Source organism: Silene latifolia, chromosome X, assembly GCF_048544455.1.
Source record: "Silene latifolia isolate original U9 population chromosome X, ASM4854445v1, whole genome shotgun sequence".
Classification (NCBI taxonomy): domain Eukaryota; kingdom Viridiplantae; phylum Streptophyta; class Magnoliopsida; order Caryophyllales; family Caryophyllaceae; genus Silene; species Silene latifolia.
Window position 1 is genome coordinate 343,982,989 of NC_133537.1, and position 67,868 is coordinate 344,050,856.

The window sequence follows — 67,868 nt, forward strand, 5'->3', positions numbered from 1 at the left end:
TACCTCTTGTTGTGTGAGAAGTTCCGGGTTCACCGGGCCTTGTTGTTGATGTTGTTCCATTATTCCTACACATTTAAAAGAAGATTATTAGATTAGCATGAAAATAAATGTTCAAATAATTAAAAAAATTATGGTAATTAAAAAAATTAAAGACAAGTGTAAGTAGTAGAATACCCTTGTGAATTGTTAACTCTCAAAGTACATGTTTTTTTATTGTGGCCTAAACCACGACACAAACTACATGTGACCTTGTTCTTGCTCTTCTCATCCATTTCATTAAGAAATCTTTTATTCTTCCGTCTTCCTTTTCCCCGTTTATTTTGCTCATCGCATACTATTTTAGGCCCATTGTAAGGACCCCAATAAGCCTCATCTTTCAAAGGGTGAAATTTAGAAGCATATGAAGCCAAGTGTTCTCCTGTAGAATAGGCGATGTCCACAAATTGAGTAGCATTTAAACCCTTCTTTTTACAAACGGCATACACATGTGAACATGGATACTTGTATGTTTGGAACTTGTTACAAGTACATGTCCTCTTGGATAAATCAACGGTGTGCAAATGGTTACCATGTGACATGGGTCGAGAACCTCTACGTGTTGTGACTTGGTACACCCCTCCGACATGGTCAAAAGCCACAACCTTATGGTATGCTCCTTTTTGGCAATTTTCCTCCAACAAGGTTGTAATCTTCGGACTATAATGAAGCCCCTTCATCAACCGTTTCCTTGCAAACTCACGTCGCTCAACAAAGTATGCATTGACTCTAAAAAATACACACTTTATGATTGCCGTTACGGGTAGAAAACGTGCTCCTTTAAGAACATTATTAAATGCCTCCGCCAAATTAGTAGTCAATATTCCATATCTATGTCCACCATCATGGCAAATTGACCACTTCTCTATTCCAATTTCAACAACATATTGTTGTGCCTCTCTATTCAACTCACCTAGGCGACGAAATCCTATGTCAAACTTCTTGTTTTGTAATTGCATTGCCGTTGACCCAAACATTTCTTTAACTGCAGTATTTCTAAATCTTGTATTAACATTTGAAGCCAAATGACGAATGCAAACCCTATGATAGGCATACGGCTCCTCCCACCCACTACCAACTTCACTCATTGCTTTCATAATCCCTTTGTGTCTATCGGAAATGACACACAACCCACTTCTTTTGGTAACAAATACTCTTATGCATGACATAAACCAAGGCCAACTATCGGTATTTTCGGCTTCAACAATAGCAAAAGCAACCGGGAAAATTTGATTATTAGCATCAATTGACATAGCTGTCAAAATTGTTCCCTTGAACTTTCCATATAAGTGGGTTCCATCAATGCTTAAAACTGGCCGACAATGTTCAAAGCCATCAATACATGGTTTAAATGCCCAAAAAACACGCTTGAATTTTTGCACATTTGGGTTAGTTGTTGGTGTTGTATAAAATTGAACAATAGTGCCGGATTAGATTCTTTTAAGCCTTGCATGAAACGAGGTAAAGAACTCATATGATTTATCCCAATCTCCAAATATTTCCTCAATTGCTCTTTGTTTTGCATTCCAAGCTTTGGTGTATGAAATTGTGTAACCATACTTATCTAAAATATAAGTAACAACAGAGTTTACTTTATATCCCCAATCTCCCTCAACAAGGTTACGAATCTCATGACTTATGAATGCTCGTTTCAAATTCATGTGGTCTTGAGGTACCATGTCACAAACACAAGACTCATCATGAGGACCTTTGTATGTCACAATGGTAAAAACTTCAGAATGAAAGTCTTTTTGTGTAGCCCTTAACCGCCAATTACATGGTGTAGGAATCCGGCCACATTTGAAGGTAATAGTATTAGGCTTTGATTCGGCAACTTTGAAAAATTGATTTGCTTTAACACAATATGATGTCACCTCATCGCTAAGTGAAGCTTTGTTTGGGAACACTTGTCCAACCGCAAACTCTTTCCCATGTTCATATCTTACCATATTTTCCCAAGTTTTCCAAATTATTCAATTCATCCTCATCTAATTGATCAATCTTATTAAACTCAACGATGGGAGCACTAGCAAAGACAAGATCATCATCACCATCTTCTTCATTTGCCAACAAATTCTCATCAAGTATTGCCAATTCCTCATCAATCTCATCACCTTCTAAGTTACCATCAAATTCCCCTTCATTTACGTAATTAGTTTCAAGTGAAACAAATTGAGCAACATCATCTAGCCTAATACTTGGTGTAGGAATGACAATTTGACTAGTAGAAACTTCTACAAATATGTCCATTGAAGGAGCATGTGAATGACGAATACTTGCCCATAACGCTTTAAAGGCTCCCTCATTATTAAGAGGAACAATTTTGAAACACCCTAAGACTCGGAAATTTCATCATTACCTTCAATTGAGTACCCAAACTTTGAACACCAATTCCCTTATAAATCTCTTCAACTAATTCAAGATATGTCATCTTTGTACTAGCTAGAATAAAACATTGATTCCCTCCTCTATAGGTTACACATCCATTTTGCTCCAACACTTCACCATCCCAATAACAAATAAGAGGAAAATCACAAATTTCCATTCTATAAAAAAAAATTGAACAAATTTAGTATAAATCAACTACCAATAACCTAATTTCCCTAAAATACATACCTAAACAACAATTAAAAATCAGAAATCGTTCATCCTAATTACCTAATTAGGGTTTCGAAAATTTGGGGCTTTTTTTTAACAACCTTAAATTAACACATATAAGTTGTAGATCTAGGCACAAAACAACATAATTACCAACAATCAAGACAAAATAAGCAAAATCTACATTCAAAAGATGAAATTAAATAAGTTAAAAGAATTAAATTACCTTGCTAATTAGGTAGAATGTATAATTTGAATAGCAAAAACCCAATATAATGCGGGAGATACGCCGAGATTCACGGAGATGAGTGTGAGGTGAAGAAATAAGAAGGGGAGTGAGGTTTGTTGAGGTTTGTTCTATCGCGGTATGTCTTTGTGAGGCGAAATAATGAAGGTTTTGTTTAGTAGAAAGGGACGGAGGGACGGATATACTAAAAAAAAAAAAATTGCCTAAACACGCCATACGTATTGGCGTGTTTGGCTCTTAAGACACGCCATTATGTATGGCGTGTTCTATTTTCTTCTATTTTGCAGCTACTAGACTCAGGTCAGAAATTTGGGCTGCTTAAACACGCCATACGTAATGGCGTGTTTTATTCTCAAGACACGCCATTACGTATGGCGTGTTTCCTTTGATAATATTTCTCAGCTTCTGTCTTTGGTTTAGTTTTTTGGACTGCCTAAACACGCCATTACGTATGGCGTGTTCATTGAAGTAAACACGCCAATACGTATGGCGTGTTTAAGCCTCCTACAGGCTCGTCATACGAGCCTACGTGGACACCATTTCGATAATTGTTTTCAAAACCGACCCAAAACGACAATTCTTTTATTTTTGAGCATTATTTCAAAAACGGACTCTAAATAATCTTATGAAATTATTTATAAAGGTAAATACAAACATTTTCATGGAAATAAAGATATTGTTGATTAAAGTCAGTGTTTTATAATTAAGAAAAAGTATACGGTAAGATTTTATGTTATAAGAAGTGGAAAAACAAAATTAAATAATGAGAGGTACTCTTAACGATTAAATGAAATCTATATTAATTACCGAGTGTACTATTTTGATATTTTATCGAATTTGTCTTTGAAGTTTAACATAATATCTAATAAAATGACAACATGAATTTGTTTGATTGACACCACAAATAATATACAAAGATATTGTGTGATATAATGTGACATATGTAATGTTAACATTGCTTTGAGATCCCAAAATTTCATCCTAAAATATAGGAAAGATGTATGGTTGTCTATTAGATTGTTGAGACATACACTATTCTGAAAAACTAGAACAAACAAGAAGGAAGACAAAAGAATAGCTAACAAAAAAAGGTTGAAAATAATTTTTCAACTTCTATTTCCACAATTAATTTTGAAATTTTGTACATAGTTCATTAATTTTCATGAGACTTGTTAATAAACATTAGGATTGTTAATTCATAAATTACATCATTCTTGAAGGATAATATAATTATGTAAGTACTTTTTATGAATGCGTTTTGCCTACGATTCAATAATTATGTTCCTTGCATGCAAAATTTTCAACAACTTTATTGGATTAATTTACAATTTTTTGTCCATGTTTTTACTTTATTCCCTTTAATATTAGTACTACATTATCTTCAATCCTCTATGAATATATGTTCTAATGCGTGTAGATAATAATTAATCTAAAACCTAGTATAAAACATGCAATGAAACTTGTAATCTTTTTATCTTCCATAATAAATAACATTTTCGTTTATAATTTTGTATCGCATACATAAGGAGGTTTTTTTTTTTTAATTTACATTACGATGGATTTTAGTTAATATTTCGATATAAGACAATGCATAAACCCATCATCGAGCATCGATGTTTTCCCTTACTTTTAAAATTTATTATTATTGTCTTGATCTTTGTATGGTGTTGTGCTTGTTATGCATAGATTCTTTGACATATGCCAAATGCCTTCTAACATACTCATTTTTTTCTATACAGAAACTTAATAAAAAGATTTGATAAATAGAAGATTTGACACACACAAATGTGTAAAGGTAAAAAGGGTAAAAGATAGAAAATGGCATTAAGAAGAGCAATAGGAGCAGTGAAAGATCAAACAAGTATAGGACTTGCAAAAGTAGGGAATAGTAATTCCTTAGCAGATCTTGATGTTGCCATTGTTAAGGCAACTAGACATGAGGAATATCCTGCTGAAGACAAGTATTTTAGAGAGATTGTTAGCTTAACTTGCTACTCTCGTACCTATATTAGTGCCTGTGTTAACACTCTATCCAGACGCCTTAGCAAGACCAAAAATTGGGTACGTATTCTATCAAATGTCACCCATGCATCTTTTTCGATTTTTGTAGCGTCACATTATCCCTAGTCTTTGCAAAGTGCGAGGTAAAGGGTTGGATGCATGCAGTCTTAATCCTGTAATGACAGTAGAAATGAAAGTTGTGTTACAATTTGCATGCATTGTCGAATCTATGCATGAGGTTTCGGAGTCCAGAGACACCAGGAAACGAATTTTGTGTATAATATATTCAATTTTAAGCTAAATAAAATAAAATAAAATTTATACATTTCACGTAAAAAATAACCAAATTGTTTTCATTTGGACCCTGGAAAGAAAATTTTTCTGAATTCGTCAATGATGCAACTTCACAACAAAAAGAAGTGGGGTTCAATTTTGTGATCTACAGAATAACTAGTCTTTGACTCGATCGAAAATAATGATTATAGCATCACTTAAGAAGCTCAATCCAAAAAAAAAAATGCATTTTTAGTAGGACTAATTAAACATGATAAATTAACCCAAGATGTGTGAGTCTAGTGGAATTCCAGGGTAACCTCAAAGCCTCCTAAGGAGGAATTGCGAGGTCCTGGGTTCGATTCCCTAGATGAACACTTTCTTTCTGGGACACGACGCACGGAGAGGGAATAATCCCATGGAAAGAACTCACATGGTACAGGCGCCTAGCAGAGTGGGGTCCTGTATCCGGGGAGGATCCAACCTCCTCGTCACCAAAAAAAAAAAAAAAAAAAAAAAAAAATGATAAATTAATTATCATTTTAATGTATATTGTTACTGCATTGATAGGTAGTAGCCCTGAAGACACTAATGTTAATCCAAAGGTTGTTAACAGAAGGAGATCCTGCTTATGAGCAAGAGATCTTCTTTACTACAAGACGCGGTACACGCCTTTTGAACATGTCGGATTTCCGAGACACCTCAAGATCGAACTCATGGGACTACTCGGCATTTGTTAGAACATATGCTTCGTACTTGGATGATAAACTCGAATTCAAGATGCAAGGAATTCGTAAAAAACTTACTAGTTCATGTTCACATTCACATTCTTTTGAAGAGGACGATTTGCCTGAAGAGTATGCTTCCGCTTCTGCTACCTCTATTAAGACTACGCCTATGCGAGACCAACTGGTTGATCAATTGTTGCCGAAAATGCATCCTTTACAACAACTTCTTGAGAGGTTCTTAGCTACGAGACCTGCAGGTTCGTATCTTGTCACTTACTGTATTTGTGATAGCAGATAGCGTTAGCAGAATACGAATGACGGATTTTTTGTGGCAGGTTTGACCATCGTATTAAACTAGCATAATTAAAAAAAACGTGTTTAGTAACTAGCAGATTGTATGACAAATCTACCGTTTCATGTATAAACTCAATATGCTGCTAATAGCAGCATATTCAAAAACAGTAGATTCCGGCCAATATGCTATCTGAATATGTCATTGACCAAACACATGAAATTAGTAGATTGATTGGTCAAACAACTTTTTAAGCCGGAATCTACTAATTTCACTTAATATGTTGTTTACCAAACAGGGTTGATACTCGTGATACACTAATACTCGTGATAATTCAGGATTTGCGAAGCAGAATCGTATTATCATTGTGCTAATGACGCGTTTTTTATGTTATTTTGGAAAATCAGGATTAGCGAAGCACAGTCGAGTAGTCATTATAGCGATGTACCCAATAGTGAAAGAGAGCTTTCAAATATACTATGATATCACAGACATACTTAGCACCCTCATTGATCAATTCATGGAGTTAGAAATTTCGGATTGTGTCAATGTATTAGACATTTTCTGTCGAATCTCGAAACAATTTGATGAACTTGACGGATACTATAAATGGTGTAAAGAAGTTGGAATTGCTCGCGCCTCAGAGTATCCTGAAGTAGAGAGAATAACATCGAAAAAGCTTGATTTAATGGAAGAATTCATTAAAGAGAAGGCTGCTAATGCACAGAGCAGATTGGCCATCATGGGTAGCCAAGAACACGACGACAATGAAAATGACACGAAAGATTATCAGCAAGAAGAAGAAAACATTGAGGATATTAACGCGATTAAAGCGCTTCCTCCACCCGAAGGATTTCAAGAACAGGATGATATTAAGGAAAATGTACAACCCGAAAACAGTAAAAAAGAAGAGCAGTCTATGGAAGCGGATTTTTTAAATTTAGGAGACGATGCACCGAGACTTGATGAACATGCTGATAAACTAGCATTAGCACTATTTGATGGACAAGTTAGAAACAGTAATGCTCCTCCGATATGGGAACTATTCAACGACAAATCTGATTGGGAGACGTCACTGGTCGAATCTAGCAGCTATCTAGCACACCAGAAAGTATCACTTGGGGGAGGATTCGACACAATGTTGCTAGACGGAATGTACCAGCAAGGCGCATTAAATGCAGCATTAGTGGCTAATCGTGTTGGAGGGACAGGAAGCGCAAGCAGTGTAGCTTTTGGAACAGTTGGGAATCCGCGTCTGCTTGCATTGCCTGCACCACAAACATCTTCATCGGCAACATCAGGAAATACTGAAAATGTGGACCCCTTTGCAGCATCATTAGGGGTAGCACCACCGGCTTATGTACAAATGTCGGAATTGGAGAAGAAACAGAGATTATTAGTTCAAGAACAGTTGTATTGGCAACAATATCAAAGGGATAGAATGCAAGGTCCGTCTTCATTATCAAACATGCAATCAACACCGCCTCATATGGGTGGCTACGCTCATGGCGGTTATAGATTTTGAGATTTATTTCCCGAAAATGTACACAAATTATAATTTTATTAAATGTTTCGTATTAGATGATGTAAATGATAATATTAATGTAAATATTATGACCACAAACATAAAAAATGTAATTTTGGATTATTGTAGAGATGAGCAATGTCAGGGTAAGGGGTCAAATGTCTGCAGCATCCTAACCGTTGTTTTAACATCACGTAACGTCCTTGCTTCACCACTGGTTATACGATGCTCATATATACCCATTATACTTATATATACCCTTGTTCCGTTTGTACTCGCATTAAGATATCGGCCATGTTCATGAGTGATAACGTCACAACTCATTTGTTTTTACATTTTAAACAACGGTGTTGATAACGTAATATTCGTGAGAGACGATATTACACGATCAGAATAGCAATTATCGTTTGTTTTGAAGTCAATTGTGATTGCAATGTACTCCGTAATTATTTTGCTGCTGTCAGTACTCGTTAATTAAAATGGCTCTTCTCTTGATGTATCATGTTGTTCGATGTTTTAAAATTATAAATTATTTTCTAATCGGGTTGGAATGGAGAAGAGAAGTAGAAAATTGTTCAAACACAAAAAAAAAAAAAAAAAAAAAAACAGTGATCGCCATTACACAAAATTATTGTCATCACTCACATTTGTACAATATTTGACCCGAACCTAAGAACGGGCATGCCAATATGGAAAAGCTTTAGTCTCCCAGGTTAATATGGAGTCATGGTAGATACGCCCAGGGTCATTCCAACACGGACCAAGGTCTCGAGTGATCGAGCACTATTGTCCAAGAGATCATCATCAATCTTTATCACGCCCTGGAAAGAAACACCGACATTGTGGAGTACATGAAAATCTATTACCAAACTTGCATTGTCATAAACTCGTACAACAAAAACATCAGAGCCTTAATCCCAAAATAATTTGGGGTCGGCTGACATGAATCATCCTTTAGAACCGTCCATGGGTGAACGCACACTGGGTTAAAAGTGTGATTAAACATTTAATCCTTTCTAGTAAGGCTTAAAAGTGTGATTTTATTCAAACAAAATAGTAGAACAAAAACGGGTTTTATGTAGACAGTCAGTAGAATTTACCCACTGGCCCTTCAATTAAGTGCAGAATGCATACTGATTTGGCCTTGGTCTCAATTCTCAAATGTCATGTGAGAACGGCTCAGACAAGCGGACCTTACATTGCCCTTTCAAACGACTTTAATAGGTTGTTCAATGGCTCTCAAGAACATGTTAATTTTTCACTTTTGAAGATGATAACTGGTAAATTGGTAATACCTTCTCAAAGAGGCAGATTACAGTGCTTCCTCCAAACGAGAAATATCCAAACTGCAAAATTAAGTAAAACAAGCATCACATAGAAGAAGGGTATAGAGGGGAAGAAAGCACAATATGAACAACAGAACTGCGCAATAAGAGTATTCGTAACCTCATCGCCCTTCTGAACATGTTCACCTTCCTTCCTAGTAAATGAAATGCTGCCAACCATTGTTGCTCCAATGGCAACAAATGCCACCTGCAAATTAATTCTCCAACGTTTTATATGCTTATAAGTAACCAGACTGTGGCGAGATCAATGATCCATTTTGTTAACAATACAAAAGCTAACACTGACAAACATAGTTGTCAGACTAAATTTTATCGAGCATGTCCGTAGACTGCAAGCTTTACAAGAGCCAGCTTGCAAAATACAATGAAGGTGGTTTTAGTTGAATTCGAAGGGTTTAAATGATGATTTATGTTATCAGAAAAAATCATTTTGATATTTAGGCTCTGCTATCCTTGTTGGACAATAAAAAAATTACTGAGTTAAAAGTTTTTGAGTCGCCCAATGGAATTGGCGAAAGAAAAGGGTAAAATGTTGGTTAAACAACTTCGTTTGCAGTAAGCTCAATAGTCAAATCCTATCAATCCTACTGTTAGTTATAAAAAGGTCATCTCTTTCGCAGGTGAACTACACAGAAATTCTCTTAAAGCTTCAAAATCAAAGGGAGTGAAAGCAGAAACATGAGCAGTCATACAGAGAATGACATACCTTCCCGAAATATGCTGTTGAAATTATAGATACAACCCGTTTGTTCTCTGAAAAGACGTTGCAAGAGCTGTTTACAGCTATTGGATTAACCTGGCACAAATCACAAAAGTCAAAATGAGACATTTGACCAATTTCTAGAAAGATGACCAAAAGATGGCAAACGAAAACCATGCATACAGTGTATAAAGCCCCTGGTATAGGAACAAATTGCTCAATGGTTCCGGAAACTGGAAAATGAAAACGATGATAATCCTGCATTTATAAATTATAATCAGAGATTACAAGTGGTAAACATGGGTGTTCAACAATGTGAACCAGTTAAATGAGAGCTAAATGCCCTAAACAAGTTAACTGTATCAATCACCTGAGGTGCCAATCTGAATATCACCAATGTTCCATCAATGAAAGGACTAGCAGAAACGTCTTTCCCCAACAGGCCTTGAACAGAGAATTTTCGGCCCTGCATGATAATGCTAAGTAAGCTATGCAGATATACTTTTAAACATTGATCAGAATTTACCAGAGTAAAACACACTATCTTAACACGAACTAGAGCAGCAACAAAAAGATTTTTCACTTGTAATGAACTTTCAATGAACAGATAAGTAAGAATTATAGTAGAAAGATGTCAAGCAACATTATAGAACAAGGAGTCCAACAATAGTATTACAATAAATTCACCCCAAGTGCCTGAAATACTCCCGCATATGGTGTGTATGCAGCCTTAAACACGAAGATATTTCAAGATGATCTACAAGAAGCTCAAAACAATTCAGCGAGTCATTTCGTCTTAATAGTTTATCCAATCATATTCCAAAACAGTACAAAACTATTGAGTCTTTGGCTCCAATGTAAAAGGAAATTTGAACATCGAGTCCACAAATTAAAAGAAAAAATCAAACGGGGCCAAGTTCTTTTGAAAACAAAAAGGTTGGAATCCACTCACGGACGAAACTGATATCATTGTATCTTGCTCAGAACACCTTCCATTTTCATCAGGCAGGGGCGTTGACTAATTCCAAAATCAAGTCTTAAACCGTGATTAAAATCATGCATTATTACACGGGGAGGAAAAGTCAGGAGTACTTAAGCAGTGCAATTATGTAGATATCACCAGTTCAGAATGCACCTGAGACTCAGGAGAGCACACACATTTTGTTTTTAACTTGGTTGATTCCCCCCAACAAAAAAAAGAGAGAAGTGATCCCCATCACATCAACCTGAGTAAATTATACCTTAATCCAGAATCTGGTGCTGTCTTGAACAGAGCTGAAAGCCATTAAACGGCAATCAGCGGCACACACTGCCACATCATCACGATCCTTACATGCAACCGGTCTCGTCTCAGGCTTCAATTCCCTAATGAAAAATTCATTAAAAGTCTGCAAAAAAGAATGTGTCAGCTGATTGTGATAAAATTTAACATTGGCACCGGTTTGACTAGACGCTGCAGAATGTTAACTGCGAAAAATGTCATCAACATTAGAGAACTAGCAGAGATGAACCCAGATATATATCCCATCCCCAGTAATAACTAAATCCAAGCTTGTTAGATATTCCTGAATAATGCAACAAGATTGAAGTTTAAACGTATACTTGAACAACATACCTTAAAATGATCCAATGGGTATTTGACTTCAGATAAGTTGATCTGATCCTGTAGAGTTAAAGAGATAAAAAAGGTTTACCCTAATGATTATAGATATAAACATTTTAACTTTTAAATATTTGATTTTTTTCTTTTGATAAGGTACTCCATAATACTAATTAAGGGTCACCAAACGTGTGATGTCTGTGTACAGAAGATTACGCTCACAGACAATTGTAATGAAGAGGCAATATTTATGACAGTTCCATTCAATCCAGTGCACCACCAAATAGCCAACGGAACCATCTTCCAAAATTCGGTAACACAACCTTTTTTCATTCTTCTCTTCCAAGAAGGGAATAAGATAGAAAACCAACTCATTTTGTATATTTGTGTATTTGGTTCAAATGAAACCAGCTGATTTTGTAAGGGTAAGATAGAAAACCAAAATCTGGATCCCAAAGCGGTGTTCACTGAGTGTAGTACATAGATCAGTCACTAACTCACCCACTTGATAACTACCCCCACCCAATTTAAAAACACAACCCTCACTCTCTCATCCCTTGAACGCTAGCCCTCCTTTCACCAACTCAGGCCACCATACTTTCTTTTTTCTCTCAAAATAGCAGTATTGTTTATCACAATATCCTACTTTTCTGTTACGATTTTTTCAATCTGAATGGAACAATTTCTTGCACTTCCACAAAGCAAGATGATAGTGTTCACAATACTTTAGAAATGATATATCCCATATATGATTATTTCCTATACTTCTCTGAAATATACAACAGCTTATCTTACGTTTACGAACCATGCAGGTTGGAGAAAGTCGGGAACAGGCTGTGACTTTAGCTGTGGTAATCCGGTCGAGGGAAGTGTGGAATACTGGAATGGTCTAGCCTTAGTGGCATGATTAACTTTCAATTATCCCTACCTCTCCATTCTAATTGTTGACCATCGAATGTTTCAAATTGTACTCAATAATTGTGTGCCATAAACCAGGCAGATGTTACAGCTTACCTACAGCTACCTCAGATTTCTGAGATTACCCACTTAATAAAAGGGGAGGGTTCAAATAGTAAAAAAGAAAAAGTGGCATACCTTGAATGATTCTAAAAACTTTGGTATATCTTTTGCAGATTCAACCGAGTTCATTTTCTCCCCCTGCTTCGTAGATAAATTCTGTAGAACTTCATTTCCCCCTGCACTAGCATTAACAATAACATTACACCAATACTTAGGGTCGGATGAACGCAACTATCCCCAATCCCCACAAATGTTATTTAACAATACAGAAAGAAGACAGTTCAGGGAATCATTTTAGTATTTTCCATTGTGCTCCGAAGCTTAAAAAAAGTCACTCTTAAACTCCATTAAAAGTGATAAATTTGAGACATTACATGGTAAAAGTTACAGCTTAACAAAATAATGACTTCAAGCTATCAACATAGCACTTTTGACAAAATTTACAAAAGACAATAGATGGCCACTTCATAGGTCGGACTATAAACAACTCTCGAACAGGAAAACTAAAGGGCCAGGGGCACAACTCCCTAACTTCAAAATCAACACCACAGAAGAGACCCCATCCCTGACGTGGATGTATGGAAATAATAGAGGTAAATAACAGAAAAGACGACTGGAAGATGAGGAAAACTAAATGTTTATTCACGTCACTCCAAATGAGTAGAAAGCGACTTTCTACGGACTTATTTTGAGGATACATAAACTTTCCTTGCAATTCCTCGTTTTCAGAAAAGAAACGGACAAAAAGTGAACAATTATCAACAACCCCCTCCTGAAGTACAAAACATATACCTCTGCTGAGAAGGAACAGCCCCATTTTAGTTTGATATAACGTTCTCATAGCCAAAATAATCTTTCCATCTATTAGCTCCTCCACCAGCCTTTTTGTGACACGATCAAACACCTAGAATAGGAAACATTCTAGTTTATCACAAAGTCAAAACATTAATTAATAAATTTCAGATGTTGACTAATAATGTATATGGCTAAATGCAATATTCAAGTTACTGGAACTTTTACAGAAATATTCTTAAAGAAGTATAACGTTCAAATCTCTTAATATTAAAACAAGAGTCACGTTGGCTTGTTAACAGAAGCATAAAATCAAGTGATTGCCATAGTAGCCAAGCCACTATAATAACAATGACAGCAAGATGAAAAGGGAATGAAAGAAAAAGGAGAACATTCATGCACGTTCCTATCAAAGAACCAAAACTTGAGAATGGCTTCCAGTCTTCCACTACTGGTTCATTTGGTTTAAGCTGCCACCAGGTATATTTTTTACACTAAAGTACTAAACCATGGCATATGAAAAGTTCATATTAAAAGGTAACTGGAAGTATATCTTAATACACTACGGTTGTTGCTTGTCCAATGTACTATCATAATAACACAATTTTCCACAAGAGAATGAAATAAATTAAATATACGAATTGTGAACTGCAAAGTTTTAAAATATACAAGAATTAGTATTCCCTGTCAAGATCTGTTAAACCCATTCAAAATTTCAAATTGTATTAATTTAAATGCCAAAACTTACAAACAGTCAAGTTACAGGCTACTACTTGCACAGAGCACGCAGAATGAAGGAAATAGAGAGAGAATATAAAACAGATCATCTCATACCAAAATATGCTCTGCCTTTGAGCCTGTGCGCACGCCAATGCCATAAGAAGAATAATGGGCCCACTCACTCAGTTTAAGTAACCATCTGTTATCAAAACAAAAACAAAATATTCACACACGGTATAAAGAACTGTGTACAAGAGAATTTGAACAAAGAATACATCAAAAACTAAGCTAAATTGTAAATTGGCTAATCCATATGTGACAAACTCTTACCCATATGAAGCTTGTTTATCAGTTAAGAAACCCCCAATCATGACATTGTTCCCAGTCCCTTCATTGAAACATAAGGTCATATGAACCATACTGCCTACCCAATTGGAGGCATCAAGAATCTCACTACAAACAGGGCAGGTGTTTATGAGTGGCTCTCTGCACGTTAGAAACAAGGATATGAAACATATAATTGATTCCAAGTATAAACTAAACTATACCATAAAACAATAACTAAGAAGATACATCACCGTGACTGGTGTAATAACTAATAAGGGTGGGAGAAACTATGTCACCACAGGACAACAAAACATCAAATAACAGACATAAACCACAACGAAATGAAAATTTGACATCATGCTCATCATTATACACTACAATGTTTTTTTGTACAATTACACAACCACAGGCTAAATTTATTCCATTTTTTCGAGAAAATAAAAAAAATCTAAGAGTCAACTATAATCCCACATGGGTAAAAAGGTCACATATAAGTGATATAACACTCCCTAATATTCCCACAATTATCTTACAGTGGGTTTGAATCATGGTAAATCCATGCAAAAAAGGGGACTAATTGGTGTTCTATTTTGGATGGTTTGAATACTTAATTTTGATAACAATATACTACCATATTTCTCCCTTGTTCAAACTCTCAAAGAATATAGGGATTAAGCAAGACAAGGCCCTTTATCCAAGCGATTACATCTATATCATGAAAATTCTAGCGCAACATAAGGGGAGCAACAAATAAACTACTACCACATGCCCAGATCTGAAAAAAAAAAAACATGCATAATAAATCAGCAGCAGAAGGATCAATTTTGAACTTATACTTTTCTTGATGAAGCATAAGAAGTTCAGCTAACTCATCCATGCTTACAACACCATCCCCATCTTTATCTGCAGCCTTGAAAAGCTCCTCTTTCTGCAAACATTGGGTACATAAGGTATTACAAATTAGAACAGCTCCCTGTGTTGCATTGCATTACCTATTTAACAAAAATCTAACCAAAACATGTGGTTTCAATGTTTCATAACAACTAAAGAAGACACAACCTAAACCTTTATTTAAATAAAAAAAATCGCAAAAACAGATACAATGGTGTAATAACCAAACCTTATCAACTGCCACTTGATTGCCAAATGCATCTATTAAGTCGGAAAATTCAGACAAAGAAAGCAACCCATCTTCGTTATAGTCCTGGAAATATCCAAGTATCAGACGTCATGAAAAGCAAGCAGTCCAAGATAGTTGATCTGAAATATTATTCCTAAGAATATCTAATCAGATGTGTTTGTCCTTTAACCCTAAGGCCCAGGTATGATGATTTCGCCTAAAGCACCGCATAAGAATGGGTAAGCTAAAACTACCAAGAATCGGCTCTGAGTTTTACGGTATCTTTTGTAAGAGCTTTCTCTCATTCATACGCTTCCAATTTGTTCAAATGATCCAATGACACCTACTAGAAAAGTACTGCCAGATTAGTAAATGGGATCAATGCTTATAGTAACATGGCTCACAATAACAAGAAGCAAATTTGAGCCATATTGCTTTATTCCATTATACCTATCAGAAAGCAATATATTGAAAAAATGCTACACGTAATAGAGTTTTTTTTTTGGTACAAACTACAAACACGTAATAGAGTTTGTCGTATGGGTGGTATCTCCACTCATCCGCCATGAATTTGACCAAACAATAACACAGAACTGAGGTATCTCTACACAATTACTTGAATGAAATTACCAATATGCAATCATAATGCACACCATACCACTATTGATAATATGCGACGTGCAAAATCTTTCTCTGTTTCATGTGGATCCTGCGAATGACAGTACACAATCATTTCATGGCCCACAAAAGATGTTGATCGACAATCAAATACAACAAAAGGTATACGCACCTCAACTGAACAAGAGAAACAAAGCTTGCCAACCACTGTGCTATTTGAAGAGGGATCGAATAGATTAACTTCCTCTGAAAGAGAATCGGAGTCCTGCAATATGAACTTAATTTTTATATTTCACTCACTTTTCTGCAGTCTATCAAAATTATCAAACCATTGTAATTGTTTGTAAGACAAATTTGGATTATTAATATTCAAATAAGGAAATTTGTATTGTCCATTTTCCCCAAAAAAAAAAAAATAAGGAAATTTTTATTGTCCTCGTCTATTCTCATTTTAAGTGTTCTATATAATATGCGTGAGAGATGAATGATTTAATGAGCCTATTTCATTTTTATTAGGAAATTGATCTTGTGATGGGAAATATTAATGTCTGTAGAGATGGGCGACATTCTAGTTGCAATCCTTTATGTCGTCTTTAACTAAACCAGTTCCTGTACTACAAGCATAGTGATATTATGAATTTGATAATCCAATTTTCGCCAAATGTAAGAGGCCCTTGTTGGACTATGTTTATAGGATGAACTAACACCCGCAATTTTTTTAAAGGCATCGACGTGGTACTGCTCCTGGTGAGACAGGGCCACAGGAATTTTTTTTGGCTTCTTAGCGGGCTAAACCAAAGAATGGCTTTTCGGTTATTCCAATAATGTGTAAATAGCATACTTGGACTTCTTTGTAGTTGTTTACAATTGAGAACCCCTTCTCCTCTATTGCTTCTTCAAAGCTTTTCTAGTTATATATTTTCTGTAAAAAGTGTTTTGCATACTATAACTGTCCATGCTATATTCTGTGACGACTGTTTGTATGTTCTATGCCTGAAAAGAAGTTGATGAAACAACTCACCCCGGTAAGAAACTTAAAAAGGTCAAGCTCACAATGCCCAATGAGATTGTTCTTCTTCAATCGGTTAGTCTGTGACATACAAAAGACAAAATAAAACTGAAAGCATCAAACAAATATATAAAATCCATTAAGGAATCATCTTCGCAACTAGATTTATCAGAATTGCTTTTGAGCTTTGATTAGCAAGTGTTAGCACCATTAAAACCATATAACAGGAGAAGCAAACTCCTGGGCATATTTTGTTTGCCATTCAGCTCCTTTTCAATAGCCTTAACAGCATTGAGCCACACATCCACAAAAGGAGGATACTTGATCAGAAATATCTCATTGAGAGAAACAATTGAAAAGCTGATAACAGTTTACTGCAGTTAAAGTATATAATCACCATAATATTCGAAACAGAAAAATCTCAAAGAGGTTGCTATCCTATGAGAGACTGAGCCTTATAATGGAAGATTGTGACACTAAAGTCTGAAGCATACTGTGCCAAAAAGAGCTACATGATCAAGACGTCAGCTATATGCTCAAAGTTTACTATGCATCTCAGAGAATGCTTATCAACATTATCTGGATTAATGGCATTATATCATCAGAGGTATATATATTAGCACTTTAAATCGTCATAGCAGTTCCATAGCAAAATGAGATTCTTCCACTTCATCACATACCAACGCAGCTCAACAGCAGTCTAAGCTATCTACTGTATTTTTTTTTCCTTCCAAATGAAAAAAAAAATGTAACTTGCCATGCAAATGATGTAAATGACAGCAGTTCTGGCACACTATAACCTAGCTATTTGCCTATTTTAGTTATTAGCAATAAATCACAAAGAAGCGACAATATCCACCCATATACTAGTAAATAAATGTTTCTCTTGAAATACACACCTCGTATACAGATACCCTTGCAAGACGAGGGCCATTGCTTTCCAGAAGTAGTTTTTTTTCCTGCAAAAATGAAGAACACAAAAATTGGGAACATACAAACAAGAGCTTTTCTAGAGACGTAAAAGTAAGAATGAAGTTAATGACAATAATGATACTACTGATAATGATGATAACGACGAAAATATCAACAATCGCAATCACAAACCAGTAGCGGCAGCAGCCGCGATAATAACAATCGCAGCAACAACAGCGATAGCAATAGCAAGCAACTCGAGAAAAGTACATTTTGTATATAATACGACCCTCTATCCGGTCTCAGAGGAACGATAACATGTGTGTAAGATACCCTTAATCATAAGGGTATACCAGGCCCAAATGAGATTATATTTAATTTAGATGATAATTATCACTGAAATATCGGAATATCTTCCCTCTCCAAAACGGGAAAAAGATATGTTACACTTGTGTGTTTATATTGTATTTAGATGATAATTATCATGATGAAAGCAAATAGGAAGTGAATTTTAAGAGTAGCTTACCGAGTTCCAAACTGGTTCATCTGTGCTGCATTGAAAGTTGAACAAAATTAGATATAAGAAGAGGCCACAAAAGGTAGAAAGATCACGTTTCAGAAAAAATCAAGCAATTTAGCTAGGAGTACGACAGGAATTGCGAATATGTGATGCATGGCAGACTAGCAAATCCCAAAACAATTCAGCTATTTATAAACAGTACTCTCCCCATCCCATTTATATTATCTCAACTTGACTTTGGTGGTCAACTAATGTCACCTTTGACCATTACTTTCTCGAAATTTATCTAAAGATAACAATTTAAGATTGTCTACCTCTTATTTCTCAAAATACATACTTCCAAATCACTGTTTTTTTTAAAAAAGTTGTTGGTATTTATATTAGGAGAAAATATCGGCCAAAGGTAAAATAATTTGATCGACAAAGTCAAATGAAGACACTATAAATGGGATGGAGGTATAAAGGCAACCGCATTTAACACTTTCTCAAACCCTTCCTGGCAAAGTCATCAGATTTATACATCAAGTAGTCAATTTTTGGGCTGTTTTAGAACAAACTTTCAAACTGAACTGTCTGAAAGAGAGAACGCAAATCAAAAATATAAGAACCAAATCATGCATCGTCTGCCGCGTATAGCAAACTAAAATGCCAGACATTTTAGAGTCTGTAAAAGCAAATCTTCCTTTGCGGAAAAAAATGATAATGATACTAAAATTATTATTCACACATTCCTCCTGAATCATTTGATTCCATTCAATCATACACCTACAATTCTACAAACATCAGTTAATCTTAGCAGCCCTACCCAATACTCACTTTTTGATAAGATCAGCATATATCCTTTAAACCATTTCAAAATAAAGTCGCAAAAAATGAATAATTGAATACACTCCACCCAGCAAAGGAACTTTCATTTATATTCCAAACATCCCCCATCCACTCTTTACAAAAGGGAACAAAGGTCAATAGTGGGAATCAGAAAATTGGCCCAGCATCAACTCACATGAGACTGTTCTATGAGAAAAGCTGCCTAAGTTCATAGAATATTATTACGCATTTCACAATAGAGTAGGTGACTTGTTCTACTACAGATGGTCTCACACAATACTAACTAGGTCCAGCCTAGAGAAAAGGACAATGCTCGTAATTGTAAAGGGTGAACGAATGAAGAATGAAAACTAACTTGTCAGTGACGTGAGTTCGGAAAGTCTGTTCTCCTAGAGAAACACATGCCATCCATTTATCCTTAAATTGCATCTTTGCCTGCACAATTCAAATCATAACCTAATGAACATCTAATTTCAAACTCTAATCATCAATTACAAACTAATTACTCAAGCAACCCTTATTTCCTCTACATTAGAGTTCACAAATGTTGATCCAACCCAAACCCCCAGAAACACAACCAACATAACCCGAAAATCATTTGCACATTATAAACTCTAATCATCGATTACATACTAATTACTGAATCAACCCTTATGGCTTATACCCTCTACATTAGAGTTCACAAAAGTTGATCCAACCCAAACCCCCAGAAACACAACCCGACATAACCCGAAAATCATTTGCACATTATAAACTCTAATCATCAAAGTAACACTTGTTCCTTGTAAATTCTACATATTGTGCCAAAATACAACAGTTCCCACCTAACTTTTCTTTTACAATCACTCGTTATCCGCCAAACTATCCATATGAAACACTACAAATTAAAAATAAGTGGTCGTTTGGTTCACAATGGGAATTTGCTAGCTTAACATCGGAAAAAGAAGTATAATCTAGCTAACTTAACCGATAATTAATTTCCGCAAACACCAACACATTTTAAAAAGTTACTCCCCAACTTTACCATCATAAATTTCCACATTACTTTAATGTTTAAACCTTTTTGCACAAAAAGCAAGCTCATAACAACAAACACAAATTGTGCGAGAAGGTCTTTTTATTGGTTGAACATCCATACGTACTACTAACAATAAACAGCATTTTTAAATATAAAAAAGACGTCTCACACAATAATTAACGAAAAAGTCAAGATAAAGACGAGGGAGAATTGACGAAAACATACAGAGATAAGAGTGAAGAGAGCAATTCCGGCGAAATCATCGGCGGCGACCAACTTAAATCTCGCCGGAGAATGCTTCCCCGACGACGACGATGAACTCCGAGGGTGGCGGATACGGCGGAGCTTGCGGCGGAATCTGGCGGTGCGAGAATCACCTGAATGCTCACTTCCGGACGATGATGATGATAATGATCTGCCGCCATTGATACATCCTTTTGAAGTTCCTTGTCCCATTTTCGGAGTTTGACCAGTGGAGGGAGGAGTAGGAGTGGGGAGCTTGGTATGATTGTCACAATCGCGGCTTTATATATACGACTAATCGGTTTTACTAACGTGTGACCCGTCCCGTACTGACCCGACATAGTAAATTAGTAACATTATTTTTTGTTTAAGACGCTTTAATTTATTTATTTATATTAGATAAGTCACTTGAGGGTGACAGAGTCGAAGTCTATTAGGCATGGACTCAGACCAAGAATAAGACGCTTTAATTTAAGACGAGTTTTACACCGATTAAAATAAAAATGAAATTAAAAAGTAATTGGAATGTCTTAAGTTAAAACGGTCTTAAAACGGATTAATGATTTTTTCTCGCATTTTCTCAAGAAAGACGACTTTTGGTGGGTCAACTTTTATGGGATTACTTTAATATAAGTTATTCATTTTGGCCTCTAACCCAATAATTGACCCAAGATGTTAGTCGTTTTTTGGTTGTAAATCTATGGACTCGGTCAACTTATAGAGAGAGAAAGCGGGTTTGCATAGAAAATGTAAGGGGTTTAGTAATCCGTATGTTGTGGACCAAAATATCAAATAAGTTCACATTTAATCACCTATGTATGTCGGGTATATAAGAACGGGAATATAATATTTAAATATTCCTTACAAAAAAAGTAATTGTAACGACCGGGTTATACTTTTTCTAAAGAGCAATACTCTTTAGTCACTAAGTCGATTATAAATTTGATGTAATATATCAAATATTCAAATGATATAGTTTTTAAACATTAAGATAAAGTTTTTATGTTTTAATTTAAAAATTTTGAGTTATATTATAAAGTTTTCGAGTTTATTTACTTCTCTTTAGGTGGTATTTGAAAACGCGAAAGTGATTTGTATTTCGGAATTTTGATTGAAGAAGAAACCAAATCTTCAAAATTCAATTCTAAATCCATTATCATAATCGTCTCATACAAATATTTTGCAAAAAAGTTAGATTATATAGGGGTATAATAAAATTGTGAATGCTTGCAATGCTTGGTTATTAATCCATCTACAAAAAGTCAAAAACTTACTCATACATATGAACGAAACTCATAACTTAAGGTATATCAAAAGCCTCAACTTAATCCAATTTATTACTTGAGCAAACGATTGAAAACTGTTTGAGATATTTCGGGATATCGACATAATATTATTAGGTATACGTAACACAATTACAACTAATTGGGTAGTTGAGTTAACAACATGAACCAAAAGTTTATTTTAAGCTTTTGTTTCGTCACTCTTTCTGACGGCTCTGTCCCCGTCTATCGGTGGTGTCCTTCTCTCAGTTTGAGAGCTTTCGTTTTCTGGTTCGTTTGCAGTTTTCTAATAAGTGAGATCAACGTTGTTATAGATAATCGTTATATGGTTTTACATTCGGAGACCCTCTTATGGATGGAAGCCTTTTGCGGCGAATCGATGATAGAGACTTTGTTGCAGTGTTTCATTCTTTGAACGAGAATTTATTTTGGTTGCAATCGATTTGTATCCGATTGAGTTTGGGATATGTTGTAGATGTCGTATGACTTTTTATTAATGATAATGATCTTTTCTCAAAAAAAAAGTTTATTTTAAGCAAACCAACTAATCGAGTCATGATAACAAAATAGGTTTAACAAGTAATCGAGTCATGAAAATAAATAGTTGAGACGAAGGAAGTAGTTGTCTAATTAGAACTGCCCATCAGCTTACGTTTGACTGCATCCATAGCTACCTTCCATTTGGGTGCCTCCTTTGCTGCTACTTTCTCCATATTATTAGTCGTAGACATGGGAACGGCGGGATCCGTAGCTATTTTCTTCGTACTACCAAACGGGTTATAGACGCGATTCTTCCAGTTTCTGCAAATGAATTGAATAGTTAGTGAGGTGAAGAACCTACATACGAGATTACAAGTTTAATTCGAACCGTAAAAAAAATACTCACCCAAATAGTTTACCAATATTCCATCCTTTTAGAGCCTTAGGAATGATGCTGGTGGTTATTTGGGTATCTCCATTGAGTGTGATGACAATTTGATCCTGCATGCATGCGAAAATACAACTCAATAACGTTTTTTTTTAATACATGTGAGATACGGAGTATATTTTAACTAAAAATACGGAATTCATTTGAAAAGATGGAATATAAAGAAGAATGAAAAAAGTTAACGAGTACGTAAATAGAAACGATTGAATCAATTTAACCAAACCATTAAAGAGAGATTACCAGATACGGGATATTAGAATGAAAGTTGGAGTTTCGGGAAATAATCGAGTTGTATTATTCAATCGTGTTTCTTCTCATTAATTCATTTCCTATTTATATACTTCGTAATAGGTTATCTTGTGTAACAAGAAAGACATATAATATCTCGATTTACCTCTAACACAAGATACAATGTAACCGGAAAAGATCAACTTGTGAATCAAGTAACGACTTAGACTTTTAATTACAGAGAACTGTTTTGGATCCTATCCAGGCAATTCGAGTTTTATCGCTTATCGGATTACCCCATAGTAATTATCTAGTCCATTTATCCTTAAATTGCATCTTTGCCTGCACAATTCAAATCATAACCTAATTAACAACTAATCTCAAACTCTATTAACCAAAATTGATCCAACCCAAACCCCCAGAAACACAACCCGAAAATCATATGCACATTATAAACTCTAATCATCAATTACATACTAATACTAAAAAATATGAGTAATTATAAAGTAACCCTTGTTCCTTCTGCATTCTATATATTGTGCCAAAATACAACATTTAATTTCCCACCTATTTTTTCTTTTACAATCACTCGTTATCCGCCAAACTATCCATATGTAACACTACATAAGCTTCCATAATTAAAAATAAGTGGTCGTTTGGTTCACATCGGAAAAAGAACTACTCGTATAATCTAGCTAGCTTAACCAATAATTAATCTCCGTAAACACCAACACATTTTAAAAAGTAACTCCCCAACTTTACCATCATAAATTTCAACATTACTTTAAAGTTTAAACTTTTTTTTTTTTTTTTACAAAAGAATAACGACGTAAACTAAAGCAAGCTCATAACAACAAACACAAATTGTGCGACGGTCTTTTTATTGGTTAAAACATTCATATACAACTAACAGTAAACGAGCATTTTTTTATATTAAAAAACCGTCTCACACAATGATTATTATAAAGCAGAAGATAAAAAGGGGGGAGAGTCCGAGAGAAGGCGAAAATAAACAGATATAAGAGTGACGAGAGCAATTCCGGCGAAATCATCAGCGGCGACCAATTTAAATTTCGTCGGGGAATGCTACCCCGATGACGACGACAATGAATTCCCAGGGTGGCAGATACGGCGGAGCTTACGACGGAATGCTCACTTCCCGACGATGATGACGACAATGATCTGCCATTAATGCATCCCTTTCAAGTTCCTTGACCCATTTTTGGAACTTTGACTAATGGAGGAGTAGGAGTGGGGAAATTGGTGTGGTTGTCACAATCCAGGCTTTATATAAAAGGAAAATCGTTTTTTCAATGTACCAAAAAAAAATAAAAAAAAATCGTTTTTTTCTAAGATGTGACCCGTCTAATTCTACATATGATACGGAGTTGACTTGTACTTGGGTCGGGCTGAGGACGGGCCGGGTTGCGGGCCGAACCATAAAAATACTTTTTTTCCTAAAATAGACGGGCCAAGGCGGGCCGGGCTGGGAAAATGGAACCCGGGCCCGGGAAAGGGGTGAGTCGGGCTGGTCAGGGGGAGGGTCGAGCGGGCCGTGTAGGGTGGCGGGTTGTGGGCAGGCCGGGTCGGGCTCGGCAGTACCGTTGGCCAGCTCTAATACAGAGTACGAAGTAACTAACTTCATGTCTTAACTTGAGACTTCTCTCATGTCCAAAATTAAAATAGAGGTTAAATAAGACGACTGCCGAGATTCTGAAAGAGTAAAAGATATCGTATTTAAAACTTAAGTTAAGATGATGTTAAATAAAATCTACTGAACCATGTATCGTATGATAGTGATTAGTGGCCACTAGTGGGGATGTTGAATTTTTCTTGCATTTTTTTTCAACTGGTATTCGTGACTGGTTTCACCCAGGTTACCTCTATTTAGCATTAAAATTTATTTTTAATTTATTAAAACTATTTCAAAGTTGCATAAGTCATAAATTTATCAATAATATATTTTTCTGTAACATATCTTAAAATTACGATGAAATAAATTATGAGACAAATTCACTACTCCCGCTATTAATATTTTACTTAAATCGATTGAGTTTGCTAAATATTCATATATATTTTCTTTTGTTGTTAGTATTGTTATTTTTATTACACTTGATGGTTGCACCGCTCGCAATGCGCGCGGCCACCCAAGATATGTTAGACGGTGAGCTATCGTGCGCGTATTCCCATTATTTATTTTGTCTTTCTTTGTTACTATTTAGAGGTTGTCCTAAAACGTTTAATTGATTTCCTTAGTGTTTTAGCGTCAAGCATTCGTAAATAATTCGCATTTAGTTTGTTAAGAGCATGAATATCGGGATATAAGCACATCTTTTGGTTGGGTGCTACACGCGCCATCCCCAATATATAAAAGCTAAAGCAATTTAAGTGATTTTATTGGCTCCTTGATTTAAGGAGAAAAAATTCAATTCCATTTCCTAATGAAACGTGGGTTCTCCTAATTTTTAGGGGATTTAATTTTTTTCCTCTCTACCACAACTACATATACATACACCAATTAATATAACACATATTAATACAAAACATATGTTAAAATATAATTGTGAACTCAAATAATCGGACCAATGAATGAATTATAAAGTGTAAAAAAATAACACTAAAAAATTAAGTAGATTACAGATTTTACAGTAGAAACAAATTCACAAAATATCAAAAATTATTTAGAACCACTATAAAGATAAAACAGCCATAAAAAATATGGACATAAATAAATTTGAAAAACATATATTGAAAAGTGAAAACCATAATTGGTAAATATCCTAAAAAATGTAATTTACAGTAAAACTAATGAGTCTAATAATCGGGAAAAAAATACGGATAATGTTTATAAAAAACGAAAAAAAATATACTTTAAAATACATGCAAGTGAATATCAAATGAACCCAGTATAAATTTGGGAGCATGCAATAAAAAAATTTCTTCTAATTGTTTTCTTCAATAATTAACTTTAAAATTGCAGCCGACATTAGTTTTAGATAGAATAAGTATTTTCGAAAAGTTTTTTTTATTTATTATATGAGAAGATGAATAAGGTTGTTTTGGTTAAGTAAGATGTAGAGATTTGAGACAGAGGAGGATGGGGACTGGGGAGTGACATGAGGTGAAATGAAATCATGAAGGAGTGAGGCGTGAATATGAGCTTTAGGTTTAGCAATCTCCTAGGTTAATAATATTGTTGGTCCATATTTTAATTTGGGCTGATTTGTTTTGCTTGGCTTTATAACTTCCGTATTTTTTTATTCTGCCGCAGTCGACAATAGTTTTGTGTACTTTTTTTTCCGATCCATGTTCAATATATTTATCAAAATCGCATTTAGAGTTATGACTCCTTTTATACAGAAAAATATATTCATTTTCAAATCATTTTTTTTCAATTTAATTAAATTCATTTTTTAAAGCACTTATTCTTATTTTTGTTTTAACAATTGAACTATTTAATATTTATATAATCAATATAGAAGAGGAGTGTTTTAGAGGGCTCTGATTGGTCCTCACAACTATTAGCTACGGGGCGGCCACCGATTTGACATTCCTTTTTTTTCCTTTATATGATATCATTTTTTCTTATTTCATTAATTCTCCAAAAAAAAATCATTTCAGTCTGAAAATAAAGTTTCTTTATATGTAAAAGCAAAAGTTTCGAAACTATCTAAATTATTTAAATGGTACATTTATTAGTACGTTATTTAAATATTTTTGAAACTATCTAAATGGTACGTTATTAGTATGTTATCGTGCAATTCTATCCTCACGAGCGTTATTAATATTATTATTACTATATTATTATTATATGTCGTAAAATTTATTATTAAATGAAAGTATACACGTGCATATTTTGCACGGGCTTAAAACTAGTAAGTCAACTATTTCTCAAGCAAGGTATTATACAAGTTTCATTCTTTTCTTAGTGATTTACATAAGTCAAACTATTTCTCAAGCAAGGATTGTCTAATGAGACAATAAGGATGTGCTTAAGTATTATATTAACATAAGAAAAGGATTGTATATATTAAATCAGCAGCAAATTGGTCAAATGTGACAACACATAATAAATTATAATTACGATTTTGTATACAATATTGTTAACAAAAACAGTTATTGGATAACTTGTCTCACAACTGAAATTATCGTCTTCTTTAATCCAAACAATGGTCTAGAGTAACATTCTTTTGCCATGAATTAAATTGACACTGACTCTGCTTTTCTTATGTTGATACATACAGAGCTAAATTAAATGGTAAAGTGCTGGATTTTATGGTAATATAGGGGTTGTTTGGTTGTCTTTCCAATTCATAGGAATTGGAAAATCATGGGAAGTAGCTAAATAAAGGTTTGTTTGGTTGCCCAATTTATGGGAAGTGGAACTTCCTATGGAACTTCAATTCCTACATAATCTAGGAAGTCATTTACCTAGCCCCCCTTGTGACACACCGCGATAAAGCGGAAAACATAACTTAAAAATTCAAGCGGAAATTAGGAAATTTTTGAAACTTTTAAAATTTAAAGCGCGGGTTCATTAAAATCCAAAACATAAATAAAGAATGCGGAAAAAAAGTTTAAATTATACAAACGTGATAGTCGAGGTGAGAAAAAATATATCCCTCTAATGACAATACAATAAAAGGTAGGTCTAAACAATCCTAATAAACCAACTACTAGGCCGAAGTGCTCGCTAGCTCACACATGTCTTCACCCCATGAATGCATCACTAATACCTGTCATTCATGTAAACATGAACGCCACAGTCAGTGGGGAGTAACTCAAGGTTCTCCCAGCCACAAAATGTCGAAACGAACATAACAAGGAACTAAAACAGGTAAGTCATATAAGTTACATACAAAAGATAAGAATATCAAGTTTATATGTAAACATGGCAAATAATTGAGATGGAACAAGATAGGCCAGCATTAGCTTAATAAAGATTCAATTGATCATGTGAAACAATTAAATAATATGAAAGACAGAAATATGGTCATTTATACAAAAGCACGCATTTCAAGGAAATACAATATAGATATGAGATTAGAATTCGAATCATGTGAAACAATTGAGTAAGGGATTAACCAATGCAAATTACAAGAATAGAAACCGTAGCCATTATTTGGAAAACCACTTAGCAAACATTGCACGGGACGTGGCTACTAATGTCACATTCATACTTATGGCTTGCATCTCACCATAAGAACGGATGGGAACATCAATCCCGACGATCATATCGCAACTAGAGGGCTTATAGCTCACCCCTAGTATCCGATAGGACCAAGACAAACAACATAAGGCATAACTATTACCTTGAAAGACAAATACCAATATCTATAACCAAGCAAGACCTTTACTACTCATATATCAAAATATAATTCCCCTGGTAGGACGACAGTGGTACTCCCAAGACTCAGTCCTAGTCTAAATCTGGCCAGACTCTCGGGACAGTACAGTTCCCGATTCGACACGCGGCAGAACGGTCCGCATCCAAGACTCAAAGACAGATTGGAAATCGAGAACCCACAATTGGCAGGACAGTCCGAAAGAGGCGGAAAATATGAGCTAAACCCACAATCGGCAGGACAGTCCGAAAGAGGCGTAAAGATAAGTCAAGCAGTACGGTATAGCATAAAGGCATTATCAAAAGAACACGACTCAACCAAGCGATACGAATCAACTTGGAAAGAGACTACTAATGTGATGAGCCGATGATAATCCAAGTAAGATATTCCATGCCAACGTATATTTATGAACGTGAACAATTAATCATTTCTTCAAATACTTGTAACTTGAATAAAAATGTAATTAAATTGAAATAGCCGCTTTATATCGAGTAAAGTAAGAATTAAACTATAAATTACCCAAATGCAAGATAGATCATTTATTACTTACAAGGCATGTATAAATAGCTTGAACTCATATTATAATGAAAACATGGCATTTCATATATAAATGACATAATTGAAGAATGAAATCCACAATTGTAAATCATGTGAGGAATATATAATAATGAACGGAATTTAATGAATTACATTATATCAAGCACGAGACGGGTTTTAAGTAAATCAAACACGAATATAAACCGACTCAACAAAGCACGCAACACGAGGCTAGGCCACGGCTCAACCATGGCCATACCTCTACACGTGACTAGGGCCACAACCGCCCGACCTTAGCCCTTTGCTCGGGCCGCCGCCCTTAGGCCGAGGCAAAGCATCGCCTAGGCCGACAGGCCCGCTTAGCCTAGGCCGAGGCGAGGCCATGGCCAGCATCGCTGCCGGGCTGCGCGCGTCGCCAGCTCTACTGCCGGCGCTGCTGCCCAGCCATTGCCTAGACCCGCCGTGCCACTGCTCAGGCCGCAGCCAACCTGTAAAACGGGTTGTGGACAGCCCCTGCTTCTACCCAAAACCCGTGCCAAAAGGCCAAAGAGCAGGCCGTGAGCAGGCCACTAAAACAGTCCATAACAAGCCCAAAAAACTGGCCACGCAACCCGCCATAACTAGACCCAAGCAAGCTGCAAACAGCTACAAAAACAAGCTGCAAACACTATCAAGATGGGTTGCTAAAGCAGTTGTCTACAACACCTATAAACGCCTCATCTTTCATCTCAAAACAGCCCGCATTTATGCCTAAAACCCGTGCAAAACAGTCCGAGTCCCAACCAGAAAGTCGTGTCATAACAGTCCATTTCTGTCCAAGAACAAAGTCGAAATAACCGAACTTGGTCCTCACACACTCGTCCCAAAACAGCCCGAAGTACCCGCAAAACTGACTCAAAACCAGTCCCAATTTCCGTCCTAAAAATGCATACAACCCATCCCCAAAATTCAACATGTATCCGTCTTAATTTCAGCTTTTAATCCCTCCATTTGACTGCCCATAACACTACACAAATCGGACCAAAGATGGTGCTCCAAAACAGTCCTTAAATCACCATTTTTATGACTAAAAACAGTCCCGAAAACGCAATACGAAACCATCCATTTCCGACCATTTTACCACAACAACAACCATCTTATACAAGTAAATAACCATGGAGCTAAAGACTCGATTTTTCTTCAAGTAAACACAATCAGGGAGCAAGATAAACAACATACAAACATACATATGAAATAAACGATTCACATAAACACGTAATCTTGACATAATGTCGAGTAACCTATCACCGTTACCTTTTTGCCCTTCAATGAACGCGATCTCGACTTAAAACCATACCGGGTTGTCTAAGCTTGCACCTAAACATGAAGACAACCAAAATTAGCGAGAAATATGAGCCTTAAATAAGACGACAGCCACGATATTGGAGGAAAGCGGGGATCTTTCTTACCTTAAAAGATGAAGGACGGAAAGGGGGAGCTATTGGCGTAAAAATTAGCGAAAATGGTTAAGAAATGAAGTCGGGATCTGAGTTTGAATGTCGGGTTTAATGGAGGTGTTGATGTTGTTGCTACTGTGAAAGTGTTGTTGTGGTTTTGCTGGTAACACGAAAAAGAAGGGGGAAAGAAAGGGGGTAGGGACGCAGGTATTACCACAACAACAATAATATAATACGTAATATTAATAATAATAGTAATAATAATAATAATAATAATAATAATAATAATAATTATAATTAAGTTAGAGGGTAAGAGAGAGTGTCGTCGGAATCGGGTTGGTCCGAAAATAAACAGCTTTATAATAGAAATGCAACGATCTTGCTAGACGGAAATGCACTTATAATTTAAGACGGAAAATTACTATTATTATCCCTATTAATACTATCCGACAAAATATTTATTTTCATATAAATTAAGCCTTAAAATATTACTTTTATAAAACTCGAGTTTAAAATAAATTAATTAAATTAAATAATTAGAAAATATAAAATAAAATAATTAAACGGTTAAATAAATTTTTAAATGTCAAAATGAGAAATTCGCGGGTGTTACACCCCTAGGTAAGTGAGAGTTCCCACATGAATTCAAGTTCCCACATCCAACCAAACAAGATTTCTACAATTCACATGATTTTCAACTTCACATGAATTTAATCTTCTCGGGAATTCTATCTTCCCATGGTGAACCAAACGACTCCATAGAGGGACTAAAATGGTTGGCTAGGGGTCCGAGCTTTACATTCAAGATATTATTAGTTTACTATCAGATCACTGCCATATTAAACTTAGGTGACTGAAAACATTTCGTGAGCGAAAACATTTTGAGCAAATAAATACTGCAGACAATATTTAACTTAAACATCCAAAGTCCTATATATAATGTTCATACACCTTTGGGATGAGACGGTCATCGATCACCGCTTTGTTGATCTTACAAATAATACCTCTTAATTATAATAATAAAATTTTCAAAGAGGCCGCGCGAATTGCGGGATACTACCTAGTCTATTATATTCTTTAGATATAGAATATGGAGACGCATAAGCGATCTCGTTTCCATGATTTTGATGGAGTTGAATGTATTCTTTGCCATTGCAAAAACTATTTTTTACTAAATATGCATTGCAATTTGCAATAGAGGGGAGGGGATTCGAACCCAGGACATATTGTCCACAATAACTCCTTCTTAATCACTAGACTAAGACATATTTGATAATTTCAAGGTTTGTGTAAGTAATATTTATGTAATTTTAAGTATGGTGAAAACATAATAGATCAACCTATAAATCAATTAACAACCTAGATCAAATCAAAACGGATTGACACAATTTGGTTTTTCAGAATAGAGAATTGGTTGGCGTATATGTGATGAGTATTATTTTTTTTGAAAGAAAGAATCAATTCATTAATAAACTAGTTTTATGGCCCGTGAAATTCGCGGGATATTTTGTTTTGAGTGTAATGTTTCTAGTGTTTTTAGTAATTGAAATTATATAAAATATCAAAACATATAGTAAGCTCACCTTACGAATAAGTCATCATTGATTGCGTACTAAGATTACGGGCATTTACATGTTAATATAAAGATCAAAGTCGATAAATTAAATAAGCCAAAGTAGGTGAATATTGCTATTTTTCGACGTTTCAATATGATGATTCGACGCATGAGAAAGATTTCGACGTTTCAATATGATTGATTCCAAGAAAGGTTTCTTGCCTATGTCTCATGGCATTACTCTTAGCAAGACTCAGTGTCCTTCGACACCTGATGAGCAAGAGCGCATGAGAAAGATTTCATATGCTTCCGCCATAGGTTCTATCATGTATGTCATGTTATGCACTCGTCTTGATGTAGCTTGTGCATTGAGTATGACGAGTAGTATAGATACCAATCTAATCCCGGTGAAGGTCACTGGACAGCTGTCAATAATATCCTTGAGTGTCTGAAAGGAATTAAGGATATGTTCTTGGTATTTGGTGAGTATGAGAAGCTTGTTGTAAGTGGTTACACCGATGCTAGGTTTTATATTGATAAAGGTGAGGTAAAGATATGCAAAGTACCCACTGATGCAAATGTTGCAGATCCGTTAACAAAGCCTCTCCCGCAGTCTAAGCATGAACGTCATAGAGCTGCCATTAGTCTAAGATACATTAGCGAGTGGTCTTAGTCCTATTAAGAGATCTTTGTTTTAGTGGGAGTTTATTTGACATGTTTAATTAGTTATATGTAACATTTGCTTCATTTATTCAATAAAATTGTTATTTGATTTTATTCATTTTTTTGTTTAATTGAATGTTTGTTCCACAATAGTCAACATTGATTAAATAGATCACTAAGTACGTGACTTAGTTTTGGAACTCTATTTGGATGATGTTTTCTATTATAGTCTCTAATCAGGACATTAAATTGTAACACTTGCATTGAATGCTTAAAATGATAAGTATATGAGCTGGTTGATGACTAAGTTCCTTAAGTCATGATATTGGGATATCAAACCAGGCATATGGGTATATGTTAGAGAACATGTATTAGACAGACCCGTTAAGAACTTTACTAAGGATTCGCTTAGTGTCAGTAAAGTTTCTTATCACTAGTTAGTAGTGAATATACAGTTTTTAGACCTGAGTTTTTCACTGTTCTGTACATGCTAAGTAGTTTGTTTTGACATTGTCAAACGTCAGCCGTGACTAGTGACTATAACGGCAATGCTTGGACTTACTATGGATCATGTGATAGGATGTGGTTAAATAACATGGGATTTGTTCCTTCCTTACTGAAGGAAGTTTATTGTTTCTGGCCTCTCGAAGAGTGTGAATTGTAAAATGCGTGGCCGCGCTCAGACGAGGTGATTGTCAGTCGTCTACTGTAACAATTCAACTCAGAGATTCGAGAAAAATGATTAAGATATATTAGGTTGACACTTTTCCTACCTTAGTCTTGATTGGAGCAATAGAAGCAAAAAGACATGTTTAATTGGACACAGTACAAGAGGGAGACTGTTGGATTTATGTCCGGAGTCCAATTAAGGTAACCCGGTTTATATTCTATTTGACCGTAACGTTTTGCTAGAAGCCGCTTACGGACCGAGTCTTAAATGAGTTTACGGACTCGTGTAGAATTAAACGGGCCCATTGGGTCACACACAAGATGAATACGGTGTTTTCTTTTACAGTCAGACTAAAATATGGAAATAGGGCTCTAATTAGATTAGGCCCAGCTGTGATTAAAGTTAGGGTTTGATTAGGAAACAGAGTCTTTGCTTTCCTATATATAGAGATATATGGGAGTCAGTTTCATCCATCCTATTTTCCTCTGTGAGAAATAACAAACCCTACCTTGTGTACTAGCATACAAATCGTATCGCCTATTCATACGTGTGGATACTAGTGGAGGCACTACAATTGGGGTGCTCGTAATTATTTGTAGCTGTTGGGTTATTCTGATCCGTTTTTTATTTTTCTTATTTGCTGGATATTATTTGCTCACGGATTAATTCCGCTGCGAGGTAATTCGATTGCCCTTTTATTTATGTTTAATTCTGATTTCTAACATGCATATGGTCCTGGAGATTTGTAACTTAAAATCGTTTTAAGTACAAACAAATCCCTTCATGTTTGTCTTCAATTTACATTTTACATGATCCATGAAGAATTAGGATGAATGATATAAAAATGTGTTTGACTTTAGAGAGTTACAATATTGATTTTGTATTTGCTTGGTTCTCTTATTTCTCTATGAGGAGGTATTTATACAAACTGAGTGAGCAACTGAAAAGTCACCACTAATACACTTAATTATGCAAATTCATTGTATCATAATTTTACTAATAAACTTAATTATGATAATTCATTGTGTCATAATTTATACATATCAACTCATAGTCTCTTACTATTCCTAATAAAATGCAAAGAAAAATAACATAAAATGTGGCACTTAAAATTTCTTAACATGACACACGCCAAATAATAAACTACTCATCTTGCCTTTTATTATATTGTATAGATACTGATAGTTAAGTCATTTATCATACTAAATTTTGAAAAACAATTAATTTGGAATAAATTTTAAAGGAAAATTAAACAATAAAAGTGGAATGGAGAATGTCTCGTTTAAATTCTCCATGAACACCAAATTATAAATATAATTATTTTAGTTTTACTTACTAAATACAGTATATTGCTAAATGATGCAACTTTTTTTTTTTACAAAACCTTATCCTTTACGTGAAATAATTTCATGAACTAAATACATGGTATTACTACCCTTTAAAATTCTATTATTAGTATTTAATTTCACTTAAGTATTTACAGAATTTGTAAGTATTTACAGAATTTGTTTGTAAATTACTTAAATTAAATAAATATTTTCTTTTCCATATAATTTATATTTTTTCTAAGAAAATATTTTATATGATCTTTAATATTCATTTGTCGATTAATTAGTTTTGTAAAACATCTTCTATATACAACAAAGTTATAGTATATTTTTTTTTAGTAACAACAATAGTGAATTAGTGCCTTTCAAAAAAAAAGTAGTGAATTAGTGATAATATAATTTTGTTTTGTTTTTAACTTCATTTATTCTTCTTCGTTCTTAATTTCTTATGTATTTAGTTTTTTTATTTCAAATACATATAATACTATCCATATGAAATATCTTGAAATTATTAACTTATAGTTAATCCGTAGTTTTTTTTTGTAGTTTTTTTTTGAGTTAATTAAGTTTTTAAAGGTAATGGAATATGAATGGATTTTTTAAGGAAATAAGTAAATTAAATTAATGTAATATAATAATAAATCGGTAATCCATGTTATATTAGTTTGCCAAGTCACATTATTATTGTGTACGTGGCTTTTTTCATCCCACGTGGCATTGTCCACGTGGCATTTTTAAGCTATCTTTTAATAATATTTTATAGATTTGATAAATAAAACTTTTTTGGGGGTTTACCATCGGTCAATAGTAATCCCCATATTTGATTGATGAACGCGTGCTTGAGCAGCCATATAACTTTTCACTAGCACGAAACGACAGGAAGCCGACGTTCGTGAACCTAGGACGTGTCGTTTTCTCCTCCGGACATGGTGGGCTTGCTAACCTTGCTTGGGCAAGACCAACACGGCCTACTTCTATCTCTATTCGGGTTTTATCCACTACTCTTAACAGTCGGTTTATTCGAGTTGTATCGATTATCGGATTACCCCAAAGCCCAAATCAAATAAGTATCTAAGAATATTTGGGTTGGTATAATATAGGAGGAGTACTTGCCAAAAAAGAAGCTTAATCTTTTTTTTTTGGTTATAAAAAGGTTAGAAAGTAGAATAATCTCGATATTTCATCCTTGAAATTGGAAAAATCCCAAATCGAATCAAATCGCGTCCTTTGTTGGCGAGGCGATATCAGGTTCATCTTCAATTCTTCATCATCTCAATTTTCTAAACTTGTATTGATTAATTGTGGTAGTAATCAACATGATTAATAATAATTTAATTTATCCCCTAGACTAGATAATTAACTATCCTATCTCCATCGCTGTAATATTGTATCTGACTTTGCAGCTCGATCGATATGACTATGACTAATGATGATAATGATACTAAAAGCAAAACGTCGAGGTCAGTTTGTTCAAACTCCGCCTACTATTTTTTTCAACTATTTTTTCTTATTGATTTAATGATGACATGTTTAACTCTTATTAATTTTGATTGGTCTGTTATACTTGTGTTTTCCTGTAACTCCTTTGTTTAAGGCCAATCTTTTTTTTTTTTTGAACTTCAGTGATGAAGAAATTGGTAAAAGAAGATGCACCACACTTGAGTAGTTCGTAACTAATAAGTACTCAGGGGAAGAGCGTAAAGACTTTTTGAGGACAATAGACCGCCGCCCAAAACTAGATTCTCAATCCGAAATTGAAACTTGGCGGGTCGACCCTAGTCGGCTTTATTGTTATACTGATCAAGCTTCGGAATATGTCCGAGAGATGAATGTCAGTTTTTACATAATTACCTTATCTTACTTTTTTTCAATTTATTTTCCAATTATTGTTCCTTTCTAATTTTTTTTTCCTCGATCAATATGGTACTAGGGTGAAGATTATTTATATATGGAACTGAGATCAATGTGTTTGTGTTCGTTACCAGACTCGGAATACAAGATCGCTCACATAAACATCTTTGCTAGGCGTCACGGCGAAACATTTGATTCACTTTTGTTTGCTGCACTGGAACACGGACCAGTTCGTAAAGTTCTGGAACACGGACCAGTTCGTAAAGTTCTGGAATGTTGCATTGTGCCTTTGTCCAAGGCTGATGATGGTGTTGTGCCATATATTAAACATATTCAAGATGTTGATTGTTCAGAATGTTCGAAATTTGGTGATGATGTACTTTGCTTCGATGTTGAAGAAGAGTCGTGTTGTATGTCTTCGTCTTTTGTTGTTTAGTTCATTAAGAGTGTGAAATCCGATTATATGAAAAATAACTTATTTTAGAATTTAGCGTTTCCTTGATCAAAATGTGGTTTCTTGAACTAAGCAAAGTGGAATACTCTATTGATGTGACTATACAGGCAAATTTGTTATGAAAAACTTGGTTATCAAACAAAACTAGTTCTATTATCCGTGAAATTCACGAGATTAGTTATGTTGTCACTTTGATGGTGTTATGCAAATTCGAATCTGTGGTCGCATTAAACTCTAATGACAAAAAGGACTCGTAAAAAAAGTTTTTATTAACCAATATCTATATCGCCAAAATATGTCGTCAACGTATATTTTCCACAATTACTACACATTTGCCACGGATTATTAATATTTTGTCACGAATATTGTTACGTTTATTAGTGTTTTGTCACGATTATTATTATTATTATTATTATTATTATTATTATTATTATTATTATTATTATTATTATTATTATTATTATTATTATTATTATTATTATTATTATTATTATTATTATTATTATTATTATTATTATTATTATTATTATTATTATTATTATTATTATTATTATTATTATTATTATTATTATTATTATTATTATTATTATTATTATTATTATTATTATTATTATTATTATTATAGACGGTCTTCTCAAAGTAATCCAAACTTCAATTAATCTCACAATAAACCCTACTATCAGTACTCCCTTCCCATAATGAACTTGACTATTTTATGACCCGCGTACTAGGTAAATACTAGTAAAAGACCAATCTACCCTCTTAATTCCCAACATCAGGCACCACCCATCTACCTTTCCACTGCCATAATTAATGACCACTCACCACCATCCACCTTTAACCACCACTATCGCTCCACCCTCCACACCATCACCCTCTACCGCACATCACCTATGTCGTACCACAACATCACCCAATTGATTAAGTAGTCTTCCATGACTAACTGAGCTTAAATCTTCTAAGACCTCATGTCAATATGTCTGAAATCATCTCCTGGAGAGTACATAACAACACACAAACAACTAATTTTAATATATCCCAAATAAATGCTCTAATCATAAAACAACACTTGTCATTTCAAATAAAAGACTCAAAATTGACCAAAAAGCTTATAAACCCAGTTCAACAAACAACATACGGAGTATATATTGTTACAAATGTTTAATAATCTACATAACTACACCCTTAATTGCAAAAATCAAAACTACCCAACATGCGAAAATGCTTTAAAATGTCAGAAATAACAACAAAGGTAGAATCTTCACCCAATATAAAACATAAAGGATACAAAAATTTGGAGTTTACATATTTTGATCTAACATGTTTAAGCTCAATTTTGTTCTTCAAATTCAGTTTGTAAGTAAAGATGAATCCATGGTTTGGGTAATGGAGATGGTGACGCGGAGATAGTGCGAAAGTGGTGATGATGGTGCGTAGGGATGTGAAAGTGGTGGTGGCGGTACTTGTGGCTTCGTTGGCAATGAGAGCATAAGCGAGATGTCAGCGAGGGGTAGTGGGACAAAGGTGGTGGCAGTGGTGCGAGGTCATCAAGTGGTGTGGTGGAAGTCTGGTGGTAGACTGGGATAAGGCATTGACCGGAGTCTAGTGGTAAAGTAATGTTGTGGGGTGGCCTGACTACCGTAAAGTGGAGTGAAGCAAGTGGCAAGTTAAAAAAGGGTTGGTGCTAAAGGTGATTAGGGTGAGAGGTAAAATTAGAAAATAATGACCTGCCTAACCGGTTATCAGTCATCCGAGTGCATTATGAGAAGAGTTGAGTAATAGGGTGGTTTATTCTGAGATTAATTGAAGTTTGGATTATTTTAAGAAGACCACATATAGTTGGGATTATTCTTGTTAATTAATCCTTATTATTATTACAAATAACCACCACATATTTGCGTATTTTTACAAATTACCACCACTTTTTTGCGTTTTTACAAATAACCTCCGGACTTTAACATATACTCCCCCCAATCACCACCGTATTTTAACTCTGAACATCATTTTTCCTATTTCCCGTCTTCTTAACTTGCGATTTACGCCAAATATTTATATTGCCCTCCTCTAATTACACAAACTAACTCTACACAAACCTAACATATCATATCACGTTTCCCCTAATTCCCCAAATCAATTTATATTTCAGACCCTAAATCCCAAAATTCTCCAAATCATTCTATCATTTTCAACCCCATAGACAAAGTTACTATTTTTTCGATTCGTTTTTATTTCTTTTAAGTTTTTTTTTCTTCTTTCTCCCCTGCATTTATCAACTTCATCCAGTGTGAATTGGGAAATTTTGGATCTTCCTTATTTTCCAGCACGAGGTCTAGCATTTCTGAGTAATTCGGTAAACCTCTTATGTCACAGCCATCTAATCCTTTTCAAACAGTTGTGTGCGTATTCGTCATCAATTTTGATAATTCAATTACTAATTTTCTGGTTCTGAATGTTTGTATTCCTGATGTAAAAAAATTCTAGTAACTTTCTCAATTCACATATATGATTGTAATATGGATTAAGAATATGTGCGTATGAACTGAGAATATATTTGTAGAGCAACATTTTTTTATGATCAAGTATGAACTAAGAAATTCATTTACATCTAAACTAATATATCTTATATTTCTCTTTTTAGTCGATTAACTAATTATTCGATAATTATTTGATTAATTCGGTAAATGTTGGGACTTGTTGGGTAGAGATAGTTTGTTAATTAAATGAGAACACAAGACGAAAAATAAGAAAAATGATGTCCGTGATTAAAATACGATGGTAACACCTTCGGGTTGGCTCAGGTCGGTTTCAGTTCAACGAATTTTAGGGTTCTATCGGTTCGGTTCTCGGATAATTCGAGTCGATTCTTTAGGCCGGTTTAACTTTTGTCAGCTCTACTAGCTTTGCATATGCTTTTACATACTACGAAAATATATGGTTTTAAAATGAGTGAATGAAACAATAACGCCGAACCACTTAGCATTTTGGTCAAATCGTTTAGTGCCTTAAGAATTTGTTCTATTTTACCCTCTCATCTATAAATACGAAAAAGTACTTAATGACTCGACGTTATTATTTCATTTACTCATTTTAGTACAATTAAGTCATTTTAATTGGAAATGGAGAAAGTTACAAGTCGGTTTAACTTGACCTGACCCATCTCAGGGGTTGGAAAAACACGATTCGCCTCGACACAACCCACTCCACTTAACGTATAGCCACCATACTCTAGCTTAACCAGTTGGGATAGTTAAAACTTTTAAAAGTGGATATTTCTCTAAGATACAAGTAGAGGTGGATCCAGCCCATGGCAATTTGAGTTGGAGCATAATCTACAATACATACAACTAAGTTAATATTAACTTGTAAACATTATAGAGAAATGTGTGCATGTCTTGGTGGTAACATACTTTTTCTGCCACTTACTAGATACAAGTTCAAACCTCACCAAAGGCCAATTTTGGTTTTTACTTGTCACTTTCTTCTCTTTATTTTACCTCACTCCCCTTTTTTATGTATGGTATTAGTAATAAAAAATTTGGACTTAAAATAAAAAAAAATATAAACAAATACCTGCTTCAGTGCTTCTCTTTATTTTATCTCACTTCTCTAGCTTTCTTATGTATGGTAGTGCACTGCTAGTAGTAATAAAAAAATTTTACTTAAACAATGCATAAAATATAAACAAATACTTGTGTAAGACGATCTTAGACAAGTATATTGTAAAAACGGTTTTTATTTATTTAGTACTTATGTTAAGATTTAGGAGATAGGAATTCATAAAAGATAATTGCTATTCAGCTGTGTTATTATCAATAAAATGATCGGTATTTATATTACCGTATACACTACAAGAATATTGGTCATTAGCGTCCGAAAAAAGTCGTCGGTAATGCAAAAAATCGGTCGCTAAATTGCTTTACTGACCGATTTTACATAAATACCGACTAAATATTTCGGTCGGTAACTATGGTCGGTAAATTAAAATTACCGACCGATTATGTGGTCGGAAAATTAGCGACCGTTTTAGTGGTCGGTAAAAAAAAATTGGTCGGTAATTACCTACCGACAATCGGTCAGTAAAATGTGAAAATCGGTCAGTAATTTTTGTTTTTGGTCGGTAAATGTGGAGTTTCAGTCGGTAATTTAATGCCTATTTTGCAATATATTTTTGTTCTCTCTCCCCATACGCTTACTATTTTACCTTCAAATACAAACTCTAATAAAAGCCACATGATATATTCAAAACTTAACACACACCATGAAATCCGAATCACGAATTGTATAAATTAAATGTTATCCAAGTATAATACACAACCTATCCAGACAAAAGTTTGTCAAACTACAAAGTCTTATTCTACTAACAAGAGCATACTAACATCAAGCTACTAGAATCTCTATTTGACATCCTAACACCACCACCTCCACGAGTTATCCTATTAGTATGTCTTTTCCTTGTTCCTTGAACTAGCATCATGTCTTCATAATTGACCATGAGCTATTTTTTTAAAAAAAATGAGCTAATAAGAATACGAGCTATTATGAGAAGAATGTGAGCTATTATAAAAAGAACATGAGCTTGAACTAAATTGTAATGTATGAATTAAAAGAATACGAGTTATTAAGAAAAGAATATGAGTTATTATGAAAAGAATTTGAGCTTAAATTTATAGGAAATATAGTTTAAAAAAAACACAACCTAATTCAAACAGATTTGTAAGATGAGATTCCATTATTTATATAAAATCTAAATCCCGATAAAAACTCTATTGATTATTTCATGCTCCTTCAAAGTTTTTTTTTTTCCATTGATGATGATACCTTTTGATGTTTCATCTGCCGTTGAAGCTTCTCTCACCGTGATGGTAAAAATCAATTAAATTCATATTGATTCTGATTGAAGAATGGAGATATAATAGTTGTTAAAATAATTTAAAAGGAGAAGATTAGTTAACTACATAATGGAGGGAGATGGAGATCAAAATATAGAAGCAGTTAGAGAGAGAAGAGGAGTTGAATTGAATTACGTAGTCCTGGTTTTAGGGTTTAACATATAAAAGTAGTTGAGGAAGACTAAAATAACTTTGGATGTACAATGTTGTATAGTCCATAAACTGCTCCCACTTGCTCCTTCCATCACAAATGAGAATTTATTTTAAAAGTAATGATTTAATTGTGTCTTTTTTTCCCTTGAACTAAAGTGATAAAGACTTGTGGAGTACATTAATCCGTCAGAGATACTCACAACTTCAACCAAACATTGAGACTTTTGAGGTCGACCATAAATGGCTGCGTTGTTATGCTAGGGAAGCTTTGGCCTATTTTGAAAAGAAGACGGTCAGTTTTCTCTTGCCCTATTTTTCATTCTATCAACTTATTTTCTAATTATCGTTATACATATAAATGAAGGGGAGTTTTTGCGCATCGGTTAAGTTGTTGCTTTGTGACCGTGAAGTCACGAGTTCAAGTTTTTGGAGCGGCCTCTTGCCAAAATGGCAATGAAAGACTTGTCCCTATTATACCCTTATGATGAGACTCTTCCCTAGACCCTCGCCTAGAGTGGACGTCAAAGCTCATGAAAATACATATAAGCTGAGTTACTAAAAATGTCTAAATATCAGATGCGTAGTCTTTTTTTTTCTTCTAATGTTTTTTTTTTCTTGATCGGATATGGTACCAGGGTGAAGTTTATAGATATGAGGGACCCAGATCCATGTGTTTGTGTTCGTTACCAGACTCGGAATACAAGGTCACACACATAAACTTCTTTGCTAGGCCGAACGACAAATTTTCAGAGTCGCTCTTTTTTGCGTCGCTAGAACACGGACCCGTTCGAAAAGTTGTGGAATGTTGCACCGTGCCTCTGTCCAAGGCTAGTGATGGTGTTGTGCCATATATTAAACATCCTAAAGATGTTGATTGTTCAGAATGTTCTAAATTTAGTGATGTTGTACTTTGTTTTGAGGTTGAAGAGGAGTATTCTATACCTTGGTCTTCTAGTCTTTTGTCTTCTGTTGTCTAGTTCATCAAGGAGCATTATTCTAGAAGTCATTTTTTCTTATTTGTAGGATTACAAGGAATATTTGATAAGTAACATTATTCTAAAAGTCATGTTTTCTTGTTCAGAACTCGGGAGTCATAGCTTTGTGGATTAAGCAATAAACAAGGTGGAATTCAATAGATATAACTAAATTGGCAAATCAATTCTGAAAAATTTCCAACTAACTGCCTTTTGTTGCCACGGATTATTAGTATTTTGTCACGAATATTGTTACGTTTATTAGTGTTTTGTCACGATTATTGTTATTATTATTAATATTAGGAATAATTATAAATAACCACCACATATGTGCTTTTTTTTTTTCAAATTACCATCGCGTATTTGCGTTTTTACAAATAACGCTGGGACTTTTACGTATAGTCGTATACTCCCCAATCACCACCATATTTTAACTCCGAACATCATTTTTCTTATTACCTGTCTTGTTAACTTACGATTTACGCTAAATACTCATATTGTCCTATTCTAATTACACAAACTAACCCTACAAAAACCTTACATGCCCATATCACGTTTTCCCTAATTTCCCAAATCAATTTATATTTCAAACCCTAAATTCCCAAAATTGCCAAATCATTCTATCATTTTCAACCCCATAGACGAAATTACTATTTTTTTCGATTCGTTTTACTTCTTTCAAGTCTTTTTTTTTTCCATATTTCCCCCTGCATTTATCAACTACATTCAGTGTGAATTGAGAAATTTTGGGTCTTCCTTATTATCAAGCACGAGGTCTAGCATTTCTGAGGGATTCGTTAACCTCTAATGTCACAACCATCTAATCCTTTTCAAACAACTGTGTGTGTATTCGTCATCAATTTTGATAAATCAATTACCAATTTTATGATTCTAAATGTTTGTATTTCAGATGTAAAAAAATTGCCCAAGGATCAACAAGTATTGGAGGGTCCAGTACAAATCTAAGAGTTAAAAAACTGTTCACAATGAGATCTAAGGCTAACAATTGCTAGGTACAATAAATTTTTGAAGGGAGAAAATCAATTACCACTATTTCTTGGCCTTTAGATTTCAGGACAATCATTTCTGACCCTTGGATAAGGGGAAATGGACCATCCAGTACATTTTTGGTGCTGGAGAGGATACTTCCTCCAAAAAATTCTAGTAACTTTCTTAATTTACACATGTGATTGTAATATGGATTGAGAATATATGTTTCTGGTAAACCTCTAACATCACAGCCATCTAATCCTTTTCAAACCTCTAATGTCACAGCCATCTATTCCAGATGTGTGATAATCGAAAACGATTGTTTCAGAACTTACGCAGAATTAGGAGGAGGTGGTAGTAACGGCGGAGTACGGTGGAGAATATGAGGATCATTAGCGTGCTGGCTCATTCTTTGAGTAACTGAGCAAGAACAACAATGGCGGGAACCGGGAAGTGAACGAATTCAACTGAAAAGTGATGCTAAGTTGCCAACTGGACTCTCTCGCTCACAATTATGCTTTTCAGGTCCGGGTTTGGTCTTTTTTATTTACCTTTATAGTAGTCTCTACTCTCCAGTAGTAATCAAAAAGTTTGTACTTAAATAACGCCTAAAATATAAACAAATACTTATGTAAGACGATCTTAGACAAGTATATTGTAGAACCGATTTTTATTTATTTAGTACTTATACCCACTTGTGAATATAGGTATATTTTGATTCGTTTTACACTATCTTTGTGTAAACCGTCTTACATAAGACCAGTAAAAAATTATAAAATAAAGCGTTGAAGCGAGTAATAGTTATCAATTTCAAGCCTTTTATTGTATTTCGGTATAAAATAGTTTTTACTAAGTACAATTATCTTTAACTCTAACCCAACGTATATTCGATTCCTGAATCCCTCCCCGCATACAAGTCAGACCTCGGTCAGGCTTAAGGGAGCTTGATTTGGACCGCTTCCTCACATATGATAGGTCGGGCTCGACTAGACTTGGCAAACTGACCCCATCCGAATGACCCGACAAGTATAACCCGACTTGCAACCGAATTTGACCCGAGTCTCGAATTGAGCCGACCTTATTCAACTCGCCTCGAATATTTATTATAGCATACTAATCGTTATTCCCAAATAATTTGATAATAGTAACACGCTAGAAAACAAGCCGAATCCAAAATGACCCAACCAATTACCAATGAAGGCCTTTTATTTTTCTTTTTCAAATCCGAGTTAACCTGAATCGTTTTACCCGTTTGCCAGGCGGCCCAGGCCTAGGCCGGAGCGACACTAACCCCAACATTATGTCCAAGGCGCCACACTACTTTTAAGTCTCTTTTATGATGGGTATATTCGTCACAAGCCTATGACAGATTAAATATCACTCTATATATGTAAATAAGACAAAAGTAGGGTGCATAAGAAGTCATAAATGATTTATCTTTATCTACTTATATAAATTCACAAAAATTTCAGAGAGACGGTCTCTCAATAGCGTTATTTTTTTTTTTTGAGAAAAGATCATTATCATTAATAAAAAGTCATACGACATCTACAACATATGCCAAGCTCAATCGGATACAAATCGATTACAACCATAGGAAATAAATTCTTGTTCAAAGAATGAAACACTGCAACAGAGTCTCTATCATCGATTCGCCGCAAAAGGCTTTCATCCATAAGAGGGTCTCTGAATCTTCCTTGACGAGTATCTATTTCTTCTGACGTGATTGATTGTAGCCATGAATCGGACAAAATATGTAAAACCATATAACGATCTATAACAACGCTAATCTTCTGCTGACTTATTAGGAAACACTCTCTCAATAACGTTATTGAGAGACCTCTCACATGATAGGGTGAGGGACCCACCGAACTTTTTTTTTTCCTATTATGTCTCTCACTAAATTAGTGAGAGGCGCTCTCTCATAAGACCTACTGAAATTAATTTTATTTGACCTGTTATAAACTTGTGACTAATATTATCCATCATAAATGAGAATTTATTTTAGTTGAATTCATCCCAATCTAATCCAATCAATTTTATTTCACTTAAAATAAAGAAAGAATGCCTAACAAGTTGTTCAACTAGTTGTTAAGTATGATTTGATGGAATGATAGCTACATTTATTACTCCACATGCAACTAGTACCCAAAACACAAATAGGATTATAAATCCACCTTATATAGAGCATTGTACAACTAAGGTATAAGAATCCGAACTTATATGCATTTTTTCTGAGCTAATTCAAAGTTCATATTTTTAATGTCTAAATGTATGACTTCAGATACTTTCTAATAAAGCTCATATTCTTTAACATAAAGTTCGAATACTTTCTATATGTATGACTTCAGATACTTTCTATATCGTACAACTGGTTGTATAATCCATGAATGATACACATAATTACTGTTAGTAGGAGTGGATAACCATGTCAATTGTCAAGTTTAGTAAAATAAGTGTAAGTCTTGCTTGCGACGGGTCGCGGGTTGCGACGGGGTAGTTTGTGAAAGGAAATGGGTAGAGGGGACAAAGGAGGGTCCCCCCATGTGCTTCCCCCACTCAAGGCAAATGGGTAATTTGTGAGGGGATATGGTATCCGTCTCTTATTTGTGACGGATACCTTCCGTCACAAATAAGAATTTGTGGTAAAATAAATACACCAAGAAAAATAAAATAGCTTGATTCCTTCATCTGCATGATACTTGCTTCACTAAAACAAAAGAAAACAAATCGGAATTTCAGGTATCTTTATTACAAGCCTCTAGGCTCTTCTACTTGTTTTTGTTGTGTTATTATTAAGTTTAATAATAATGGCATGTTTATGAAAACCATATTATCTTTAATTAACGCAAATTCTTATTTAAGACGACAATATTAGTCTTAAACTTCAAACAGTTTAAGTATGGTAAATGAACGAAAGGATGATATCTAGCTAGGATTAACAAATGGTTGTGGACCCGTTTTCATCTTAAGATGTATACTTCCGTCTTAAGAGAGACTTACTTCCGTCATAAACGCGACTATGATATTACATGCATTCTGTTACTCATCTGAACTGTTTCAGTAATGAAGTTCAGTAATATGAAAAATCACCAAAATCACAATTTATTTTTTGTATTCCGGATGTAAACATTATGAATATGATATTAGATGTATATATATAGTTTGTAAGATCATTTACAGATCCATGTATATATTTTAATTCAATGTTTTTTTGTGCATTCTTCCGATTTTGTGCTAACAAAGTAAAATATATGATTTCTGTATAGCAGTAGGCCAGTAGCTTTAAAAGTATCTTGTTGAAGTAATATAATCCGATTATTTTCCTCGACAGGAAAGGAAACTAAGTAACTATGGAGTATGAGAAGCCTACGATAGTATGTTGCCTGTATGCAGCTTCTAATTTGGGACATTTTCCGCGAAAAGCCAGATCAAAGGTTCTTCGCCTTGGCGGGAATAAAAGGCGTATGGAATTGAATGCTGTAGCTTTTCCCAGTAAAAGGAGAATGTTAATTTTTAATGACACTTATTTGGCTAATGGTTAGTTATAAACTTGCTAACATTGTATAATTATGTGTCCAGTAGTGTGAATATCTGTGATCGAATTTCGAGCACTTGGGATTTCAGTAAAATTAGTAGACTCGCTCTGTCTGATTTGACTGATTTGGCTAATGGTTAGTAGACTCGCTCTGTCTTAACATGCAACATTGTATAATTATGTGTCCAGTAGTGTGAATATGTTGGTTGATCAATGATCAGACACCTAGTTTAAGAATTAAGATGCTGTGATCGAATTTCGAGCACTTGGGATTTCAGTCAAAGAAATCCCATGTTTTTTTTTAGTAATGCATGTCTATAGCATTTTTTAAGGGGAAAAAGGGTGAATACTTTTGTTAAGCATACCTAGCCACGGATTCTGTTAGTAGAGTATGATGTTGTGTATCGGAGACTGTATGGTGGTAATTTTTTGTGTGTGTGTGTAAAAGGAGCCATAAGAGCGGTTTAAGCTGACAGGTTTCAAACCTAGGTTACGACTACCACAATCAATGAGTTTACCTGCTTATCTAGGTCGCCTAGGTCGCCTGGTGGTGTTATATAAAGTTATATGACTGTAACTCTGAAAGTTTTAGTGGATTATCATACATTGGAAATTTCAGTTGAACTTGCATGATTTTAGGTTCTAAGAAGAATGGAGAACAATATGAGAAGACGGTGTTGCAGGAAAGTGGATATTGTACTGAACAGGCAAGGAAGATTAGCTTAGAGAATGATATCTGTATGTCGAGAAAAGGAAAGGGTAAGATGGTTCAGGAGATGGGACCACAAACACCTTCACCTTCAAAATGGAAGTCCAAAAACAACGCGTTAAAACATTTAGAAAAGAAGGTAGAATCCGCTTGCTATAATACTCGGAGAAGGCGTCTGGAATCAGACGCCTGTAGGAAAGAACCTCAGGAGAATATATCAGTTTATGTTTCAAACAAGGTAGAGAAGGCTTACTATTATACACGCAGCGTAAAAAATCTTGTGATAAACGAGTTGACGAGTGGACAAGTGGTGAGTAATCGACCTAGGACCGACACTGACCAACGTCCAAAAAGGACTGGTCAACTGATGGACGAAAGAAGAGTCACCTTCAAGGGCCTGAAAAAGAAGAAAAGGAAAATAAGAAAATTCGATAATGTTGAAAGGAAGGCCACAACGGCATGGTACGAATTGTTGAGTGCCGTTCCCCCGGACAATGTTGATGGCATTTGGCCTGAAGTGCTGTTCATTGTTAAAGTAGGCAAAGTTCAAGGTACTCTTTGAAAAATTTTAGGTCACTTTACGGAATCTTGAGTCATATGTAGACAGTGGCGGAGCCAGGGTATTAGGTAAACTTGAAAAAAGTCGAGAAATTTTAATGAAAGTTTGAAAATTTCATCCACGAGCAGGGTGAGCGCTCCTGCTAACCCCCCTAGCTCCACCACTGTATGTTGATACTCAAAAACTAAATATTTTGGTAATGCACTAATTCTGTGTGGACACGAGTCTGTGTTTGATGATAATCTACCACTATCTATGCAGGTCCAAGATTATACCGGCCATGGAAAGGATCAGTTTTAGATTCGGTTCTTGGTACTCTCTTGACTCAGAGAGTTGGTGATGACACTTCGAGGTATGATTCTATCTTTTAAGACTTAATTATGATACAAAAGAATAATCTAACATCGTAAAATCTTGATGCAGTTCTGCCTTCATGTCCCTTAGCATGAAGTTTCCGCAGGATACTGATTGCGATCTGTACAGTCGGCATCACAGAATACTGAGACAGAAAAGATCAAATGCTTGTTCTAGTTTTGACTCCGCTCATAAGACGGGGAATATGTCTAATTTTGGAAAACAAAGAAGGATTCCTTTTAATGAAATGCATTGGAGGAAATCAAAGGAAGGTAAAATTCCCGAGGAAGAGGGCGATTCTGATTGGGAAAAATTTCGGAAAGAAGGAGGTTCAGTAAGAGATGCTGCTAAAGTCGATTCTGTTGACTGGTATGCTGTTATGCGATCAAATGTTGACGATGTTGCTGAAGCCATTTTTGTAAGGGGGATGAACCAGAAGCTTGCTATTCGCATTAAAGTCCGTCTCCTTGTCCTTGTTTTCTCAAATGAAGAAAAAAAATATGTGATTTTTCCGTTATAAAAATGGCCTATTTTGTCGCAGGATTTTCTGAACCGGCTTGTGTTGGATTACGGAAATTTGGACCTTGAATGGCTGAGAAACATCCCTCCTCAAAAAGCCAAGTAAGCACAGATATTTTTATGCATAAATTAGTCATGTCTATGAGACAGGTCGGATATGTGATGCGTGTGTTTATCTGATGCGTACTTGTAGGGATTTTCTTCTCAGTATATACGGAATTGGGCTGAAGAGTACAGAATGTATCCGTCTCTTGACACTTAGACAACCAGCCTTTCCGGTAAAGATCTTTGGAAATTTACCTTATTTATCTGGTGCTACCTAGTCGAGTAGCTTACTTTGTAATGTTATCAATAATGTAGGTTATTCACCTTCTGTCAAAAAAAAAAAAAAAAAAAAGTCTCTTGAAAGACGATTCCAGAAGATTAAATCCTCAATACTGTCGTCTCACGATAATTTTGTTACGAGATCATCTGATATGAGATTTTTTGATAATTTTATTCATTGAGTATGAAACTAACATGGTCATCCCTTGTATAAGGTTGATGTTAATGTTGCTCGGGTAACAGTGCGACTAGGCTGGGTTCCCGCTCCATCAATCAGTGACGCCATTTTAATGCGTCTGTTGGAACAGTAAGGATTTCTTACTCACATTCGTATTGAAAGACCTTTGATGGAACTCAAGAGTCATAACAGTCTAAGATATACTCCGTATTTTACATGTAGGAGTTCCAAGTTACATGATCGGATACATCACTACCTTTCGCAGCGATTGTCCAAATTTGATAAAGACACTCTGTATGATTCTCTTTACAGTTTTTTTTCGATAAAATGTAAGTATATTAATAAGAACGTAACCATACATCAAGTTGCACGGGAATCCCCATGTTCTCGTACATGACTTTAAATTTTTTTTTTTAAACTAAAATGATTGTCTTGATGCAAACATCTGATGTACTGTTCTCTCTTAGGTACCAACTTCACTGTCATATGATTACTTTTGGGAAGGTATGTGGAGCAAAACCATCCTCGGGGAATTTAAGTTTACAAGCGATTTGTTCAGATTGAAAACATAGTGACTTGGTATCGTTTACAGGTTTTCTGCACAAGACAGAAACCTAATTGCGCTGAATGTCCAATGAGATCAGAGTGTAGATACTATGCTAATCTAGCTAACAACTCTTCGCCCTGCTTCCAACAAAAAGATATAGAAGACATGGGCAGTTCTCGAAGAATTGTAACAAAAGCAGAAGCAACAATGTCAATACAGAAGGAAGCTACCATCTACACCAACCCTGATGACTCTATCGCTCCAAAGACTCCTGTTAAAGTTCCATTGCCGAGATGCCAAAGCACCAGAGTCAAGAAAAATACTTCTGTAAAAGTGAGACAGTTTGGTGGAAGTAAGACAAGGACAGGACACTTCATGTGAGTTTGCTATTTGTGATGTGCTTCTGGTATTAAAATTTTGAGGCGGGGACTCGAGGAGGTCTTACCCTAGAATTACTCCAAAACCTTTAATAATCGGTCGTGATTAATAGGAATATTTATAATAGTTGGGCCTCAAGCCCTCAACCATTACCTTAAGGTTTTGGTTGAGTTGGTTCATCTATCATGGTATCAGAGCCAGTGTGACCGAAGGTCACGGGTTCAAATCCTGGCAACCTCAAAACTCCTCAAAAACTCGAAGTGGAAACCCAGCACACGGTACGGGGGAGCCGGTGCACAACTAACCACTCTTTAAGCCCAACGGGCATTTGAGTGAGGGAGCGTAATACGAATATTTATAATAGTTGGGCATCAACCATTACCTTAAGGGTTTGGTTGAGTTGGTTCATCTATCAGTGAGGAGGTGTCGTTAATACCATGGATCTGTTTATTAGCTAATTTATACAAATAAGGGCCAGTCTGCGTAACTAATCGGATTTCTGATGCAGCTATGAACTTCCGGATTTGCATCCTTTTCTGGAAACAGTAAGTATCTTTTCAATAATGCATAGTTATGGGCTTTTTTTTTTTTTTTTTTTTTTTTTTTTTTTTTTTTGTGATCAGATAAAATGACTATTCAATGAAATGTTGCAGTTTGAAGATCGAGACCCTGACGATCCATCTCCGTATCTTCTTGTCACTTGGGAGACAGGTAACAATAAGCTCAATTATTCGCCTAATGATCTTATTCGGCTATTATTACCTTCTGGTCTTTTATTTGAGCAGTAAAAAAATTCTGATGTCAAAAAAAATAATGACTTTGTTTCAGATCTCAAAAAACCTGGAGAGACCTCGGCAAATAAGTCTCCAAGCACTAATTGCGTAAGAGAATCTAAAACAGTTCCCGGAACAATCATGGTAAGATATATGAACGCTCACGTTTTTACTTCAAAGAAATTGCTGGTTTAACATATCTCTGTATCACAACATTACGCTTGTGACCACAGATTCCATGCAGAACAGCATTGAAAGGGAACTTTCCGCTGAATGCGACTCATTTTCAGGCAAATGAGGTTCATCACCTGAATGCGACTCATTATTATGTTGTCGAGGAGAAGCTTCGATTTATTTGCTCATTGTTTTACTTTATTTTATTTTATTTTATCAGGTTTTTGCAGATTGGCAGACCAGCCAAATACCATTCGACATCCCAGTCAGAACACTTGAGGGTGCTCCTCGTAAACAATTGTATTGTGGCTCTAGTTTGACAAACATTGTTAAAGGTTAAACATTCTTACTATCATCTTCTTTGCTCTATTATATTAAATATATACGCAAATACTGAGTAGAGGTAATCAAATGCGAAATTGGATTGCTCGACGTGGATTTTTGTCCCACAGTCAAGCTAGCTAGCTAGCGGGTTTGAGACTGATGACAACCAAGCCCATGTAATTTTTTGAAATGCATTTTTATTGGGTGTTGCTCATTCATGTACATGATTTACTCAATCATGTACACAATTTACAAAATTGCCCCTCTATCTCTCTCTTTCTCTCCCTCTTTCCCTGCTAACAAAAAAAAAACAAAAAAACCTACTGCCAAACACATTACCATTTACCCACCACCACTGCCAAACACATTACCCGGCCACCACCACTGCCACCCAGACAATCAATTGCCACTGCCTGTCTACCGCATCACCACTCCCCGTCGGTCCCCCAAGTCGCGGCTCCCTACAACTACCAGTACCCCGTCCATCTGACCATTACCCCTACCGTCATTTCACCCCTGCCGCCACCCATTACCGTCTTTTCGCTCATGCCGCCACCCTGTACCGACGTCCCACCCCTGTCGCACCACCCTTGCGCCACCACCAGGCCACCTAATTTAATTATCAATTTAATTTAAACCTGGGTAAAAAAAAATCAAAACCCTAATTGAAGAAATTAACTACTAAATCAATTTAATTTGAATAAAATTAATGTAATTTAAAGATTATAGGAAGTAATTTATTGCTTAGTATTAGAACGATCTTCAATTTAAGAATTTGTAAGCAATTTGATTATGCTTTGGAGAATGAAAAGAGTAAAACGTGGTATTTTTTGGTTCTAAGAGAAGGGTAAGGTATGGAAACATTATGAAAAAAAGTCTAGGATTGAGTAAAATGCGTACATGAAAGAGCAACTACGTTTTTATTACCCGCTTGTAGCTTGTAGGTAGATCAGACCTGGCAAAATGGGGTCAACGGGTCGGGTTTGGGTCGGGTCAGTTCGGGTCTCTCGTTGCTTTCGGGTTGATTCGGGTCAGGACGGGTCTTTTCGGGTTTGTTGGTCGGGTCAGTTAGTCATTTTCGGGTTTGGTGATTTCGGATCGGGTCATTTCGGGTCAAGAAAGTTTGGGTCGGATAGGTTCAATTCACGTTTTCGGGTCGCTTCAGGTCTCGGGTGAGTTTTTTCTCGGGTCGGGTTGCTTTTGCCAGGTCTAGGTAGATGGACATGTAATATGGGTCGGATGGTATACTATTATTTGGAAAATGTGGTGTGAAATTGTGAGCTAGTACTAAAAGTCTTTACATAAACTGTTGTCAATGCCAGGTTGCTCGGCGAATGATATCCGTCGGCTTTTTCATGAAGGTATGTTCTTGATTGTTTGGTGATCCAAGATTGTTGGCATATAATTTTCATGTTATAATCTAGTATATATATTTATGCAGGTTATATATGTACCCGGTCTTTTGACCGGAAAACATATGCCACAAGATCTCTAGATGGACGATGGCGTAAATCAACCAATACCAAAGTTCTTACCTACAAGTGAGCCGACTGGCTAGGACTTCGGGTGAAAACTTTTTGGGGTGACGCTCATGCTCGTTTCATGGAATTTAACTTAGGAAGTCGTCTCTCTGTATACACGAAACATATTACATTTTGCCCAACTTTGATGTCTAGTTCTTCATTTTGTATCACTAAACTGCCTAGTTTCTTATGTTATGGAGTAGCTGCTGGTTGACAAACGAAATTTGCTCGAGATCCTTTTGTTCATACTGATGCATGTTAAGAGCATCATCCACCACCAAGCGGTAATTTCACGCAATATACAAAGCAAAAGAGAATGCAACCGGGATTGCAAATTGGTAAAAATAGGATGGCGGGCGTCAACATTGGAATGGCGGCTTGAAACCTTACAACATTGCCCATATTTCGTGTAATTTGCAGGCCCCCTCTCGTCAATTACATGAATGTAGTACATTATTCACTAGATATCCACGAAAAAAAAGTGAACTTTATAATACAAAAAGGATAGAACAAATAATTTCGAGGCTTTTGAGCACTTTAAAAATTGTCGATATTACATTGTGGGATCAATATTGTACAAAGACGTGATATTTATCACGCCTTTTGTCTCAAAAGCTACTACCTATGGCCTCGTAAAGGGATTTGATATAAACAATCTTATCTTTGTATTGGAAAGACGTACAGCCGCCATTTCAGTAAACCAATCCCTTAACCCCTCAGAACAAAAGAAGAGACGACAACTCGATGAGGTGGTACTAGCCTAATCAATGCTGTCCTTGGGAAGGGAATTTTGTGTGTAGGAAGAACGAATTTTCAATACGACCTAATTGTGATGTTGGTTCAAGAACTGCTGTCCTGTACATGGTTTACAGACCTGAGATTATATGACTTCCTTTTCAAGCTTTAACACGGCCATGAATGCTTCTTGAGGTACATCCACTTTGCCAATGGACTTCATCCTCTTCTTTCCTTCGGCCTGACAAAAGAAACAAGGGTAAATACTGTGAAGTGCAGACGTTGCATTGTTGAAACGTAAACTAGCTGTTTTAGGCTTACATTGCAGAAAGAAAAGTTCAATCCCACAGATGACACTTTTCCCAATAAAAACTTAAAAGTTAAAACTCAGCAATAATTGCTACTCCGTATTAGGTAAACTATTGCTAGCCACAGATGAAACGTAAACTCTCACTCTGTCTCATTTATTTATTTACGTTTGTTCTAAATTCCTCTCACAAGAAAAAAAATACACGGAAAGAAATGGGCGAGACACATGAAGTCTGAGCCCTTGGGCTAAATATTCATTTCTTCCGTCACTATTAGGATCGAGGTACTAGTTAAACATGAATAAATTAGGCATTAAGGAGTATATCATTAGCCAACTGCCCTTAATTAATTATTTAGCTTCGAGTAGGGATTGTGGACAGATGCTAAAATAGAAATAAATTTATGTGAGATGCAGCACCTGTTTCCTCAGCAGTTTCTTTTTCCTTGTTATGTCACCCCCTGCATAAAGAACCAAGATAAATAATGAGGGAAAAAAAATCAAAAATACACCACATAAAACAATAAATAATTCTGTCATTGCCTTATGTCCAAAGCTTCAATCTTCCCGAACCCTCAACATGTTCGAAAACATCATGAACCAACAACTAATCTCGAGTAGTTAAAAACGAGGAAAACCTTAACTCTCAAGCATATGTTCGACTCACCATAGCATTTGGCTAAAACATCTTTCCTGATTGCAGAAATAGCTTCACTGGCGATAACTTTGGAGCCAATGCATGCCTGTCAATGAATCCCATGTTCAGAATATGTATGACTTAAAGGACAACAGAGTAATTGTTTTGGCTACAAATCACAATGGAAGATAACAGGTAAACAGCCATTTCTTTGTTGCCAAACAAAAATTAAATCCAAATTTTCAACGTCCTTGAAGATGAAATTATGCAAATTTTAATTCAAATGGGAAAAAAACACCTATATGTCATTTATTTTCGGCTGGGAAAAAGTATATACTATTCCCTTTTATATACCACTCTTTCAATTTTACTCCCTTTTACAAAAATTAAAAAATTACTACCTTACAAAATGCCCTTTTCCGGTGAAAAAAGATGTTCCCCCAAATGGAAGTAATAAATTAATAATTACCTCCCTTTCTCCACTCTCCATTTACTACCACTTTCTTCCTCTTTCCTTTTGTTTGAGCTCTATTACACCGATAAAAAATAACCTATCCCAAGCAAGTCCGAAGGAGCTAGGAGCTCACAAAAGATCACGATGGCCTCATGCTAACATGTATAGTTTTATCCTCAATCTCTAACAGATAAGGGCCATTTGTGTGCAAATACCTTTCCAAGGGTAACAGGAGGTAACTATCAAGTATCAAAGTTAACTGGAAATGTTGATGTACCGTGTGCTAGCTTGGTGACCAGTGTTTTGCAAGCCTTACAATCATACGTAGAAAAGATAAGATGCAGAACTTACTTGTATAGGTACTTTAAACATCTGTCGTGGTATAAGCTCTTTCAGTTTTTGAGTCAAAGCCCGTCCCACGCCATATGCCTGATGCAGGATCACACCATTTAAACAAAAAATGTAAAGTAAATCCAGAATTCATAAGCATTACACTGAATGTAGGGAAGCATTTTTCACTTTATTTGTCTGGATGGAGCTTTACTCTCTTTCCGTTTTCACTTTTAGTGACGCTATATTTACACATACTACCCCATTCCATCACCTTCCTCAATGAAGTTTCTTATATTAAAACCCTTACAGATGTATGTTGGAGACATGTTACTTCTGGCTAGTTAGAGGACAGCTTTTTGCAAAACTATTACTCCCTCCATTTACCTATTTTCTTCCCATTTCCCATTTTTGGCAATTTATTTCTTTTCTTCCCATTTCTCTTCTTTCCTTATTTAGACATCCAAATGACAAAAAGATCCTTGCCCCACTTGTATATTTACAATATTTGTCATTGCTTTTTCATTACTTTTTCATTCTTTAATCCCTTTTCATTACTCTTTCATTATTTTTGTTACTTTTTCATTACTTTTTCATTCTTTAAATCCATTTTTTTAATTGTTGTGCAAAAAGAAATGGGATGAAAATAGATAAACGGAGTGAGTAACTAGTAAGATCGCATGAACTTTTAAAAAGAAGGTAATACACATGACCACCCTAGCTTACCTTATCCTTGTGGACAATAGTTGCTAAAGGCTCCACACGATCACCATTTATTTGGATATCAAGCTTAACCAAATCACTTTCCCGATACCTGGCATTCAAATGGAAGAAGACGGTGTCAAACCTAACATCAAACCGGTAAGAGACGAAAGCAAAAATAGGATTTGGCCACTGGAAATTTAAACTAAAGAAGCATGCTAATTGCTAATGGATGGTATTATATCTAGGTTTGAGACATGATCTCGGAATTGGCGACCATGGCCTGGTCTCAATTGTTGCAGAATAGATGGGGCTTCAATGACCTCAAAATGCAGTAACTTGCAAAAATTTTAATAACTCGACTGCGATGCAATATCACAGGAAAATTTTCATAGCATGAGCAAATTCGAATCATTCATTTCCGGATGAAGCTGAAGATTCATTGCTCTTTGAGATATAACGAACTAAAAACAAAAGACACTTAATAGTTAATACCCGCAGAATCGCAGATGATGCATGAAAACAGGAGTATCAAAACCAGATATGTACATAAAAGAGAGAGAAAAAGGTACCCGACAACGGTGTATTCCATGCTGGCATAGCCCTTACTCCTGGACTTCAGCTGGTCAAAAAAATCACCCACCATCTGCAATAACAGAAAATTGAATTTCAAAAAATCACACCAGTATGTATAAAAATGAACAAATGAACTACAACAAAAACTAAAACTAAGGTAGTAAGGTAGCTACCTCTGCCAAAGGCATTTCATAGATTAGCGATGCCCTATTTTCAGCAATATATTTCATTTCCTTAAACTCTCCCCTTCTTTCTTGGGCCAGCTCCATCAAAGGACCAATATATTCTTTAGGAGTGAGTAGCTCAATCTGCAGCCAATCAAATAGAAATATTGCTATGGAAATGAAAAAGGTAAAAGTAGCTGGAATGGACTTTGAAACAAGAATCAACGATCAGGAAACAGTACCTTCACATATGGCTCTTCAATTGACTTTCTTTTTCCGGGTTCTGGAAGAAGAGACGGATTCGAGCACTCAATCTGAACCAATAAATAAAAGAATGTGTTCCTCAAAAGAAAAAAAAAAAATTAATGTTTAAAACTAAAAAACAGAAAATTTGTATCCTTGATATGGATCCTACGGTGACAACATTTTGACCTCTAAATGCGTGTGCAGTCTTATCCATATCCAGAGGAGACTATCTTTCATATCAAATAATTCTAACTAAATGATTATCGATGAACACCATACAAAATATCATACACAGTACACCAACCCACCCCAAGAAAGGATCCCCCTCTTTTTTCTCTCTGATTTAAACTTTGAGCCCGTTTAAAGAAAGAAAAAACCAAAACTTAAAATTTCGAATGATCAAACTGAGCAGAATTATATTACTCACAACCATAAAGAGACGACATAACCAAGTACATCAAAGTTAACAGATAACTTTATATTTTTAAGAGTATAATTACCGTTTCAGTGGCTGTAATCACTCGGTATACAACACTTGGAGCAGTCGTTATCAGAGATAAATTGTATTCCCTTTCCAGTCTTTCCTGCACGATAGTTACAATCAATAAATCCAGCAATTAAAGCAACTTTTAATAATACTACTATCCCACACCGGCAGGCGGCAACAAAAAAAAGAATACCTGAATGATTTCCATGTGGAGAAGACCCAAAAAGCCACATCTGAAGCCAAAACCCATTGCAGACGAGGTCTCTGGTTCAAACTACAAAGTAACAAGCAAAAAGAAATTGGATGATAAATTGTGGCCTTGGGGGGCAAGAAGAATAAACAAATACTTGGAAAATGACTGCAGGAAACACGAAATATTGAAAGTCTGGGAATGCAGGACAGTTGGTTGATTATTATAGAAACTAAAATTATTACATGATTCTACAATTAACTTTTCTCACTCTAAGTATATGATGTCAGCATATTTTAGATTCTTCACAGCAGCAGAGAAGCAAACTATTATGAGTAGCGTAGCCGCTTAAGGTAGGATATAAGATCGGTTTCTTTTGTTAGCAATCAATGAAATAGAAGATATTGTGAAAATTACTTTCAGGGCAGCATCATTCAGCTGCAGCTTTTCGAGTGCATCACGCAAGTCCGGAAACCTGCATCAAAGATAGTGTTCACGAGATTGGGAGGTATATGGTAGTAAATAGAAGTCTGCAATCCACTGTAGAAAAAAGGTTATTACTGATCAGCATCAATGGGAAATAGGCCACAGAAGACCATGGGAGTTGCCTCCTGATATCCAGGTAGAGGGCCCTCCGCCTTCCTCCCAAAGTGAGTGATTGTATCACCAACCCTAGCGTCTGCAACTGATCTTATGGAGGCTGACAGGTATCCGACCTTAAAAATGAAACATAAAAATCATCTATCATGATCGCAAACGAAAGCGGAGCCAAAACCAGGTAATGGTTTATTTACATGTCACATGTAGAAGGCGAGGTAAACCAAACCAAAAATATTTATCAAGCCTATAATAAAAAGTTGAGCCATATTTTCTTGAAGGCTCTATATACATGCGCAAGACCAGACATCACACACACACACACACACACACACACACACACACACACTTGTAAGCAAAGTGCAGTTCCATCGTACCTCTCCAGCATACAGCTCATCAACTTGCATTTGAGTAGGAGAAAGAACTCCAATTTCATCAGCAAAGTAATCCTGTGAGAGTAGACACTATCAGTTCCAACAATTCTGCCACAAGTATTTATCTACATGATAAGGGCGGTTGGTTTGATTTCATCTTCAAACATCTCAGCGTTAATGTACAGCTGTGCAGTATCACTTCCTTTACCTAAAGTAAGCCAAGACCTTACATGAAGCATTGTGGTCATGATATGATAGGTTACACTAAACCACAACAGAAGGCGAACAGAAACAAAGTAGGATCAGTAGCTTCGTTAGAATATCCTAAACTATTACACATAGCTGGGGTCACTCAAAATCTCCAGGGTTGTGGAGTTTCACCACACAGAAAGGCATGGTTCCTACCTAATGAACATGGAATAAAAAATCGCCCCTGATACGGAATCACAAGCAAGTTATAAGGTTTTGGATGTTACCGCGACCACATTTTAAGACGGTATGACCACAGTTATAGCACAGCGACCAGATTAAGACATGACAACCAATTTTGCAGTAAACCAAGATTGAATACCATCCTAACAATGACAAATGTTGAGTCACGGCACATTCTAAGCTCCACAAAACTGTATCTGTTGTTTGCAATTCGATGATGTTTCACTTGGTTTTGTCATCCCTTAAAACAAAACCCATTTACATTCTTTACCATAGTATCTTGAACTCTAATCATATAAATGCAGGTTCATATAGCCTAAAGCAGCATACACTGTTACTCACCTTTTTACTGTTCATGAAATAAATTCGATCTCCTTTCTTCAGAGTCCCATCAATTATTCGGAAGTATGCAATCACGCCTCTATAGGGATCATAGTAACTGCAAAACACTTCAAAGAAAATATTTTTACCAGCCATAAGATGAGTAGGAAGAATCCAAAAAAAAAAACTTGAAAATAGCAATTAGAAGCTAAGAAAGAGAATATATTATGTGCACGTTTAACTCGGTAGGATAAAATTGCACCACTAGGAATACAATACTTAGTCTTTCTTAGTCTAATTTGTAGATTGAAAGAATATCCGTGGATTTCATTTACACTCTATCATACATGGGTAGAATTACAAACTCTTTACAGAACTGCTATTCTCTGCTAAAGGCGATTAGCTTTACAAACTTCTTTAGGCTCAGTTATTTTCAGCTAAGAACATGGCAAGCTGAACTTAAAACTAATAGAGTTGAACTGAAAAGAAATGGACTGTTATAGATATATACTTGCAACTTTTAACCCAAGAAAATCCACTCAGTATTAGAGTCGCATGAAAGTATGATCTAATATCTTTCTAACGAGTAATAAACTGGTGCGACTTGTAAGTTAAAATTAGAGTTTTAAAATGTAAGAAATATTAAGTTGAGTTGGTCCAACTTAATCAAACTTAATTTAATCAAGCTTAGCTGAATGGAACAAATGTTGGAGCTCGATTTTAATGTTTGAATTGAACTAAAGTTATTTTGTTGCAAATTGCCAATTTCAAATAAAGTGAAGAGGACTTGTCTCAGAAAACATCCAAATGATTATTATACTACTACCAGTCTTTCAATTTTCAAACATACCCATTGCAAGTCACCACAAGATAAAGAGTATAAGAAAAGGTAGAAAGGCCTTACGCACGATTACCTATCAAATATTAGGGCTCTTAAGGCCTTTGAGGCAGTCTCAGGAGGTGGAGGAATCTTTCGAACAATGGAATCGAGGATTTCAGTTATACCTATGCCCTCCTATACACCAAACATGCATGCTAGAACTAAGATCAGCCATACCCCCAACGGATAATAGAAATTACATGACAAACACATCAAATTTAACAATATACTTGTCACTGACCTTCGCAGAGCAGCGAATAGCATTGCTACAATCCAATCCAACAATCTAGAAGCAACGAATAATGCATATAAAAAGTGAGTGGCGGCAAGAAAACAGTTGTTATCTTATAAAATACTAGATAAAGAATGTAGGAATTATGTAACTAAAAGTAACTATCAGAGAATTGATTTAATAAAGTGCTAGAATAATGACACAGTTGTGTCGAACAATGGTGAGCAAACCTCCTCAATCTCCTTAGCAACGCGATCAGCATCTGCACCGGGCAAATCTATCTTGTTCAGAACCTGCAACAAGCGTAGAACAACAACTTACATTCAATTAATGTATCCATGATGAGAAAATTCAACATATATCAGAAAATAAATACCTAAAAACAGATTACAAAAAAAAAAAAAAAAAAAAAAGACAATCAGGTTAAAGCATGATATCATCATTAAATTAATAATTTGATGTATAATAAAACCCAAAGAAAATACCAACACAAAATAAACAAGAACATATAAATACGCACCGGTATGATTTCTAAGTTGTTCTCTAACGCCAGATAAACATTAGCTAGTGTTTGAGCTTCCACTCCCTGTAAAGATTATAGCATACTTAAAGAAATCAACTCAAGGGAATGAAATTAGCAACAGGAATCCCGTCAAGGTAAAGAATTTCAGAGTAGCACGGAAAGCCAGTGTAACAAAAATAACAAAGCAAAATTCAAGAATGTGAATCACAAGGCTGAACATGGACAAAATGGAGTTTTGGCTCTTTTATGGTGGCAGGATCTTACTAACCTACACTCCGATTCTACTGGTACGATCCCGATTAGTGATTTAATAAAGTAGGATCCTAATTTTAAGTTTTTAACAACATTGAATAAATCAATCTCTAAAACAAGTTGAAAATCAACAATGCAATGCCAGACTATATGAGTATATGTTACATGACAACCAGAAAAGATGAGGATATTCACCTGAGAAGCATCTACCACAAGCAGAGCACCCTCACATGCAGCAAGAGAGCGAGAAACCTACAAAAAGAATACATACAATTAAACAAGACAAACTCCCTCATCACACATTCATACCACAGTAATAAGGGTTTAAATCTCAAAGATAAACTAACACTACAACAAAGGTCAAAAAGAAAAAAAACTCCTGGTATTATCAACATGCACAATCAACCTGCTGATGATCTCAATTATGAATGTCAAAACACGCAGGCCACAAGATACGTCCGGGTTAATGTCTAATCAGGTCATTTGCACAAACGTATCAAAAATCATCTGAAAGTACCTCATAGGAGAAATCCACGTGTCCTGGAGTGTCAATAAGGTTGAGACAATATGCTTCATTTTCATAAACATACCGCATTCTTGCTGCCTGGAAGTGGAAGAAAAAAAGAAAAAGAAACACATAGAATCACTTGGATAAGAAATGAGTAGCAGGACAAGTAATATCTGTGACATCAGTAGATCAAATACTCACATGTATAGCAAAGAAGTTCCGACATTACTTTTATACTACCGTGAGAAAACCAAGCCAAGAAGTTTTAAGACATATTAATACGTAATCTCAATTCTCAAGAGAACATCAGTTCAGTAAAACTAAGTATATCGGATAATGGCATTCAAATACCTGTAGTTTTATTGTGATTCCTCTTTCCCTCTCCAAATCCATATTATCGAGGAATTGTTCCTTCATCTCACGCTTAAGCACAGTGCCAGTTGTTTCAAGCAATTTGTCGGCTAAAGTTGATTTACCGTGGTCGATATGTGCAATAATGGAAAAATTTCTGATATTTGAAACAGGAACCTGCAAGATCATTCACTTCGGCTTCAGGAAGATGCTCATCATATTTAACTCTCCTCTAAAAAAAGTCTATACGTATAGATTGGTCTGAAGAGTATCTTCTTATTAGAAACAGCTCAAAATTCTAGCTAATATAAAATACTATACATGATGAACACTACCCATTTCTAAAAGCTTAAAAAAAGGTCAATTCATGAAAATATTCCGAACTTCAACTCAAGTACAAGTCTTTTAACAAACTCAGCTACTCTCAAGCATAGAAAAATACCCAATTACTGAAAACAGACATGATGTCTGCAACAATCAAATTCCACCATTGTCCCCGGTAAGACTTTGCTTCATATGATTCCAACAACTCAACACCAACACCATCTACATGACATAACAACCCCATTTGTTATTCTTGTAACGATGTAGAGAGAAGAGAGGGGTAACTGACTCGAGAGATTGTAAGAACATGTAGCTCACAAACTCAGGTGGCGAAATGTATCTATAATATGGGCTACATGAATCTTTAATCACTTTCAAACGAACTTATTCACTTTGTTGCCTCTTAGGTAGCATAATAGCATCTATCCACAGATTATGCTCGGGCATAGCTACAAGACTATAGTCTACAGCATACGATACAAACCAATGATAACAGTCATGACATGAAGCTGCAACTTGTACACCATCAATGCTACAATCTTAAACATGTCATGCACCGATACCATTACTTTACCCTCGAAAAACAGAAACATCTATACATAAAGGCCTAATTAAGGGTATCTTCTTATTTAGAAACAGCATTACCCATTTCTTTAAGCTACAAAAATGTCCTTTCATGAAAATATTCCCAATTTCAATTGAAGCACAGACTTTTTAAGCAAATTCAGCTACTTAACATAAATACCCAACTCCTAAAAAACATAAAAATTGGTACAACAATCAAATTCCACCAATCCCCCAACAATTGACTATCTCCGTCTCAATCATTTGTTTACCTTTGAATAAAATACCCCTCACAATGAATATAAAAGGTAAATAAATGACTGAAACGGAAAGAGTAATAAGTAATTTTACAGCATAAGCAGAAGAACATGCCTGACTATTCTTCAAAATAAACATAAACTAGCATATACAAATAAAATTCCACCAAACAAACAAGTGCCCACATACTAAACATGCAAAACTAATTGATTCCCACTAAATTTGCAGGGGTACATGAATCGGATGTACGCAGTCTTACCCAAATAACCCGAAATGAAAATTACGTCGAAAAACAAAATAAGAGAACTAAATGACCTTCAAAAGACGATCTTGGCCAGCTTTAGCAGCAAAGGGAAGTGCAGAAACATCAGAAGCTGCTTGAGAAATGAGTCTAAGCTTGCGGGGAAGTTTAAGAGGCGAAAATGGAGAAGTGAAGCCGCCATTGAAGAAGAAGAGAGAAAGTGAATGCTTAGAACTGAGGTTTAATCGATTAAAAGGATGAACTTGGGGTGAATTATGTGTTGTTGGTACGGCAGCCATTGTTGTTTGCTTAGTAGTGTATGAATTAAGTGTTCATGGAATTATGAAGTCGTATGTGTTTGTGCGAATTGTGGATCATGTTTTTTGTTTTGCTTCTCTCTCGCCCTCTCAAATTTCACCAATTTAGTGTGAGATTATTTGAAGGAGTCTCTCAATTCAAGAGTAAAGACTCTTCACTAACTTTGAAGTACTCCCTCTGTTCCGATTAATTGTTGTTCTTTGGTTTTGGCACAAAGACCAAGGAAATGTAAAATGGCTAATTACTAAATGACAAGTAATATATATAGAGTGTGAATGATCAAATTCATTCTTAAAATAGAAATAACAACAAATGATTGAGACAACCAAAATAAAAAAGGACAACAAATAAACGGGACAGAGGGAGTATTTCTTTATTGTTTAGATCCACCACAGACTCACCTCGGACTTTATGGCTATGTTTAGTAAAACTAACTGAAAAGGTAGCTGCAAATCGAAAATCTAACTGAAACTTAAAATTAAAAACTGATAAGATAGCTCATTATATAAAAACAAAAAATATTTGGCAAAATAACAAAAAAGGTAACTGATTTTTATAAAACTAGTATGGGTGCCCGGCTTCGCCCGGGCTACCTCTACTTACCATTCATTTTTTTTTCATTAAATAAAATTACTTAAAGTTGCATAACCCATAAATTTATCATTAATATATTTTTTATAACATATCCTAAAATTACGATGAAATAAATTTTGAGACAAATTCACTACTCCCGCTATTAATATTTTACTATTATTAATGAAACAATAATGATAACATTTCACTACTTGTCCGTAATCATTATTACTTTCATTACTCCCGCCACGACTGGCGCATTAATATTGATAATTTCACTACTCCTGCCGTAATTATTGTTACTTTCACTATTACCACATTAATATTGATTATTTCACTACTCCTGATGTTGTTTCTACCACTCTCATTAATCTCGTTGATAATATTGTTACTTTTACTATTCAAATGAGTGATTACTATCATATAACTATATCTAATGTTACTACTGACGAAATTAATTTTACTACTTAGGCATGCAATTTTAAGAGAATTATATATTTATATAAATATATTACATATATGCATTAAATCAAATCGAAAGAATTATGCAATATTATATATTATGGAATCTAACTTGAATTATTTATAACCTACTTATTATATTTTTGTATGTTAAATAATTAACATCTCTATACATCTAATAAACCATAAATTTTAATAAAATTACGTAGATTTTAAATGTAATATATAATTTTATGATGATAATAATTAATACCATAAGTGTGCATGTTTATACTAATTAATTATTTTATTTTAAGGAAATTGACCATCTTCAAGTCTTCTATAAATATTTAGGAAAATTACCAGGCACCTTCTTTCTTTTAGTCTCCTTGAAATTGACCCTCTTAATTAATTATTTTATTTTAAGGAAATTAATCATCTTAATTAATTATTTTATTTTAAGGAAATTAACCATGTTTAGGAAAATCACCAAGCTTCTATATAATTTAATTTTAACCCAAACTATATAATATTTGCATTGAGATCCCTTAATTGGGTCCATCACACGGTGCTAGTGATTTAAAACTATATAGTATAATTAATTTGTATAACTTTCTTTAATTACCATTATTTTTTTTTTTCATTAAATAAAATTACTCAAAGTTGCATAATCTATAAATTTATCATTATTTTTTTTTTATGACATATTATAGAATTACGATGAAATAAATTTTGAGACAAATTCACTACTCCCGCTTTAAATATTTTGCTCTTATTAGTGAAACAATAGTAATAAAATTTCACTACTTGCCCATAATCATTATTACTTTTACTACTCCCGCCGTAATTATTATTCTTTTGTCATCTTTTGCCGCATTAATGTTGATAATTTCGCTATTCCCGCCGTAATTATTGTTACTTTAACTATTACCGCATTAATATTGATTATTTCACTACTCCCGTTGTTGTTTCTACCACTTTACTAATCTCGCTAATAATATTGTTACTTTTACTATTCAAATGAGTGATTACTATCATATAACTATGTCAATGATACTACAATTATTTTCTTTACTCGCGAAATACTTTTATTACTTATGCATGCAATTTTAAGAGAATTATATATTTATATAAATATACTACATATATGCATTAAATCAAATCGAAAGAATTATGCAATATTATATACTATGGAATCTAACTTGAATTATTTATAACCTACTTATATTATATTTTTGTATGTTAAATAATTAACATCTCTATACATCTAATAAACTATAAAGTTTAATAAAATTGCATAGATTTTAAATTTAATATATAATTTTATGATGATAATAACTAATACTCCCTCCAATTCGCTATAATGTTCCCTATTTCCCAAAACGGATTATTCAAGTAATGTTCCCCTTTCCTTTTTTGGTAACTTTTTTCTCTTATTTTATTCATTTCTCTCTCCTATAATCAAACCCCACACAACTTTTTTATTCCTATTTTATTACTTTTCTTAATGTTTTGGCCCCACAACTCATTATTTAACTCCTATTAATTCATCTCTCTCTCCTAACATCAACCCCACCAATGTCCTTTATTCATTTTTAATAGTATTTCTTAAGTATCGTGCCAAAAGCAAATGAGAACAATATAACGAATTGGAGGGAGTACTATACTAATTAATTATTTTATTATAAGGAAATTGACCATATTCTAGTCTTCTATAAATATTTAGGAAAATTACCAATCATCTTCTTTTTTTTATTCTCCTTGAAATTGACCATCTTAATTAATTATTTTATTTTAAGGAAATTGACCATCTTAATTAATTAATTATTTTATTTTAAGGAAATTAACCATGTTTTAGTCTCTTACAAATATTTAGGGAAATTATCAAGCTTCTATATAATTTAATTTTAACCCAAACTATATAATATTTGCATTGAGATCCCTTAATCGGGTCCATCACACGGTGCCAGTGATTAAAAACTATATAGTATAATTAATTTGTATAACTTTCTTTAATTACATTAAAGTCCCTTGGTTTCTGGAATTAATATATAGTATTGATAACGTAAAAAGATATGATGATTATTTAATAGTATAGATTTAATGGGTAAAAAGGGAAAATCAACTCGAATCAGGTACCTGAAATCTCAAATGCTACTCTAAGTAGCATTTCATTTAATGTAGCTTATTTGGT

General features: G+C 34.9%; 5 protein-coding genes and 1 long non-coding RNA gene across 6 annotated transcripts; 3 read left to right on the top strand and 3 right to left on the bottom strand.

Moving 5' to 3' along the window:
• Positions 1-59: 59 nt before the first annotated feature.
• Positions 60-2,286, bottom strand: LOC141621088 (uncharacterized). Its single transcript, XM_074437799.1, has 3 exons — positions 1,983-2,286; positions 249-1,348; positions 60-65 (listed from the first exon to the last, which is right to left on the bottom strand). Exons 1-3 carry the CDS (start codon positions 2,284-2,286, stop codon positions 60-62), a joined length of 1,410 nt encoding a protein of 469 aa, XP_074293900.1.
• A 1,651-nt stretch (positions 2,287-3,937) lies between these two features.
• On the top strand, positions 3,938-7,894 carry LOC141619714 (putative clathrin assembly protein At1g03050). The gene is made up of 4 exons (XM_074436735.1): positions 3,938-4,115; positions 4,621-4,942; positions 5,726-6,140; positions 6,583-7,894. Exons 2-4 carry the CDS (start codon positions 4,700-4,702, stop codon positions 7,698-7,700), a joined length of 1,776 nt encoding a protein of 591 aa, XP_074292836.1. The 5' UTR covers positions 3,938-4,115; positions 4,621-4,699; the 3' UTR covers positions 7,701-7,894.
• A 398-nt stretch (positions 7,895-8,292) lies between these two features.
• Positions 8,293-20,753, bottom strand: LOC141619713 (phosphatidylserine decarboxylase proenzyme 2-like). The gene is made up of 21 exons (XM_074436734.1): positions 20,456-20,753; positions 19,568-19,647; positions 18,391-18,415; positions 17,852-17,911; positions 16,965-17,033; positions 16,116-16,208; positions 15,984-16,034; positions 15,326-15,409; positions 15,042-15,133; positions 14,209-14,364; positions 13,993-14,077; positions 13,159-13,270; positions 12,442-12,542; positions 11,362-11,409; positions 10,988-11,134; positions 10,117-10,212; positions 9,930-10,004; positions 9,753-9,842; positions 9,147-9,233; positions 8,996-9,046; positions 8,293-8,521 (listed from the first exon to the last, which is right to left on the bottom strand). Exons 1-21 carry the CDS (start codon positions 20,684-20,686, stop codon positions 8,414-8,416), a joined length of 1,941 nt encoding a protein of 646 aa, XP_074292835.1. The 5' UTR covers positions 20,687-20,753; the 3' UTR covers positions 8,293-8,413.
• Positions 20,754-41,945: 21,192 nt separating this feature from the next.
• On the top strand, positions 41,946-42,962 carry LOC141622732 (uncharacterized). The gene is made up of 3 exons (XR_012533077.1): positions 41,946-42,085; positions 42,429-42,795; positions 42,875-42,962. It is a non-coding gene; the product is annotated as an uncharacterized LOC141622732 (long non-coding RNA).
• A 4,078-nt stretch (positions 42,963-47,040) lies between these two features.
• Positions 47,041-53,880, top strand: LOC141619716 (DEMETER-like protein 2). The gene is made up of 17 exons (XM_074436736.1): positions 47,041-47,297; positions 47,935-48,555; positions 48,825-48,915; positions 48,987-49,374; positions 49,459-49,538; positions 49,630-49,714; positions 49,976-50,067; positions 50,161-50,232; positions 50,406-50,442; positions 50,531-50,862; positions 51,372-51,408; positions 51,517-51,574; positions 51,692-51,780; positions 51,870-51,935; positions 52,031-52,145; positions 53,457-53,495; positions 53,576-53,880. The coding sequence occupies exons 1-17, from the start codon at positions 47,111-47,113 to the stop codon at positions 53,677-53,679; spliced, it is 2,493 nt and encodes an 830-aa protein (XP_074292837.1). The 5' UTR covers positions 47,041-47,110; the 3' UTR covers positions 53,680-53,880.
• Positions 53,881-54,164: 284 nt separating this feature from the next.
• LOC141619717 (translation factor GUF1 homolog, chloroplastic-like) lies at positions 54,165-64,771 on the bottom strand. Its single transcript, XM_074436737.1, has 22 exons — positions 64,417-64,771; positions 62,956-63,132; positions 62,614-62,700; positions 62,292-62,348; positions 61,842-61,907; positions 61,552-61,614; positions 61,331-61,375; positions 61,124-61,224; positions 60,231-60,327; positions 59,460-59,531; positions 59,047-59,201; positions 58,903-58,960; positions 58,489-58,569; positions 58,309-58,392; positions 57,805-57,876; positions 57,572-57,706; positions 57,395-57,468; positions 56,847-56,934; positions 56,142-56,219; positions 55,367-55,442; positions 55,120-55,160; positions 54,165-54,633 (listed from the first exon to the last, which is right to left on the bottom strand). The coding sequence occupies exons 1-22, from the start codon at positions 64,639-64,641 to the stop codon at positions 54,538-54,540; spliced, it is 2,028 nt and encodes a 675-aa protein (XP_074292838.1). The 5' UTR covers positions 64,642-64,771; the 3' UTR covers positions 54,165-54,537.
• Positions 64,772-67,868: the final 3,097 nt, after the last annotated feature.

What these genes read in the sequence shown, in the direction of transcription:
- LOC141621088 (XM_074437799.1), bottom strand. Translation starts at nt 2,286, where the DNA reads ATGGACATATTTGTAGAAGTTTCTACTAGTCAAATTGTCATTCCTACA. An exon ending in GGAAAACTTGGGAAAATATG is followed by an intron (nt 1,349 to 1,982) that starts GTAAGATATGAA and finishes ATTGTCGGCCAG; the next exon opens with TTTTAAGCATTGATGGAACC.
- LOC141619714 (XM_074436735.1), top strand. Translation starts at nt 4,700, where the DNA reads ATGGCATTAAGAAGAGCAATAGGAGCAGTGAAAGATCAAACAAGTATA. An exon ending in TTAGCAAGACCAAAAATTGG is followed by an intron (nt 4,943 to 5,725) that starts GTACGTATTCTA and finishes CTGCATTGATAG; the next exon opens with GTAGTAGCCCTGAAGACACT. An exon ending in CTTAGCTACGAGACCTGCAG is followed by an intron (nt 6,141 to 6,582) that starts GTTCGTATCTTG and finishes TTGGAAAATCAG; the next exon opens with GATTAGCGAAGCACAGTCGA.
- LOC141619713 (XM_074436734.1), bottom strand. Translation starts at nt 20,686, where the DNA reads ATGGGACAAGGAACTTCAAAAGGATGTATCAATGGCGGCAGATCATTA. An exon ending in GTTTCTCTTGTTCAGTTGAG is followed by an intron (nt 16,035 to 16,115) that starts GTGCGTATACCT and finishes TGTCATTCGCAG; the next exon opens with GATCCACATGAAACAGAGAA. An exon ending in TAATCTGCCTCTTTGAGAAG is followed by an intron (nt 8,522 to 8,995) that starts GTATTACCAATT and finishes GTTTCTTTCCAG; the next exon opens with GGCGTGATAAAGATTGATGA.
- LOC141619716 (XM_074436736.1), top strand. Translation starts at nt 47,111, where the DNA reads ATGGAGTATGAGAAGCCTACGATAGTATGTTGCCTGTATGCAGCTTCT. An exon ending in TAAAGTAGGCAAAGTTCAAG is followed by an intron (nt 48,556 to 48,824) that starts GTACTCTTTGAA and finishes CTATCTATGCAG; the next exon opens with GTCCAAGATTATACCGGCCA. An exon ending in AAATTTGATAAAGACACTCT is followed by an intron (nt 50,233 to 50,405) that starts GTATGATTCTCT and finishes GTTCTCTCTTAG; the next exon opens with GTACCAACTTCACTGTCATA.
- LOC141619717 (XM_074436737.1), bottom strand. Translation starts at nt 64,641, where the DNA reads ATGGCTGCCGTACCAACAACACATAATTCACCCCAAGTTCATCCTTTT. An exon ending in TGAATGATGCTGCCCTGAAA is followed by an intron (nt 58,570 to 58,902) that starts GTAATTTTCACA and finishes GTTACTTTGTAG; the next exon opens with TTTGAACCAGAGACCTCGTC. An exon ending in TGTTTTAGCCAAATGCTATG is followed by an intron (nt 55,161 to 55,366) that starts GTGAGTCGAACA and finishes TTCTTTATGCAG; the next exon opens with GGGGTGACATAACAAGGAAA.